The following is a 60,948-nucleotide window of genomic DNA, read 5'->3' as shown; positions in this document are numbered from 1 at the left end:
TTATATGTTTTTATGATGCTTTAAGTCAGGGTTTCCCAAACCCAGTCCTCAGGCCTCCCCGACAGTGCAGGTTTTCTGGATCACATGTGACATAATTAGGAACACCTGTGGATCTGTTACAATGTGTCAGTCAGTAATGAATATACCTGTGCTCCAGCAAGGAGATATGGAAAACCTGCACTGTTAAGGAGCCCTGAGGAATGTGATGCAATACATGATACATTTAATATGTTTAGTAATAAAATATAGTCAACACATTTTATTAGGCCCTTCCAATAAATTCCAAGTTTGTTGGATTGTTACATTGGCAACTGTTACTACTGGCTTTACAGCATTTCTGCTTATATTGGTCACTACAGTTTGGGAGCTTGTGCATCCTTTTACCTATTTTGCCACAACATTCAGACCTGGTCAGTTCTGGTGTGTGTGCATTCAGTCAAATGCTGGAGCATATTACCAGAGAAAGGTTGTATTCAAAACTAAACCAAAACTTCCATATCCCCAAATTGATGGAAAGAATGCGTTACTTGAGTCTGCACATACTCAAAGAAAGCTGGCAATATAGCTGCAATTTTAAAAATCATTTTATTTATCTTACAAATTATAAATATTTTGTTCAAAAGTTTTTATTTTTCTTGCCTTTCTTTGATACAAAAAAAACAAAACAAAAACGAGGCATCGTCATACAAAAATATCTGAACTATATTAAAATACATCATAGATAATGAAGAAGGCACATAGAGAATCTGTGACATTCAACCTGTTGTCTCAAGTGGGACCAGCAACAAGTGTCAAGTAACCTAGCCATGCTGACAAGGGAAGTATTAAATAATTCCCAATGTTCACAGTTCTTTTTAATACTGGTTGTCTCCGAATGTCCTACTAGAGTGTGGAACCTACACTTGATACAATAAAGATACTTTCTGAGGCATAAGGAAAATTATATTTGTGGTAAGGCACATAAGAGTGCTGAGAAGGATCAGTCATTGTGCAATTAAAAGACAACATGGATAAGCCTGTTTCTTCTCAACGATTACAAAAAAGTAAGGTGGACGTGCACAGGGTCTACTTCTCAGAAGATCCTAAAAGTTTCACAGTATAAAAATATATTAAAGGCAAATGTACTTGTTGGATCTCAAGAAGCTGTGGTCCTACTTCACTTATCGGCACATTGGTGTAGATATCAGTCAATCTAAGTCTCTTCATCCCATAGGCAAAGCTGTTTCTGGGTCACATAAAAGAGGAAGCTGTAACCTTTTTGGCAACTGCGAATACCACACTTGTAGGACGTGGTCTTGCCAGATGGGTCCCGACTTTTGCAGTACTTTAGGCTACAAGGTACCCATTCCAAGCTTAGACGGTAAGAGCAGATGCAGGGTTTCCAGTCACGAGAGCAAAGCTTGCAGGGGTGCAGAACAGGAAGTGAGGAAGACTGGGGAAGTACTTCAAACATTGAGCCATCAACACCTTACAAGGAAGAAAATAAAAACAGACTTAAGTTATAACTAATATATCCACAGACATCTACTTTAAAATTATTTTAAATGTTAAAGCAGTTTTATAAACAGCAGTGTGTATTAAAATGATACAAAATAAAATACATGATAATTAAACAGTAAAGACAGAATATAGTGAGCAGGGATCTTAAAAGATAATACAATGAATATACCTCAGGAAACTGCTACTTAAATCCACTGAAATGTTCAGGTAACCCCAAGATTAGAGAATGCCATACAGAATAAGAAATGTTACACCTAAAAATATCTTCTGGCAAAGATTCCAAACGTTAGACAGATCTACAAATATAGTACCAAATATATATAGTATACATTAAAATGTCACTACTAGAACCAGACAGGAAAGATAAAAATAACACATTGCATAATAAAGCACATATCACTTTTCAAATCCAAATCTCTTTGATGTGCTTATAGCATTGCTCATTGTGAATCACCAAAATATATAAAACAATTAAGTGTATTAATATTTTAAAAATAAATTGTTCTAAAACACCAATGGAACTTGTAATCAGATAAGTCAGTTTCAAGAATTGTTGATGTACGCCATTATTTTAAAATTTTGGGAAAATATTTTTTTAAAAAACAAACAAAACAGTATTGCACTATATTGTTATTTTATATATTTTTTGTGATTCACAATAAGTGATGCTGAGCACATCAATGGGATTTGGATTTGAAAAGCGATATGTGCTTTATTATGCGATTGTTGGCAATTTATCACCAGTGACGTATATTGATATTGGAGTGATTTTTTTCTTTCATGGAAAGGTGGTGATCATGGATGGAATTTCATAGACTGCTTTGGAAATTTGCTTGAAAAAGGATAATTTCTGGTATAAACCTTATGAGTGTGGGTTCTGCATGGCTGTCTGATCAGAAAAAAAAGCAATATTCATTCTTGTCTTTTCTTTTTTTGTTTGTTGGTTTTATATCAACATGCCTGAACATATGGAATTGAGTCACATGAAATACATTACACCACACAGATGGGCTATTTCTTTCATTCATATGGTACACAGTTTATATTGATTGAAATATCAGAAATATTGCACTAGGAGGTGCCTTTTGAATGTTTTATATTTTTATTTTTTTTACAGATTTTAAATTATTCTGGGTGAACAAACAGAAGTGATTAAAGGGTGGCAGACACTTTGATATAAAGGAGTGCGGTTTAAGAAATTGAGCTATTACTTTGGGAAGGATAAGAATATACTGATCCCTCATTAGAACAAACAGAGATCAGGTACCATGTAAAACAAGTATTCTCTAAAATAACTAATAGGCTCTACTTAACACCAACACAGAGTATTTTAGCAAAGACAGCTGATGCACCTCCAAGTGTATTCATGTGTGAAGCTGAAGGAACAATGCCAAAATGTAGGCAATCTAAGCATCAACATACTATACACTCCCATGAATTATTGATATGAGGCTGCTGTCAAATTTGTGCTAAAAGTTGAGGTGTCAAAGGCACCTCTAAATAAAACGAAGTTCATACTTGCGACTTGTTTTCTCAAGTTTATAAAACAAATTAACTTTGCTTAAACAGAGACGCAATCTAATGTTGCAACATAGTGTGAAAGTCAAATAACTGGATGAAGTTGTTTCAAATAAATAACCATCAATTTAATTGGCTTTATCTGAAATACGCGAATAGCACACTACGGCGTGGAAGGGCGTACGACGCAACAACAGTAGCGAACACTTCTACATACATTTACACTCACATATTCATTTGTAAATAGTTCACCTCAATAAAGTTCCAGCACATAGTCCTTTATAATGAAAAATTAAAACCACTTTATTGATATCCAAGGTTTAGGATATAGGAAATGTATCATGTTTAGAGTTATACTAATCCACTTTCTAATATTAGACATCAGCTACAATAGGCTATGCAATTGCACCTTGCACATGCTAGTTATGGATGATAAAGGATTAACGCTCAAAATTATATTGTGTTTTGAATGCTAATAAGACTAGTTTGAACCAGTATTTAGTCAGGAAGACAGGTAGGCAGCTGTTGGAGAGTTGATCTCCCACCCTTGGAGAGCATCGTTTGAACCGACCTACGACCTGCATTATACTGGACTGTCCTAAATCCTGAGCCAGTGCAAAAATGCCATGACATCGCCACTGTTTTTTTATGTACCACAAACTGTATATAAACCAGGCCCTGTGACCACAGGCTTCAGGACTGAATGACTGTATGCTGGAAACCGTGCGCTGTGTATGTATTGGCTGTATTTAATTTGTTATATCTTGCTATTAAATCTCTATTGTGCATTGGAACCACAATGATTGCAGTGGACAATATTTATTGATAGCGACTAGACAAACATAACAATTAGGGCTCTGAGCGGTAATCACGCTACCGGAAGATTCGCAAAACCTACGGATTTTGTTTTTTCAACAAAGAATGGAAAACGCGTCAGTATCTGGTATGAACGCATATAGTTCTGTGTCTTTTTATCATTCTGTGTTACAAAGCCGAATATCCGTTTTGTGTAATCCAAGGAGTGCTAGTTAAAACCTAGAAACAAGAAAGAAAAACGCTTTTTATTGTCATTGTGCGGTATATTTCCCTGTATATTTGCCACATGTTTAAACAGTTGTACTGATAGATAGTCCTGTTGTACTTTATAGTGAAATGAAATGCTAAAACCTTCAAGAAGTTATTACAACCATTTGAGGAAAGTATTATTCTGCCCAGAAAACAAAGTTGTATGTGAATTGTGCAACTGTAGAAAACACAGGTTAAGACAAAGGTTCTGTTGAAGAAACAGTATAAAATTTGAAGTCGTGCTATATGTACGTGGTATACGGTGATACGAAAACAGGATTTTCATCATAATCCCAATTATAATTCCATACGTTTGCAGATAATTAGGACCTGCAGGCTGTGAGATCGGACCGCATGTGTGGCATATGCACATGATTGTGAAATTGTGGACGTTGGAGAGGAAATTCACTGGAAAGGCTGATATTCTTCAATATTCAGTTCTTCCAGTTCTAAAGCACTCAAACAGGTGTGCTGGAAAGGCAGGATATTGCATGGTTGATATTTTTGTTTTCCCAGTTTCTGTATTAGGGGTCCTTGCTGTATACGCTTATCATCCAATGAATTGTTAAGTTGTACCCAGTTCAGAAAAGAAATATGGTGCGTACGCAATAAGTGGGTCAAGATGACCAATGAGTGTGTGAAACCCTTTCCTAAGATTAGTAGTTTCGATTCAGAGGTATTAAATACTGTTAGAGATAAAATCTCTTTGATTAAGTCATTAAAACAGAGAATTAAAACACAATGACTGTTTAAAACGTTGGCAAAAGGAAGGAAATACACGGCAGGATAGCACATGCTTAGTGGAATGAAGCGTTGCAAAGTGAAGAGAAGGGAGCACAAGCCCGCCCCTGCCACCATATGCGGACAGGGGGAAAAAAGTACAACAGATACCAAATATGATAAAAATAAAAAAGCAATTTATACCCTATATTGAGTAGTTTCAAAGGTAATGCTTCTGAAGATGATGAACCCAATGTTATTTCAGCCATTGTCCATGCAATTAACATACAAGAGGTGCCATGCAGACAAGTAAAGCAGACAAGCTCCCAATCGGAAAGCGGACAAAGATGGAGTAGTTCCCACAAAACATATAGGAATTCATTGTCCATGGACTAGATCTGAGCTGCATTCAATTATGTCCGATTTCCCAGACCCAAGGAAAGATTTGGCCAAATGTCAGAAATTTCTTAAAGATTTAGGTAATGCACATGAGCCAACCAATAAAGATTGGCGAGTGGTGTTGAGGGCCTGTCTTCCTCCCAATATTGATATACAAATGTGTATTAAGGATTGTATGTTGGATGAAGTTAAGTCCTTAACAGATGATGCTAATAATCAGGAAAATATTAAACGCATAACTTTTCAATTGGGTATATATTTACCAGTAGTAGTAGACTTGAACAAAATTTTCACTATCGAACAAAAAGATAGCAAGACTGCAGCAGACTATTTTACTAGAGCTCTGACAGCAATGGCCAAATACACTGGTTTATCAGACAAAGGATTATGTGTACTACAGGGAGGTAGTAGTTTAAGTTTTAATGGATGGCCTCAAGGAAAATTTGAAGATCAGGGTGCAAACTTCATTACCTAACTGAAGAGGGATCACAGTAGATGCTCTCAGGGAGTCAGCTATAGAATATGATAGAGATATAAATAAAAGGAAGGAAGTGCAGAGTGAGAAGTTAATGATGGTAAGTATCCAGACTTTAGAGGGATTACATACACGACCACAGACTCAAAAAACATATTATGGGGAACGAAGATAGCAGGAAACATTGAGGTGCTTCAGATGCACTAATACGGGGCATTTATCAAGGGGCTTGTAGGAAAAGAACAGATAGAGATGATCAGAAGGGCAAAAGAAGATTTGGGCCACCTAGGAGAGAATCACAGATATACCCACAAAGAAAACAGACACAGTCCTCAGAGGTTTCCCAACAGTTGCCCGCACACATCATAGCAGCTAAGGCTTTGCAGGAGGAGAATAGCAAACACTAGCGGTTAGGTCATACCTGTATTCTACAACCAGTTAGGTTAACTGAAAACCTTAGGTAAGAACCCACAGTGACAGTTGATGTATCTGGTGTAACGTTTCATACTCAAAAGGAAGAAAAAAGTGTGTGTACCATGGACACTCAATGGCTTCTCCCATATCCCAGTGATTAATACATTAAATAAATTTTAATGCATTAAAATTTCCATTTTTCTTTATTGGTATACATTAAAAGTGGAATGTTCACGTATTTATTCCACTACACTTATTTCCTAATGACATATTAAAAAAAAGAAAAGCTTGTTAGAATATGACCTTTATTAAATAATTCACTGTTAAAATGACAGACTATTGTTGTCAAGCGACGTCACTACTCTCTATAATCTGTATAAAGTTACTTGACCTGTTTACTTATTCACCTTAATTATGAATTTAATGGAACTATTTTTGATTTGTACCCTTTAGATAAACTCGCTCATTCCAATGTAATATATAAGGACAAAATATGTCGCCCATGAATATGGTTACATTTTAATATATGTCAACCATGCTATATTCTCTCATCCATTTTTGTTCATCTAATAAGGGATTATTGATTATCACCACTTACAATACATCAAATTCTTCACTTTTATATTTACTCCTGTGATTCTCTATAGGTAAAAGATTTATCTATTAGTTCTTTAACTTTATTATTACAGTATTATTCCCCATTCTTTTCACCTTCATTCCTTCCAATTATCCCCTATAGTGCAGGGCTAGCTGATTACTTATAAGCTGTGTTCCCATATACACTAATGGGATGAGTTTCAATGATAATTGCAGCTTTTGAATATTAAGCTATATATCTAATAGTGCACACAATCGGACACCTAATCCTATCATCAATACCCCCCTGCAGTATTCGGTACTAGGCTAAATCGCAAGAAGGTCAAATGTTTGTCATTTATAATTCATGAGGTAGCAAATGCGGCATCTCGCCAACGAGCGTTTCGCTAGTTGCATTATTAAGGCAAACCGATGGATCGAAAGTGGGGGCTAATTATAATCTCAACCCCTTCATTACACATTCATCATACCTTGGATACGTGTCTTAACGAGGGTTTCCTATTGGTTTAAGGTTGCTATCCTGCTGTGCAGACACGTGGTGGGTGTGCATACCTGATGGACATTCAAAGTATATTATATCCAAAGGAAAAAAAACAGGGTGAGGGAGATAGGAAAACCGCTCCATACAAGGTAAATACCAACCTCACTATCAAACGAAAGTAAATTATGTTTTTTGTGAGGGGGTGCTACAGTAAACACTCATTAGCATATGAATCCATGAAAAAGGAAGAAAAAAAATGACCAAAATAGCACTCTAAGTATAAATGGATGATTACATTAATACTTTTTAATGTATACTAATAAAATTTAATGTAACTGTATGGAAACCAAAAGAAGAGTGAATTATTTAAAATAAAGTGTTGAATAAAGATAGATTTAAAAATAGTTGACCATGTGGTAGAGCGGACCTTATATACATAATGCCTCAAACATTGACCTACTAATAGGTCCTTTTAAGATATATAAGCAGGATTAATGTCATATCAGTATAAGGGAATACATAGACAAATGAAGGGCTGATTATAAATAGTCCATATAGAGCAATTAGGATACTAATAGAATTCTAAGTGTCCTTAATATGTGCTGTTAACTGGATACATAATGCAAATGGTAACAATGTTGCACTTGTTTTCAAACCCCAGATATATAAAGCTTATAATGTTGCTGTATATACGTGGACTCTAGTCATATGTATATATATGCGGACTTAGTCATGGGAATGACTAAGCCTCAGGGCGAAACGTACGTTGGTCCGACATCACGCCCAACGTATGTTGGGCCTATTGAGTTTACCACTTAATTGGGTTATTTCTTCAGTGTATTTTCTAATAGTAAACGGTCATGTTTCAATAACATATTTATCAACTCTAGGGAACATTTAGTTAGAGAAGATTCCCATTCTTTCTTGAGTTCCTCATTGAGTTCAAAGGCAGAATATAACCTTGGCCTAAGGCCTCTCAGAACCATTTTTTGTTTAAGTTAGTTACAGAATACTGTTTTGTTCCAAAAAGTTTGTTTGAACATAATATTCTTTAGCTCCATTAAATATTGTGACCAATCCTTAGTTGTACCATTATTGTCAAAGACATGCGATAAGAAAATTGAGAATTATACTCACCGTTAATTTCCTTTTCTTGAAATACTCCATGGCAGCCCTTACAATGGGTTAATCCCTAATCAGCTAGTGTAGATAGGAAGAATTTTATCCCACCTGGCTCCTATATAAAAGGTATCTCCTCCTCTTCCTCAGTGTCTTTCGTAACTTCCCAAGCCGTCCTATAACATAACTGTCAGAACAAGGGTGGGAAAATATAGGGCTGCCATGGAGTATTTCAAGTTAAGGATATTAACAGGTAGTATAATTCTTAATTTTCCTTTCCCTACTCCATGGCAGCCCTTACAATGGGATATACCAAAGCAGTACAATAATCGGGAGGGCAATAAAACCCAACACCTTAATAAGGTCAAACAGAAAATGTATTCACAGCGCTTGCTGGAGAATCTTTCTCCCAAACTGTGTCGCCTTAGAGAGACTGCAACATCAAGAAGATAATGCTTAGAGAAAGTGTGCATCGACGACCATTCGGCTGCCTTACAGATGTCAGTTGCCGATGCATGGGTTCTATGTGCACAGGAGGTCGCTACCGCCCTAGTTGAATGTGCCTTCAGTATCCTAGGTACTTCACACCTTTTTCCCCCTGTTGGCCTGTGCAATCACTTCTCTGATCCACTTTGCCACTGTGGGTTTGGATGGGGCATGTCCTTTGCGAGGACCTTCTGGAAGTCTAAATAGTTGCTCTGTCTTCCTAAGATTTTTTGTCTTGATAATGTAAGCAGGTATAGCTCTCACCACATCTAGAGTATGGAGAAGTGTTTCGTCACTGTTAGAGGGATGAGGGTAGAGAGATGGCAGAATCAATTCTTGACTGATGTGGAAGGAAGATACAACCTTTGGTAGATACTCTGGATTTGTTCTCAAAATTACTTAATCTTCATAGATATTCAGAAAGGGTTCTTCACACCATAACGCATGTATGACCCTTATTTGACGAGCCAAAGTGATTGCCACCAGAAGGGCACCTTCAGAGTCAGCTACCTGAGAGATATGTCTTGCAAGGGTTCAAAAGGATAAGCTGTTAAGGCGTCCAAGATAAAATTTAGGTCCCAAGGGGCCAAGAATGGTTTCAGCCTCGGTCGTAACCTCTTCAGTGCCTGAAAAAACTGGAAGACGAGACCTTGAGATGATTGCTCTTAGCATCCTTCTTGATATCAAGGGGCAGCACAGTGGCCTAGTGGTTAGTACTTCTGCCTCACAGTGCTGGGGTCATGAGTTCAATTCCCGATCATGGCCTTATCTGTGTGGAGTTTGTATGCTCTCCCTGTGTTTGTGTGGGTTTCCTCCGGGTGCTCCGGTTTCCTCCCACACTCCAAAAACATACTGGTAGGTTAATTGGGTGCTATCAAAAATTGACCCTATATTAGGGAATTTAGACTGTAAGCTCCAATGGGGCAGGGACTGATGTGAATGGGTTCTCTGTACAGCGCTGCTGAATTAGTGGCGCTATATAAATAAATAAATGATGATATCAAGCCGATACTTGCACCTTTAACGTGGCGGGTGCTAGTCCTTTAACAAAACCATCTTTGAGAAACTAACACATCCGGCACACTGGCAGACATGGGATCCTTCCCCATGTCCCTTGCCCAACAAATTATTTTTTTCCAAATTCTGTAATAAACCAGAGGAATTATTTTTCCTGGCTTGAATTAGAATGTCTATTACTTCATCCGAGACCCCTTTGGATTTCAGTAATTGCCTCTCAGTTTCCACGCCGTCAAACTCAGGGAGTTTGGATCTGGATGTAAAACTGGACCCTGATGTATGAGGTCTGGCCTGATCGGTAACGGCCATGGATGTTCCAGCAACATTCTCTGAGCTACAAGCGAACCAGGGATGCCTCGGCCATGCCAGGAGGACTGATATCACCTCCTCCTTCTCTTTCCATATTTTCCCTGGGTACCTGAGGAATGACTAGAAAGGGAGGAAACACATATCCCAGCTTGAAGTTGCACTTCATTGACAGGGCACCTATCCTTAGGGCCCTATTGTCTCAGTGATGGGGGTAGAAGAGGGGTACATTGGTATTGCTTCCTGTGGCCATCAGGTCTATCTGTGGCATTCCAAATCTGCGTTTTATAAGATGAAAAACTTCTTTGTGCAGCTCCCCTCTCCTGGGTGGACTTGCTTGTTTATGAAGGCTACCACAGTCCTGTTGTCGGAGAACACTCGAATAGGCTTGGTTCGTGGGTAGGGCTGGAAGTACTGGATCGCACGCCAGACCACTCTCATCTCCAAGATGTTTCCCTAAAGTAATCTCTCTTTGTCTCGCCAAGTGTCCTACGTGACCATAGCTTGCATGCGAGCACCCCAGCCTACTGAACTGGTGTCTATGGTAAGGACACACCAGTCTGGTTCCGAGAGAGTAACACCTTGCTTTCTCAGGCCTGGGAGCTGCCACCAACGTAAGGACAGTCTTGCCGGTCTTGAGAGGTTGACTTTGGATAGTAGAGACCCCACTGTACGATCCCATTGTGCAATGTCTTTTCTGCAATGTCTGCTGTTTTTGACTGAATAAACTTGTTTACTACAGGGTAGGTATGGAATTCTATGGCATAGCCCTTGGTAAATATCGCCTGGACCCCCTCGTCTTGTGTGGTCTGAATCCAAACTTTTGCAAAGCAGGGTATCCTGCCACCCACTGGAGCTAGTGGAGACTGGACCTGTAGATAGTCATTGGGATCTTTGCTGCCTTTTTTTTTTGGTCTGAAGGGCCGAAAGAACTGTCTTGCCATATTATCCTGATGCCTAGAATGTTGTCTCCCTGGCCTGTAGGCACGGGCCACCTTGAACTGTTGTTTTGGAGAATAAGAGAAAATGTCTCACCTTTCTGTCTTGTGGTAGACAATTGGCATTGCTACTTGCAAGCCTCTGCATTAGATTATCCAGTTTTTCACCAAACAAGAAACTGCCTTCATATGGAAGTGTTTTTAGGTGGCTTTTAGATTGATGTGCTGCCCGCGGATTTAGCCAGAGCGCCCTACTTGCTACAATCACCAAGGTCAAGCTCCTGGAAGAAAAAAAACAATCGTATCCAATGAAGCTTCATACAGGAAATCAATGCCTTTCTGCATAACCGTTAAGGATTTAAGAAGATACAATGTATTTATCTTAACCTCAATGTCTGTATGTAGAGTACTGGCCCACAGCCTCAAGGCTCTAGATACCGAAGCCATGGTTATCCCAGACTTTAGAGTTATGCCCGAGGAGATGTGTAATTTCCTGAAGAAATTCTCCATTCTCCTATTCATAGCATCTTTTAATGGACCCCCATCATCCCACGGGAGAGTGGTCTTTGAGGATAAGCCAGCTATGGCTGAATCCACCTTAGGCACAGAACACCATTTCAGCACATCTTCATCCTGAAAACAGTACATACGATTAAGTCTCCCCTTATTAGGATGACTCTTGTCTAAGGCCTGACATTCTTTAGCAATAAAGTCTTTAACCACCTTATGCGTATGGAACACTCTAGACTTTACTTGGTGCTCTTAAAACTATGCATCCTATGGTTTGATTGGTACTGCTGGCTCTTCAATACCTAAATATTTGTTAATATGCCTAAGTATAACATTCACAGTATCCAAATAATTAAACAGCCTGGGATCCTCTTTCACTTCATCCTCACTATCTGACTGCAAATCCCATTCCCGAGCAGAACTGAATGTTTCAGTTCCAAAGATGTTTCAATAAAGGGATCTTGTCCCTTATTGTTCTCTGTTCTGGGGTCTGAATCTCTTGCATCGTTTTAACCATCCATGAAAAGAACTGCTTAAATTGTTCAGGGGGGCCAGGCTCCTCTACCATTTCTGGGGTGCATGACACACACAACGGAGCAGTACAATCTTTCGGTAAACTGCCATCACAAGCTGCACATACACAATTCTTCAGTTTATATTTCCTTTTTCCCTGCACAAGCTCCACAGAAGTACTGTAAACAATAGAAAAAGGAACTAAGTAACCTATCCTAAGAGTAACCAAAAACCCCTTTTTTTAAGGGCTTACCTTGTGGTGTCCTGCAGCTTTTTTGGGGCGGGCTCCTGGTTCATAGTGCACTTATGCAGATATCTGCTAGGTCCTGCAGCATCAAACACCAAGCCAATACTGAGCCTCAACTCAGTGCCTGCTTTTGACCTCAACCAAGTGAGCCTTTTAGCAGATTAACTACCTCACCTATTTCCATCCCGATAGGGGAGGTAAACGAGAAACAGCACTGCCGGCCACCCGGTAGCGTACTGCGCATGCGTCTCCACATGCGTGCGCCCGTGTCCTCACATGTGGAAAATGCGCACGCGACTTCCAAGTGTTCACGTCTGCCGGCAGTCTTGCTAATCTTCAAAGAGGCAGACTTGTCCAGCACTTGCCCTGCTGGTGCTGTTCTCCACACAGCCAGCTCATAGGAAAGCCAGAAAAACCTCCAGGTAAGCCCTCTTGAATAAAATAAAACAAACACTCACTACACTACCTGTCCTACACACTACTGAGACAGGAGGGACAGACACTGAGGAAGAGGAGGAGCTACCTTATATAAGAGTCAGGTGGGACAAAATTCTTCCTGACTACACTAGCTAATTAGGGATTAACCCATTGTAAGGGCTGCCATGGAGTAGGGAAAGGAAATCCACATTGGTACTTACCTTGCCACCTCTCTTGTATTCTGATGACATCAGTTAGTTTTCTCTTATTTTAACTTGATAATTAAGGTGAATAAGTTAACAGGTCAAGTGACTTTATACAGATTATAGAGAATAGTGACGTGGCTTGACAGCAAAAGTCTTTCATTTTAAACAGTGAATTAAATAATAAAGGTCATTATAAATAATAAAAGATAATAATAATAATCTAACAACTTTCTTTTTTTTTAATATTTCACTAGAAAACAAGTGTGGTGGAAAAAATACGTGAACATTCCAATTTTTAATGTATGCCAATAAATAAAAATGGAAATTTTAATGTATTAATCATTGGAATATGCTTGGAAGCCATTGAGTGCCCATGGTACACACACTTTTTTTTTTTCTTCATTTGAGTATAAACTGTATTTAATGTGTGGGTGCACCCCCTTTATGATCATATAAGATATAAAATAGTGTTATACTGATTTAAAAAAACTTTATAATGGGTTAATAACTGAAATTACGTATCTGGTGTAACACAAACTTTTCTTGTAGATACAGGGGCGGCCAGGTCAGTGATAACTTCTCCTTTAAGTCTACAGGTTACTAACAAAACTGTTCCAGCTATGGTAGTAACACGGTGATTGCTACATTACCCTTTGACTAAACCTGTAGAGGTTACTATCGGGCCCCTGCACACCGAGAATTCATTTCTCTTGGCTGAAGCGACTCCTACTAACCTACTGGGCAAGGATTTATTGTGTAAAATGGGATATGTCATTTACTACACCCCTGATGGTGTATTTCTAGACATACCAGGGAAGGATGCACATGAGGTACAGGACATATTAGACACCCCACAATGGTTAATGCTGTACTCTACCGTTCTAGAACAAAGTCCAACTCAGGTAGAGGAAATGTTATCACAAATAACGGGTTCCCTATAGACCAAAGATGGACAGGACACTGGATTGATGACAAATGTATCTCCTGTAATGGTTAATCTAAAAAGTGGCAGGCAAGCTCCAAAAATCCCACAGTACACATTAAAACTGGAGGTGGAATTAGGGGTGCATCCTGTAATTGAAAGGCTGCTACAACAAGGGATCTTAATTTGTACATCCAGCACAGCTAATAGTCCAATTTTCCCAGTGAAGAAGAATGGTCAAGGGGTTACAGATTAGTCCAAGACCTAAGGACAAATAATGAAGTAGTTGAGTGCCATTTCCCCATAGTGCCCAACCAGCTGTCATCCTTATGCAGACTCCACATCTGTCAGTCATTTTACCGTAATTGATTTTTGTTGTGCCTTCTTCTCTGTTCCCCTTCATACAGACTGTCAATATTTCTTTGCATTCTCCTATAGGGGGGTGCAATATACATGGATAAGATTTTTCCAGGGGTTCATTGACAGCCCCAGTATATTCTCCGAGGCCTTACATGACTGTTTACAATCCTTCCAACCAAGCAATGGGTCTGTTCGAATTCAATATGTAGATGATTTATTGCTGTGCTCCGATTCGTTTATGTCATCTGTGCATAATAAATTGTTGTTGCTTCATCTCTCCCAGACAGGACACAAGGTTGAAGGATAAATTACAGCCATGTCAGACCAAGGTTAAATTCTTGGGACACTGTCTCACCCAGGGGCTGAGACACCTGACAACAGACAAAAATCAATCAATACAAAACAAGACCCTGTCGCAGAACCAACAGCAGATCTGTACCTTCTTAGGGATGAGTGGGTATTGTAGATCATGGATTCCAGGTTTTTCAATTCTGGCATTGTCATATTATACATTATTATGTTATAGAAGTTAGTCTCATCCTCAAAGCCTTAGCGTGTTACACACACACACACACACACACACAGAGGAGTCAAGGTATGCATTTAACCTTAAAGCACCTACTTTGGGAATGCCTGATAATGAAAAGCCTTTTAGAGTTATATTGTACGGAAGCTGATGGTTGTGCAGCAGGTGTCCTCACACAGAAACATGGTGAAGCTAGCAGACCGGTAGGATACTACAGTGCACAATTGGACACTGTGGCAAGATCACTTCCAACGTGTTTAAGAAGTGTAGCAGCAACTGCTCTTCTGGTAAGTAAGATCGAGGATGTAGTATTAGGACATCATTCACCTGTCTATACACCACATGCAGTATCTGCTCTGTTAAATTCAGCTCAAACTAGACATTTTTCCTCAGCAAGGTTCAAAGTGGGAACTAACTCTGATGGCACCTGCAAACATCACCAAGCGGTGCAATTCGTTAAATCCAGCTACATCCCTACCATATGTGTCTCGATATGCAGAAAGGGTTGAAGGAGAGGAGAGACTAGCTGAAGGTGAATTTTGCAGGTATACTGATACACATGACTGTATGGAATATCTGAACCAGACTTTTACTGTGAAGCCCGACATACGTGGCACACCCTTAGAAAATGTAGATTTTACGTTTTACACGGATGGGAGTTGTCATAGACAGACACAGAAAAACTCTGTGCTGTTGTAAATGATGAGGATGTTAGAGAAGTGGAACCCCTCAGCCCACCTCACTCAGCCCAAGTGGCCGAACTCGTGGCACTAAGCAGAGCGTGCGAGTTGGCAGAGGGTAAATCAGCTAATATATACACTGACTCTAAGTAAGCTTTCGGGGTAGTGCATGATTTCGTGGGCCCTCTGGCATCTTAGAAACTTTATGACCACTGCAGGCACAACAGTAGCACATAAAAGGACTCGACAGCGAGACAATTACCTAAGGCAGTAGCAGTCATCAAATGCAAAGCCCACGCGTACAAGACCCGGTATCAGTGGGCAATAGAAGGGCAGACGAAGCTGCCAAGTGGGCAGCAGGGTCTTCTGTAAACATGTCAACTGACAAGATGATGGTGGTTTTCCAGACAACAAACACACAAAAATTAATTGAAATGCAAGATATGTGTTCCTTACAGAAAAAGACGGTCTGGAAGGCGAAGGAATGTGGTCAGGAGTTCTCTGGACTCTGGAGAGATGGACAAGGTAGGCCCGTGGCTCCCAGAGTATATTTACCAGGCCTAGCTGAGGTAAAGCATGGTCTGACTCATCTGGGTAAAGCAGGTATGTGTAAGCTGGTTAAAGCATACTGGTGTGCATCAGGCTTTTCTTCTCAAGCCAGTAAGAAGGCAATGTCTTGTCTTACCTGTTTGAGGAAAAATGTTGGGTAGACAATACCAACTGAGCCATCCCATATCCCTCCTATAGACAAACCTTTTCAGGTAATACAAATTGACTTCATCCATTTACCACCTTGCAAGAATCTCAAATATGTATAAGTGTGTACTGATGTATTTTCTAACTGGGTAGAGGCGTTTCCAGCTGCCACTTACACTCCTGTTTTTACTGCTAAAAAAAAAAATTGTTAAAATTGTTCAGGAATTTGTATGCAGATATGGTATCCCTAGAATTATAGAAGGCGATAGGGGTACTCATTTTACTGGTGATATCTTTCAAAACATGTGTAAACTTATGGGGATTGATAGCAGTCTTCATGCTCCTTATCGACCACAATCCAGTGGTAAGGTGGAAAGGGTAAACGGTACCATTAAGAACAAACTGAGTAAGATAATGGCTGAAACTGGATTGGCGTTGCCAGAAGCTTTGTCACTAGTCCTCCATAGCATCAGAACCACTCCCAGACCTCATCTTAATCTGTCCCCCTTTGAAATACTTTTTGGCAGAAATTTGATCATAGGTCAACAGGATGATTTAAAATGCAATAATGAAGTGACTCTGCAACAGAAACTTAAAATGCTGTCACTTGGTATGCCAGAAACAAACCGTCACAATGTTGAACCTGGGGAATACGTCATGATCCGCAATTTCTTACACTCAGGTTGTATAACAGACTGGTGGGAAGGCCCCTACAAAGTGTTCATGACTAGCACCAGATCTCTGAAAGTAGCAGAAATACACTTTGGTCCATTCTACTCACTGCAGAAAAGTCAACAATCCAGAGAAGGTACAAAAGCTGAGACTGACACCACAGATATGTCACTGGTGAACCTGTTCCGGGAGACCTAAAAGACTGCAGCTACAAACACCTGAGCCAAGGACGTTGTACAGACAATAATCCCAGCATGGAGTGGCGGTTCCTTTACTCTTCCTTTTCCAGGATTTTTCTCATTTTTACGAGTCTACTCTTGTGATGGTGTACAGATGACAGAGAATGGGTCCGGTAATGATACTGATGAAAAGGAGTTGGGAGGAGAAGTTGTCAGAACAATCAGTACAGCATGTTGCCAAACTCAGTTCAGATGTAATGAAAAAGGTCTGCTAACTCTGGAACTCGGAGACAGTGTGAGGGGCTATTGTCTGAGGAATATTGTATCTGTAAGTACTGTGACTACCTAGTTGAAGAGAAGTGCATCCAGCAATGCAAGTCCAATAGTAATTTGTATTTACGTGGGCATTACCTAGATGGTTATCACTCCCTAGTGGGTAAGGTCTTAAGTGCTGAGTGTGCTCTCATGTGCCACAGGGACAACATAATGTAGGATTAGTACCGTTCCCACTAAAAATCTCTGAGGTTCTCGAATTACGGCGAGGGAGGCCCATAAAAGGTAGATATATCACTAGGTCCCCTAGTCTAAAGCTTCGCCAATAATCCACAGATCGGTCATTGTTATGTCTGAATTTTTCACATAAAAAGAGACTGGAGAATTGGGAAGCTGACCTACTTCATCAGACAATAGCTCGACACACCGGTATTGATGACACTCAAGAATACTAATAACCAAGAATACTGTTGGACATAATAGACGGACATATCAACAAACATGAGAGCATTAATTGGGAAAGCGCCTTTAGGTTATTGTCAGAATATTATACATGCCGAAACTTGTCTTGAGCAGATGGACACTAGGCATGGGGAGTTCTGTTAAAACTTTGTGTAATATTATCAATGATCGTACTGTTCCTTATGTCCTCCCAGATGGTGTACTATGTTTGTGGAAGAAAGGCTTTCTTCTGGTTAACTCTGAGTTCCAACGGTTTATGTTTTCTAGGTAAATTGGTCCCTAAGGTTATGACCATTACACATAATGAAATGATTGATATCCATAGATCACCACCACCCCCATACGTACACAGTATGAACATTGTGGCAAAAGAATTATGATTCCTGTTGAAGAACCTGTAGCTACAAAGTTAATTAGTAAAACTACAGGATTTCAAATTATGGTTGCACTAGACCCCACCAGGATTGTTCGAGGAACCCTAAATTTTAAGTATATACACAAGACCTGGCTAGATAAATAGACAATATCACCGAGATGTATGACGACACTATCCAGTATACGGGTAAGGCGCTATAGGCTTATAAAAAGGAGTAAGTGCAACATAGGTTCGTGTTAAATTATCTCACATCTATTACCGTGTGACGCTAACCACCCAGTTTGGTGTCAAGTGTTACACATACAACACCAATAATACAGATGACCCCATAGAAGTTATTGACCGAAAAATTGTCAGAATCTTACAATTAAAATGTGAATTTAAGAAGAACCATAATTCTTTGCTGTATGAAATATGAAAAACGGTAGTAGGATGGTTTTCATGGTTCAACCCTGCAAAATGGTTCTCAGGTCTAGGGGAATGGGTACAAGAAATGATCGGTAGTATAGGTAAGCTCCTCTCATATTTGGTGTCATTATAATAATTGGCTTACGTGTCAGATGTGTTCCTACTGTGTTGAAATGTGAAAAGCGTTCTGCTGAGGTAAATATCAAAAATGAGACTGTAATGATGATGGAAAGTACAGGTATCATGGTTAACGAAGAACTGCATTATAATCCTGAATTAGAAAGTATATTTAGGTGATAGTTTTGTGCACTAGCAAAGGGTGTCATGTGAAAGTCAAATAACGGGATGAAATAGTTTCAAATTAATAACCATTGATTTAATTGGCCTTATCTGAAAATATCCGAATAGCACACTACGGCGTGGAAGGGCGTATTACATATAACACTAGCGAACACTTCTACATACATTTACACTCAGACATTCATTTGTAAATAGTTCACCTAAATAAAGTTCCAGCACATAGTCTTTTATAATCGAATGTAATAGATTTAATAGTTTAACATAATAATGTTAAAACCACTTTACTGATATCCAAGGTTCAGGATATAGGTAATATAGGAAATGTATCACGTTTAGCATCATACTAATCCACTTTCTACCATTAGACATTGGCTACAATCGGCTAACCAATCGCACCTTGTGCATGCTAGTTATGGATGATAAAGGATTAATGCTCATAATGATATTGTGTTTGGAATGTTAATAAACTAGTTTGAAATAGTATTTCGTCAGGAAGACACGTAGGCAGCTTTTGGAGAGTTGACCCCACCCTTGGAGAGCATCGTTTGAACCGACCTATGACCTGCATTATACTGGACTGACCTAAATCCTGAACCAATGGAAAAATGCCATGACATCACCACTTTTTTTTATGTACCACAAACTGAATGATGGTCACAGTGCCTGGTTTATATACAGTCTACTTAGATCACAGGATTCAGGACTGAATGACTGTATGCTGGAAGCAGTGCGCTGTGTATGTATTGGCTGTACTATATTTTAATTGTTATTTGTTACATCTTGCTATTAAATCTCTTTTGTGCATTGGAACAACATAGATCGCAGTGGACAACATTCATTGATAGCGACTAGACGAACATAACAATAGTAATAAAAGGTTTTCTTAGCCTCTCAATCCATTTCTTCTACAATCCAGGTGTCAGCTCTTCGAGAACTACAGCTAAAGTTATTAAACTGCTCTGAATACCACTTCGCAACATTCACAAATAGAAAAAAAAAGTTCATATAGTTTATCAAAAAACCATGATAATTTTAATTGCACGTTCCTTATATTTGTGCGTATATAAGTAAATGTGTAGTAAAGGTAGATTGATGTAAAAATGAAATAAAATCTGGGCCTAGGTTTATCTAGACATAACCAGTAAATGGAAATCTTGCATCTTTATGTCCGGCTTTAAGAAGTCCTTACCTCTCTTAAGCCATGCTCGCACATCTTCTTGTCGAGTGTAGATTGCCTCTCTTGCCTCAGAGCAGATGTTGTGAATATAGGAACTTAGCTGGACACCTTTAGTAAAATTAACGACTACGTCCATCTGCAAATTCTCAATTCCTCTCATCTCTTCTGCCTGACGCACTGTGTGGGGATTTTTCTGTGTGGAACAAACAAGTATCCTTTAGGACATTTGCAGCGCCTGACAAACAAAACAGTCTATGTGCCCTTAAAGGGAAACATACTTCAAAAGCAATTTAGGTGATAGATAAAATTGTATATGAGAAGTGTACTATCTGACAGTCTATGCCAGACTGCAAATGGACGTCAAATGTGGCATTATTTCTGCTGTAGAATTGACCCCAGAATCATTTGAAAGACCATAAAACACAAAGACAAGCATGTGTCCAAGATGAATACACATTTTCTGCTACATTTTTATTGTTTTGTTTTACCTCGCTCATGTGTTTTGGGAATAAATCAAATCATCATTATAATTTCACATTATAACTAATTTCCCACTGCTTGCTGTATATGAACGGTGAGCCAGAAGGTGAGGAGCTGTTTTTTCACAGGTCAAAATGGTGGTACTTTGGTAGCTTCCTTATGTTTAGTGCTGGAAGCAAACGGTCTGTAACACTCTTTGGTTCCAGAACTGTGCCCAGGTACTGCTCGGTTTGGTTTCTGGGCACTAGTCTCTCAATACACAGCATTCAACATGAACCCAATGGAAAAGTAGATTACAGGTGCTGTGGAATACAAGTGACATGATTTTGATGTCACCAGGAACTGCCTTCACCTAGGGGAAACTGTAATGGCAGGTGAAAGCTAAACCAACAGCTGGTCTTTTCAAAACGTAGGTTTACAGATTAAAATAATTAATTTATAAATTTCTGGTGTTAGTTAAAACCCAAAATTAAACAAAGTGCTAGGCCCCGAGGAATTTACAGCCATGTACTATAAGACATAACTCGCTGCTCTCGTCTCAGCTTACAGATTTGTTCAACAGTGTGTTAAAAGGCGGATCGTGCTCAAAGGAAGCTCTTAAAGCTCGGATTATTGTTATTCCGATTGTGCCCATTATAGGCCCATCTCACTTGAACATAGACATAAAAATTTACGAGAAGGTACTCTCAGAACGCCTTAATGTAATACACCCCACCTGATCCACGAAGACCAGTTAGGCTTTATAATAGGCAGACAAGCATGCAATAATACCAGAAGAGTCACCGGCCTCATTCATTGTATTAATTCTGCTAAAACCCTGGCCCTAAGGTTTTCTGTGGATTTAGAGAAGGCCTTTGTCTGCATTAGTTGGCTGTTCATGTTAGAAACCCTTAAGAGATTTGGCTGAGAGTGCAATTTTCTTCAGGGGATCCAGGCCTTGTATTCAGGCCCCTTAGCTAGGGACTTGCGATTGGAGATGAAAGCACTCCATTTACCGATAACGGCACTCATCAGGGGTGCCTTTTACATCCAATTTTCACCCATGTGATTGAACCCCTGGTGGCAAGAATCTGCCTCACCCCAGATATTGAAGGTTATAATGGTTGGGTCTGGAGAATATAAACTCAACTTATTTGCAGGTTATATTCTCTTTACAGTGACTTTGTCTCACACTTCTCTGCCAAACCTATTTAATACCCTCCTTAATATGGATCCCTATCGAGATATAAAAATAAGTTTTCTAAAACTGAATCCCTCACACTTCATTTGAAACCCCCACCCTGGAACGACGGCAGTCTAAAATAAAATATTTAGTGGGTATATATCACTTCTCTATAGGACTTTATGAATGTAGAACATTTTCCTTGAGTCTTTCATTAAGTTGGATCTGCTCATTTGGCAAAAATTAAGTATCTCTTAGTTGAACAGAATAGTCACTCCAGATAAGATGAATGTCCTGACTCACCTACACTATCTCTTTCAGACCCTCCCAGTGAAGGTACCCAGGCCTACCCCAATTCAGTTACCCCGCTGGTTTTCCAAATTTGTGTGGCAATACAAGCCCCCACCAGCTTTACTCCTTTGTGTAGTACAACATTTAATGGAGGCAAAAGCTTTCCAGATGTTCGGCTCTATTATATTGCTACTCCTCTGAGCGTGGTTTACAAAAGGACACAGTTCGAGATAGATAGATCTGGAATCCTCCTAGTGCAAAATATCGTTTCTGGGTTCAACATTAGGCATTCCGGCGGGTGATAGGCCTCACCCACCGGAAAGATTACATCCAGTCACTTCATTCACTTGTCAGATTTGGGACCATTGCAAATTTCATTTTGAGACCGCCTCAGTGACTTCCCCCATAACACCGCTCTGGGACAGCCCTGATTTTTCACCAGTGCAAGGTCTCCCTCACTATTTATCCTGGCAGGAGAGAGGAATCAGACTGGTTGGTTGGTCTGACCAAGGCATTCCACTGCTGGGTATTATTTCCATTCTATATAACCTACTCTAAATCAGACCACTACTCCTGTGCATGAACGTACCTGGAAGGCCGATTCCGATAAGCCACCAGAGGAGGACACCTGGACAACAATTAGGATCTCCAAGGCATCTATTTCATCCCTTATTAAAGAAAATGCCTATAAAATATACTATCGGTGGTATCTGGTTCCTACTCGGCTGAAAAGAATATACAATACCACCTCGGATTTATGTTTGAGGGGATGTGGGAAGCGGTGGTCCTGCTCAAAAATTGCTCTGGTTTTGGGATGTTGTAGGTACCCTTATCAATGACATCACAAAGGTCCAATCCCTATATGCTATATGTCTCCTGGGTTCTCTGCTAGATGTTCTTGACAAGCATTCTGAGAAATTACCTGTACAGATCCTTAATGCGGCCAGATGCTTGTTTGCCAAGAACTGGAAAAATCTCAAATTCTAGCTTTCATTATTTAGTGCATTCTACAAAATGACAGCTAGAATCTGATTGGTTGCTATAGGCAAAATCTCCACTTTTACAAACCCACAGTTTAGTAAATATACCCCCAGGAGTCAAAGGTGGGAAAATTAGTATAGTTGTACAGAGGACTAGTACATGAATAGCTCCAGCTCCTCTAGTTCAACCAATAGTTTACCCTGGTCTTCCACCATATCTGCAGGCTTCAGGAAGAAGTCCCAAACATGTTGGGAGTTCGCTAACTCAGTGCCTTAACCTGTATACACAGCTGGAGCTGGCCTGTGGCTATTTCTTTTAAAGGACACCAACCGACCACTACACCAGGAGAGGTCAGAGGCAGTTTACTAAAAAATAAATAACTGAACCTCAGAACAGGAGCCAGATTGCTGATGGATGCTGAATGGGGAAGCAGCATTAGTCCTGCTATTGAAGTAAGGTCAGGGCCACTCCCTCCTGTTTGTTTATTATCCAGCTACTCACAGGTGTGGGTTGAAAAAATGCGAGATTGTCAGATTGTTAGCCTCTGTGCACTAGTTATTATTTCACTCCTCAACACAGGGGTGGCTGGTATAAATTATAGACCTGTTCACACTATTAGAGACATATGACTGTAATTCTGTTATCTTAAGAATGTCTCAATAATGGGAAGTTTTCTTATTCAAGGGAATGTATGGCAAAATATAAGTTATAACAGAATGCTTCTACTACTGTATAATAGTCTTGTTAAATACTGAACATCATTTTCTTTAGTGTTTAAAATGGGAAACATAACAGGATTTCTAACAATGTAACACATGACTATATTAAGGCAGTCAAGTCTTTATAAGATAAAAAAAAATGTTCAACAGCAGTCATGACAGCCAAGACAATTATCCCCATATAGTGGCTTGCCACCCGCTACTTCTCCTACTGGTATCATTGTAAAACTATCAAATGACATTCACTTGTATTGTCCATATTGCCACTTATAAATTTTCACTTCTACCACTGTGTATATTATATATATATATATATATATATATATATATATATATATATATATATATCTCTATACATACATCATACATTGGGACTTTGGCTTGGCATCACTGCAGTTAATAATATGTATTTATTTATTTTTACAATAAAACAATATCACCACTGCACGAAAAAGGTTTCCTTAATTTTTATAATGACAAAATCCTTACCTGCCGCAACTTGGCCATAGACTCACTGGGGATAATCTCATTGCTCTGCAGTTGGGTAATGAAACACAGAGCCTGAAACTGGCTTTGTCCTCTCTCCAGTTCCCCTAAAATCAGAACCCGGAAGATCTTCACATCCTGAAATGGAATTTAAAAGAACACTAAGTTAATGATGGTTTTCAGGGAGTTGTGCAGAGCTGGCAACCAGACACTAGTTCACAAAAATGCCCAACACTTAGAGAGCATTAAGTCAGTTTTTTTGTCTCATTTATAGCTATAGACTTTTATTTAGCTTTTCACGTATTAAAGCTTCACTACCATCTATTAGATAAATTGTATTAAACTTCTCCTTACCCTAGCCGGAGCCATGGTCTGCAATATGACATTTTTCCATGGGCAACTCCGGCCGATAAACAGGGCTGTGTGACTATGTGAGGGGGAAGATGAATCCCAAGGTTGCAGCCTGTAATTGGTCCCAACTCTCACATACCCCCTGCGCCATTTTAAAAAGTGGTGAAAGTAACTGAACCAGAGTAGCCCTCAGGGCTGTGGCTAGGAATAGAAGGAAGTTAGTATAAACCGATCATGTAGGTGTTAGTGCAGCTTTAATAAATGCATGAAAAGCATACTAAACATAGGCAAAATAAAATAAAAAAAAGTCAATGGTGCCATTCCGACCATTGTGTCCCAACATTCAATAAATTGTATTGGTAAAAGCGCTTAGTTTGTGCAGTTTTATTTCCTCAACCTATGTGTGTGACCAAGCCCTTCTGGCTTTACTTTATTATAGGGATTGTGCTTGTTAAGATGTGAGAAACAAGCTGTGCCTTGTTCTAAAACTTTAGAGGTTTACAACACAATGGTGGGAGTGAATCCACAAGAAACAGTTTATGCTATTTTTTAATGCACTTTCAGGTGTTAGTTAGGTGATAGAATGCACGTTAACAGCGGAGAGAAGTGAATGAGCCCTAAAAGATGCTTACAGAGAGGCACTGAACCCTTACCTAACAGAAATCCAAGAAAATCTATGTATGTATGTATGTATGTATGTATGTATGTAAGTGTTCAATATTTTGAGTGTCTAGAGTAGTGTTTTGGAGATTAGCTTACACTTCACTGCTGTGGAATTGTTTTTCTCATGTCAACATTAACTTTAGCAGCACTATTTTAAAAGTGTTAGAAATCACACATTTCTTATAATATAACTCTGAAGTTCAGCAGCTCAAGTTCAGCACTACTGGGTTTATAATTCACTGAGTAGGTATGAACAAGAATCATTTAATGAACCTGTCCTTTTAAGAAATGTATTGTGATGCAGCTTATACTATACAGTATATAAGCCATGTAGTCTCCATTTTTTTATATTTTTGGCCTATTCAACAGAACTGCTATAAGGAAATTAACCTTAAAAATAATCTGAGCAGTGAAAATCACATACAATGTGATCTATAGCAAGAACAGTTCATAGGTAGAAGACAAAAGTACTGTATTTAAAAGCATTTGTCCTGATGTTTTCCCATAAGGCAAGTTTATGCAACAATACCCCCAAATGTTCCATATGAGGAAAATTACACTGCTAAAAGTGTCATTTTTGGGGGGGAAAAAAAATTACATTTGACAAAATGTTGATCCTGTTTAGGGTTGAAGGAACTACAACCACTCATTGCACTTGAAAAATGTATGATTGTAGCCATACAATCTATTCATTGAAAGGTTAGTCTGTGTTTATCAGAATATTCCAGTATGTACTGAAGCCTATATTTCATAACTTGTTCTATTAAAACTGTAAGACACCAAACCAATTATATAACTCACTTGGCAGTTTCCTTCTCATTTTTATTAAGGTCAACTCTCCCAGATGCTGCTTCTGGTGTCCTTCACACGAGAAAAGTCCAAATTCAATGTTTCCTATGTCAGGTTGCTACCTTGTACAGTCACATAATCACAGAGTGCATATGGCTGGTTTTTACAATTCAGAAAGCTACACAGAATATCCAAATATTACCCTCTATACAAGCAAAATAGATTATGTTTTATAAAAGCTGAAATGGTGTCATACCAGAACCTTTTCCAATCCTAATCAAGAACTTAAAGTTATCCCCCAAATGCCAATTGTAAAAATGGTCCTCTGTAAAAGAGGCCTCACTCCAGAACAACCTACCACCAATTCGTTACTGCTATAATTTCATGAAAATAATGAAGATCGCACACACAATCACCCATCCTTATCCATAGTAAGCAAATAAAAACAAAATACATTTGGTAGCTGCCAAAAAATAAAACTATATAATTGAATAGTATTTCATAACTCTCCTTACAGCTTACTTCTCCACTCACAATCTAGCTTTTTAATAGAGTAAGACAAAAAGACAAGTCACAAATAAGGTCCATATTTCCAGACTTCAATATTTTACCTATCCAATGAAAAGGGGGAAGAACAGGATATTTTGGAGAGAAACTTGAATATGACAGAGATAGTTTTAGTGATTTAATGGATGCTATGTTGAAATATATATATTTTTTGTAATTTTTTTTATTTTGGCGTATGATTTGTTCAAAAGTGATTGCATGCATAAAAAAAAGCAAAAATAAAATCTATTTTCACTACAGTATAAGACCACTTTGGGGCACTGATAGAAAAGTAATGATAAATTATATTACCTCCTACTCATTATTAAATACTATGTACAGAAGTTGCTGTAAAAAAAAAAGACAAGGAAGCAACACTCATCATACTACACGGAAATATAAATAAAAGGCGGTTTCATGATTTCGGAAGGAATCTTTTAATAATGAATAATATATTCTGCAAGTTTGATAACACGGAAAATGGAGACCTATGAATTACAAGGTCAGATGTCAAAGTGACAGTGAGAAAACATCCCAATACCTGGCTGTATACCAGAAATTACTGGAGGAGGGTTGTTATGTTGCCACTTTACAGAAAGCTGATTAGACCTCACTACTTGGATTGTGTACAGTTCTGGATACTTTTATCTCCAGCTAAAGAGGATGGGAAACTAAAGGAGGCCAGCAGAAAATCAGTCACCAACCACACTCAATACAACTTCCTTCCTAACCTTCAGAGATCATGGTCGTACCATTATATTGACAGAATCATACAAATGAAAAAAAGCTTACGATGTCCCTGCTTCTCTCAAACCATACAGATGTGAGAGTAAAAACGTCATCCCACATGTTCCTTTATTAACAAAACCTCCCCTATCTAGAATGCAACTATGTATAACATAAACAAACTCTTAGATGTGCTTTAAGTAAAATGGACTCAAATTTTATTGTACTCTGACAGTCAGGGATGTTAAGAATGATCAGAAATATAATTAGCACTATAGGCTTTAAAAAATGTGGAAAAAAAAAAGTTCTCAACTGTTGCTTATAACATATTGATAAATCTGAACTTGAAAGGCCAGAAAATATGTCATTTACTTCTGTATATTGTTACAGAACAGCCTCAGGAAGCTTTACTACAAAGATCAGCCACCAAAGTCCTCAGATCACTTTGTTCTCTCGACACAAAAATGTAGCAGAAAAAAAGCAAATTTCTGTTTTGGACCTCCATGCAGGAGGAGAGGGAGGCTAGCCAGGAGAAACAGAACACAGTATAAAACCAAACACACTGATGAGTCTAGCAGTTACATAAGAAATGCAGCAGGGTGCGATAACTGGGCAGAGCAGTGGAAATTCTGCAGAAAAGGAGTATGAATAAAAGGAATAGAATTGCAGTGTGGGTGGAGAAAAAAAGTGAGAGAAAACAGAAACTAACATACAGTACACACAAAAGGGAGATGGAGCTAAAGTGAGGGGGGGGGGGGGGGGGGGGACACGCCAGCTTTTCAGGCAAAGTTCAAACTGAGTCACAGGAATGAACTGTTAGGGAGAGTTCCTGCCACATCATAATCTCAAACAAAGCTTAATGCACTGTATTATCATTATCAATCCGCCCACTTTATCCTGCTAGAAGTATCCTTTCTAAAAAATTCCTCGTCCAACTAAAATGAGGCGAATCTTTACAATGTTTAAATATGATTTGGAATGATATGTCTAACTGTACAATGCCTACTGTTAGATCCATCTATCCACATCATGTGTTCAGCTCTCCCAGATTCATACTTTATTAAAATATACAGAAACCAAGTTTTCCACGTGGAAATAGTGTAATTAGAGATTTGTGTACAGGTGTTTAAGTATTATCGAAAAGAAAAAACTGAACTGGTGATCCCACAGTATATAGTTAAAGGGCTTGTAAACCAGTAGGAGGATCATAATAGTTATCCTGATGCAGCCAAGGGGCTGGGTGGGAGCAAGATATTCTGGGATGAGGTGGTCCCAGGGTAATATGTGAATTTCCTATCACTTTACATAAGCTGTGTGTGCACACAGAGTACAATAGTTAATGATAAATGAAAATATTTTGTGGTGTAAAGTTTATAGTGATGGGCTCCTACCTGCTCATGTATGTCAGTTGACAAAAAACAAAACAAAACACACAACTCACCCGCATTGCACATTTATTGTGCAGCTTCCAGGGGAATAGACAGCTAAAGCTCTGTAGTGGGATCAAATATAATAGCAATTTGTAAATAGCTAAAATTTACAGTTTTAGAGCTCAAACTTTTCGAGCTGGTTGCAATGCATTTGGCTGCCGTAGATCTGGACTATAAATGCATTTAAAGAAAGAGAAAAAACAAAAACAAAACACAGCCGCATTGATTTTAATGCCATCATGTATACCAATGTGTCGGCATTATATAGGGTTTTTAACAATTAACTTCAAAAGTTTAATTACAAGTCCCTGAAGCATGTGCTTTTCACCCACTTTTGCTTTTTGCAGATGTATTGTTTTCCCTGTTTTCCATGCTGATCACTTTAAGACACCATTGCTAGTGAAACATTAGCAAGTTGAGCCATCATGGTCACGGATGCTTCTGCCAAACACACCCAAACAATAACTCCTCTTTCACAGTCACTGAGGTGTCCTTCCATAGCCCTACAAGCTATAATTATAGGCTACCAGCCCCAGTGTGGAAGCTTGCTTTCAATATGTATGGTTTATCAAATATACCCAACCGCTTCCAATTTATGTCCATCCTCTTTAGATTTAGCATGTAAAATATTTCCAAGACTACTTAGTGTCAAATCATTATGTATAGATGTGAGTGGCCAAGGTGATCTACCATTTCCAGACAAAAGGACATGCTCTAATTCATGTAAACAGACATGAAGAAACACACCTGGAATTGCATTCAAAGTCTGTTTTCCTTGTTGGGGAGGTTTATTTCTTCTTACAGTACAATAAGAAGTCTTTTTTCAAGGCCCATAGAAAGATGTTCCTAGTGCTGTGGCTGACACTCCGGATGTGCCACAACTTAATCCTATTCAAAATCATGCCACACAAAACTGAACAATCCAATACAATCAAATGAAAAGGAAACTCTTTAACCTTCAAAAAGCCAAATGATTAATAAAAACAAACAAACAAACAAACATAAAAGCAGTGCTATGATAGTTACAGCTAATTTAACCCTTATGGTGTTATTCATAAAAAAAGAATGTTGCAAGGTATTGTGCATACATAGTCAATGTTAAGAATGGCTTTTCATTCTCACAGAAAGACTGCATCAAACAATTTTTCAATTATGCTTATCTCATTGTCACGTACAAAAACATTGGTGCCTTTAATGACCTCTCATAACAAACTTTTGTTGAATATTATGTCTTGTTCAAAATTGTGTTATCAATTACTTTCTATGGAAAAAAAGAAGAAATTTAAAGGATTGGGGAGGAAAATATTCAAAAAGACATAATAAAAAATATTTTCCATTCTTGCATCTAAGAAAAAAATTCCATCATGCACACATTAGCATGAAATGCCATACCAGTCAACCAAACATAGGTTAAAGGAAAAAGTTCACCTTGCTCCTGACCGGATGGCCGTGGAAGGACTGTGTGAAGAGGGCACGTCACGTTGTTTTTAAATAGGGAGTTTTCAGGACTACTTTTAGGGTGAGATTGTGTGTCTGTTTTTTTCTTCCCCTTATGGGCTAAGTTAGCATCGCTGGGTAATACTCAACTTCCAGCTCATCATTTTCATGGTTGCACTGGTTTTCTCTTGATATACTTGATATCAAATCGGATTTCATGCAGGACAACATTGTAAATTTCTCAATATTGCTGAAGGCTCTTTAGGCTTTGAAAACAGCATAGAGGATGTTGGTTGGTAGTCTTCGTGCAGTTAATTGCAAATCACTTTTTTACATCCTTTTTTAAATATAACTAAGTGCAGGTAAGTATTATTCTTTGTAAATATGCAACAAATTGGTGTATTTCGGTACTAAAGAAGTAAATATAAAAATGAATAGAAAAATAAAATCTATATAATTTGGTGTTTATCTTGCTTTTGTTTTGGATGAGCCATGAAAGAGAGGAGAGGGTCCCAGAGGACAAGCTAAAATAAATATTGCAACAATGAATTTCTATCTACTTTTGTACATTTATCCTTATATTTCCTCCTCAGTCTCCCTCTCACCCAGGTCATCTCTTCTCCACCTCCCAGTGTAAGCAGCTCAGGAAAACACTGAAAAATATACCATAATTCTGCATCACAGCATAAACCCCCATTCTCTGTTAACAAGAGGACGACTCTGATCATGAAGATCAAGGCATGCAAGGAACAGAATCCTGGGATCCGTTTGTGCCTTAGATTCCCACCACAAGTTAGATTTTTGTTTTATAATTGTCCAGATATTATTTCCATTATAGTGAAAGATGAATGTTGATTATAAAGTTAATTTCAATATTGTGAGTAACCTGGATGTCTGTGTCAATAAATTCTTGGTTTATTTTCATCCATGCAAGCGCATTATCATCTACTACTACCACTATATGATTTACAAAAGTTTTTATTATTTTGTGGTCTTGTGGTTGAACAAAAAAGTTATATTCAGCAATTAATCTGTAGAACCAAGGGCGAATTGTTTTGCAGAGTGCATCAACATTATTTTGAAGCTTCACTACCAAGTTGTGAACCCCCGGAACCCTATGGGCTGCTCCACGAAGCCGTTTCTCCTTGGTACTTGTCCATGGTGGGGAGGTGCGTCAGTGGGAGGACTAATTACAAGCCGCATTCAAGAGATCCCCTTCGTACCCATTAAATTTTGATTTGTTAGCAGAGGACTGTTAAAACAGCTGCATGTAGTTTTAGCTTGTAGCAGGTGCACCTTTGTTAAAAAATAAATAAAAGAAACGCACAAACTTTACCAAGGTGATAGATGTTTATATTTTTTGTTAAAGCTGTGCTAACAGCAGTCTTGGCTGTGTGCCTCTAGGAAAAACCCATACGCATCAAGCACACAAGAAGATAGGTTAGAAACAATTCTAATTTATTCTTATTATTCCACCATGGGGAGCAGAAAAGGTAACAAAGATGATAAACAAATCATCTAATCAAATAGGGGAAATCAATGAAAAAAAATAAAAGTTTGAAGTTCCAAATAAAAGTGCACCCATTTGCATTAGTAGTGTCATTAGTCAGTTGACAGGAACTCAGTTATTTGTGATTTATACATCTTTATGCAGGAAGATGGATTAAGCAGATACTTGTTCACATGCTCTTACATAAAAGTCCACAAGGATAATTTGAGCACAAAATACTGCAGATATCAGACTGCTCCACTGCTTAGTACTAATTGTGAGCATCAATGTGAAGCTAGAAATGTAATTAATGTAAACAAGAGTTTCAAGTGGCAGCACATCTTAGGTCTGCTTTTACACTTAAGGGTGAGGAACTAGAAGTATTGTTGTTGATTGTTCAACTTTAAATTTTACTTTTAATTGGTTAAGTGAAATTACATAAGAAATAACCATATCTCACTAAAAGGCACAGCAGTAAAACAAGCTATAATGGTAGCAGGAATAATTAAAATAATTAGATCCAGCAAGGATCCATGCTTAATAGAAATTACTCTTCATATCAGGTTGATCCACTTCTCTATTACCTCTGTTCCTGGTTATAAAGAGCCATTGATATGACTATTTGTTTTCTTTGAAACTTCGTTTAGGCAAGCTGTAGAACAAATATGTACACATAATTGATAAGATGTAAATCATGCCCAAAACTATTTACAGCAGAGTTGTTAAAATTAGCTTAGCCTTGTGAATTCAACATTTCCCCAGTCTTCTGGCAATTAAAGGGTTTATATATCCAATATTCATTCTGTTTCTTATTAATGACCTATTTCATGCTTCAACTAAACAGAGATTTTGAGACTTGGCAACAGCAGATTAGTACTTGGCAGTAATGAATACTTAGCAATAATTGGCAGGTAGGCAAAAACACAACAGGGTAGCTAGGATCAGGACCCTCCTTGTGTCTTCGCCTATAAAGGGCCCAATATCAAGACAGTGTAAGAGGTCTAAAATCATCATCATCTATTTATTTATATAGCGCCACTAATTCCGCAGCGCTGTACAGAGAAACAAACACAGGGAGAACATACAAACTCCACACAGATAAGGCCATGGTCGGGAATTGAACTCATGACCCCAGTGCTGTGAGGCAGAAGTGCTAACCACTAAGCCACTGTGCTGACTAGGGAAGAACTACTTTTAAGAGGACATGTCCAAAAAATGGAAAAATGAGAAAGGTCAAAGTATTGTTAGTAATAACAAATAAACGTAATGAAATACAAGAAAAAAAACGCCACAATTTTCCCCCTTAAAACTGCATGAGCACGAAGCTTGGATAACCCCCTTATGTCCACTATATGTCAAAACAAACTAATCCCTCAAAAAACAACATGTCCTTTTTACAATCGTTCGTGCAGTATTTCGTTCAGAGTCCAGGTTGTCTGTAGAACATAACCTCAAGGCATATATTGCTTTCCAAAACATGATTGTATCCAGACTGGAAATTTCACATGATTTATCTCTCTATACATTCCAGACAGTCATCTTAAAGCAACAATCTATAGACACGACAATGGACACAATTTTCATTGATCTTGACAAATTCTATTTAACTAATTATCTTTGGGAAGTAAACCAACCATATTGAATTTTGTTTTAGACAAACAGAATACACAAAATTATTGCAATAATGCTGCAAAAATCCTTTAAAGATTTGAGGTCACACAATCTCATCATGCAGTAACATTTAGACCAAGATACTTTGAACAATTTATAAGTGTTTTAAATCAAAGTCATGTGTATGTTAATCATAGACTTACCATGGTAATAATGTTAGATTTATGAATGGCTTTCATTTATTGGCTTATATATACCATCCACTTGCTAAAGTTATTTACTTTCTAGTTTCTCTCTGCAGGTTAACATTTTGTATTTATATAATCAGGCAGAGATATAATAATTTTCCTAGAATACTTCTCAAATCTGCTGTATGTTTGCCATTGTATCCAAAGCAGAAAGTAAAACGAAAGTGTGTATCCCATGGCTACAAGAACAATGCAGCTGTGTCTAATGATACAATTAAATACCTGGAAAGCACTAAATAAGCCACAGATACAAAACAATGCATTTAGAACAAGATGCAGAAGTCAATAAATAAGAATGTGATGTTGGACAAACTTATGTATTGGATTTACACTAGGTATAACTGATTGCTGAGCAAGTGTACAACTACTGTACATTAATCAGCATTAAACCCAGCCCCACTTTGATATCTAAAATGCAGTGGTAATGCATTATTAGAGGAAAGACACTAAGTTGGCCTGACCTTATGCAATGGACTATGAGGGGCTGATTGGAACAGAACCACACCTTCAATACAAATGCATGCAAGGAATACTTAACATTTCTAATGATTATTAAAGTTTAAATAAAGCTTAATCACACAGAGCCAGAATATCAATAAAATTAGCAATCAGTGTGGATCAAGTGGTTTTATAGATAGAAGGCCATAAAGCTATTGGCTCACCAAGTTGAAATTGCCCTTTGTACTACAATCTGAGTATACTTTATTATACTGCATGTTCAGCCAGCTGAATATAAAACATTGTTAAGCGTTCAGCAGCGAAATACTTTAGAATGCTTTCTACAGATCTGATTGTGTTCTGCAATGATTTGTCTGTCCCTTTGCAAGCACAAGAGCTTGGATAGTAAAAACAGGGAACGCAGACACAAATTATAGTTTGTTCAACTGAACAAACATAAGGGCACAAAAGAAAAAAAAAACAACTGAACTGGGTAGGTGCAATTGTTCGTACGTAGAATACTGGAATATGATCGCCGTACAAAGACACGGTATGATACGGTGAATAGGTCAGAGAGAGTGTGAAACAATCCCAGTGTTGTTGATAGAAATGAAAAAAAAAAAAAAAAAAAAAAAAAAAAAAAAAAAAAAAAAAAAAACACCTCAGGAAATGTATTAGCAGATGAAATCACCCAGAAACAAACTGGTTTTGTTGGTAGAATATTTAACTGATAAATAAAATAAAAATATATACAAATAAAAATACACACACATATCTGGTTCAAAGATGACAAGTGTAATACTAGAAAATAGTGAGGCTAGGGAGGAAACACTGTCTGTGCGCTCCAATAACTGGGGCCAGGACACAATCTGAAAAGGGTGAACTCACTGAATAACCTTATCACGCAAATCAAAGAACATGCTACTGTACTGCAGAAATGTCATGCCCCCTTTAAAAATTATTCTGACTCAATATTTTATGTATTTTCTGTAATACTAATAATATAATTAGAATTATGAATAAGGTGTATTTTTTGATAACCACTTTTGGATGTCACAAAATAAAATCCAGAGTGCAAAAAAGCTGCTATACATGTAGCGCAGATGTTTGTATTCGTCCTATGTTACTTTCTATCTAGGACCATAAAATGCCCCATATATCTTACAGGCCAGTGCAGTTTTTTCCTTGACGAAAATTTATTTTGGATTCTTGCTACAGCTACATTTAGCACCCAACAGAAAGGACTCTTATCAGTCCTGCAAACATCTAGGGCCTGATCCATTAAGGATCTTAACTTGAGAAACTTATTTCAGTCTCGTGGACAAAACCATGTTACAATGCAAGGGGTGCAAATTAGCATTCTGTTTTGCACATAAGTTACATACTGACTGTTTTTTCATGTAGCACACAAATACTTGCTAGCTTATTTATACACTGAAATTTAAAGTTGATATTTGTGTGCTACATGAAAAAACAGTCAGTATTTAACTTATGTGCAAAACAGAATACTAATTTACACCCCTTGCATTGTAACATGGTTTTGTCTACGAGACTGAAATAAGTTTCTCAAGTTAAGATCCTTAATGAATCAAGCCCCTAGTCGCATTAGTATCTCTCTGCTTTTCACAATATGCGGCCCCAATTATAACTTGCAGCTCAAATTATAAATCCCAAACAGATGCAGCTGTGTCCCAGATGTAGCCACGTGGAAGTATATTCAGACATCACCTACATGAACATGCTATATGGTCCACGAGGCTCAACACAGGCTCACAAACATAATGCATAACAACTACACAGCTAACAGCCAGATGCAGATTGAATCTATAGGTCCAAATAAATAAACAATATGGAAAAATACTTTCTAAAAAGGATAAAATAATGGTTTTCTTTACCAACAAACTTGAAGTGTTCAATTAGTTTAACATCCCAAACAATTTAATAGAGTTAAAAGTAATTTGCAGTCTGCATTGTAGAGGCAAATCTAGTACGGTTATACATTTTCCATAGCTGGAGTGGTAATAGAGCTGTACAATAAATGACTACTTTATAGGTTGTAAATAAAACAGCTTCCCTTTGGATGTGGCAGAGAAAAAGACAGTAAAGAAAGTTAAACAAGCTTGTGATTATTATTAAAGATATTTTAGTGACCTTCACTTTTATACAATTACCTAAAAATTAGATCTAAATGGTCATTTATATAGCATGGAAACTTGCTTGCCTGCAATCATTGGTTAGATGCAATCTCCATAAGAAACCACTTTAACAGTCTAGGAGCAGGTATACGTGCCGGTTCCCATGGCTTCATTTCATGACATCACTAGGGGTTTAAAACTCCCAGCAACGATATCTTGTGTTGGGTGTTTGAAACCCTTAGCATTGTTGGGATAATTACAAGGAAGGGGTGTATATTTGCTTCTATACCATTCAAATTGAAACATTATGGGAATAGGGAAGGAGCAGGAGAGAATGACACAAGTATTGGTTTTCAGTTTGCTGCTTCAGTGGTTTTAGACCTTTTTGTCAAATGTAATTTTACTTCAGTATACCATAGCAAGCATTTCATAAGTGTCAAAGGCTTTTATTGATAACTACATTATGTTTATGCAGAATCAAATATTTGCAGTGTTGACCCTTCTTTTTGAAGACCTCTGCAATTCACCCTGCCATGCTGTCAATCAACCTCTGGGCCACATGCGGACTGATGGCCGCCCATTCTTGCCTAATCAATGCTTGGAGTTGCCTCTTGAGGATTGACCACAAGTTCTCAATGGGATTAAAGTCTGGGGAGTTTCCTGGCCATGGACCCAAAATTCAATGTTTTGATCCCTAAACCACTTTGTTATCACTTTTGCCTTATGCTCCATCATGCTGGAAAAGGCATTGTTCGTCAAACTGTTCTTGAATGGTTAGGAGAAGTTGCTCTTGGAGGATGTTTTGATACCATTCTTTATTCATGGCTGTGTTCTTAGGCAAAATTGTGAGCGAGCCCACTCCCTTGGCTGAGAAACAACCCCACACATGATTGGTCGCAGGATGCTTTACTGTTCGCTTGACACAGGACTGATGGTAGTAACTCACCCATCCTTCTCCGGACAAGCATTTTTCCAGATGCCACAAACAATCTGAAAAAGGGATTCATCAAAGAAAATTACTTTACCCCAGTCCTCAGCAGTCCAACCCCTGTACCATTTGCAGAATATAAGTCTGTCCCTGATGTTTTCCTGAAAAGAAGTGGCTTCTTTGCTGGCCTTCTTGATACCAGGCCATCCTCCAAAAGTCTTCGCCTCACTGCGCGTGCAGATGCACTCACACCTGCCTGGTGCCTTTCCCGAGCAAGCTCTACACTGGTGGTGCTCCGATCCCACAGCTGAATCAACTTTACTAAACGGTCCTGGAGCTTGCTGGACGTTCTTGGGCGCCCTGAAGCCTTCTTGACAACTATTGAACCTCTCTCCTTGATGATCCCATAAATCGTTGATTTAAGTGCAATCTTACTAGCAGCAATAGCCTTGCCTGTGAAGCCTCTTTTGTGCAAAGCAATAATGACTGCACATGTTTCTTTGCATATAACCATGGTTAACAGAGGAAGAACAATGAGCTCAAGCACCACCCTCCTTTTAAAGCTTCCACTCTGTTATTCTAACTCAATCAGCATGACAGAGTGATCTCCAGCCCAGTCCCCGTCAACCCTCTCCCCTGTGTTAACGAGAGAATCCCTGACCTGTTGTCAGCTGGTCATTTTGTGGCAAGACTGAAATGCAGTGTGTTGTTTTTGGTATAAAATTCATTGTCATGGCAAAGAGGGACTTTAAAATAATTGCACTTCATCTGATCACTCTTCATGACATTCTGGAGTATATGCAAATTGCCATCATAAAAACTGATGCAGCAGTCTTTGTGAAAAACAATATGTGTATCATTCTCAAAACTTTTGGCCATGCCTGTATGAACCTAATCATTGCAGGGCAGACATGAATCTATGTAATACAAATTACACTTAGGATGCAATCTTTAAAAAAAAAAAAAAAAAGTGGAACTCACCTTTAAGCACTAAAATGAAGACAACTTATCAGTTTCTTTAAAGAGCATATCCAAGATTGAACATCTTATTGTATAAACCAGTTTCTTTCAATATTTTATCTGTGTTAAAGTATTCCTTAAAACATTTTTTTTTTTTAAACACACTTTTGAATTAAACAGGAATTTCAACGACTTTAGACCTGAATGAAAATGTTGCAATCACAGAATATTTTAACAATGGCCGGAACAATTCACACAAACAGCTTTAATTTCTGCCTTGTGAAATTATGCTGAAAATCCAAATCCAAAATACAAGTATTTAGAAAATATAAATCACAAGAAGTTGCCACTTTAATTTTGTAGATGCAATAGGATTTACATTGTTGCAAAAACAACATTTTCTATGTGAACAGACTATGGTCTTTGAAAGGGGAAGCATTGCATTTGTATTAAAATAGACAAAAATTGTCAGTTCATCCATAGGTTTTAATTAAGTTTTTGTGTGTTTATTTTAGAGCATATTGGGGTCTATATATTAAAAATATGCACCGCAGAAATGCACCATGGCAGGGATACTCTGGGAGCCCCAGTGAAGTCCCACCTCCTCCACAAACTGTTTTAACTAGTTACCGGCAGTCTAGCGCTGCTGGTTAAAGAAGGCAGTGCTATGTGCACAGCACTTCCACGGCAATAGATTCTGCATAGTCGGAGAGGCTTCAACAGGATCCCTTAGAAAATAACAGGCAACGCCATCCTGAGATGGTGTTACCTTGCAGCAAACAGCTAAGCCTTTCAAATCTTTATACATTGCAGAATTGCGCAGTTCTCATATTAATCTATGGGGACTGTGTTAAGAAACAAAGATTTCTCCTGCCATAAGCTATTCATATATTTTGAGATACCGGTTTTCTCCATTTAAATGGCTCTTCACACTTTAATACATAGACCCCATTGTGTTAGGGAGAGGTAAGAATGCTTTTCTTTCTCACTCTGTAGAGCAGTACAACTTACAGTAAAAGTGTAGACTACTTGTGGTGTGTTTACGGCAGTCACCTACCACTATGATATGATATATTAAAACAAGGGTGAATTTCTGCTATGAAAATGACATGGTCTCTTCACAAATAATTACCATTAAAATTGCATTGGTATTTTAGACATTTTTGTAAACTGGAGGACAGGTGACAATTCTGCAAGACCCCACCCCTCCCCAGAAACTCACATATGCGTTAAATTAGGTTTGAGTTTAATATGGTTCTTATTTTAAATCAGCAGTCCCATAAACCTCAATACGTAGGTTACATTCCAAAAATCAAATTAAACAAGTGCAAATATATCAGTTTCACCTGTTTGAAGTCAGCCAAGTATGTGATAAAAGTTCCATCTGCCTTTCGGAACTCCACAGTAATACAGTCCTTATCGCTGTCAGCCTGCAGGCTCTCTTCTGTTACCTGTCCGTCTTCAAGTCGAACACGAACTTTCAGCTCACCTAGGCTTGTCCTACAGCACCACAGCAAAGCGACTAGCAGCCACAAGAACTTTCTGGTTGATACCAGAGGAAACATCACCAAGCAGAGTGTGCCAGGGCAGGGAGGCAAGCAGTCAAAGTTTACTGAAAAGACTTAAGTAAAAAAAAAAAAAATTAAGTAAGAAAGTGTTCACGCAGAGAAGAGCAAATATAAAAGTAATATTTACAGTAAATAAATAAGAAAAAAAAACATGGTATAATTCAGTACCTTAACAAAGTACAATCCCAGGAGACAAGGGGTCAGTGAACAAGAACAGAACAGGAGAGTTTTGAGAGAAAAAAAAAAATAAAAAGTTGCAAAAGAGCAGAATAAAGGAAACTGTGGGAAGCAGATTACACAATGACTAAACTGAAACGAAAATATAGGAGAAAGATCACACACTGACTGGTTAAGTCTCAGAACGACAGACAATGTGATAGGAATAAATTGTAGCTGAGTAATGGAATGATACAATGATGTATTTTCCAATGAGACATAACAGAATGTATGAAAATGAGAGCAGTTGGAAGAAAAACCCTTTAGGGAAAAAGAGATAGCCCTGGGAGAACAATAAGTGCCTGAACTGGTACTGAGTAATTTGACAGTGCCACATGAGATAAATAAAACAGTGCAGGAAGGATGGCTGGGAAAGGGGGAGTAAGGATACTGACTGGTAAAACAATTTATAGGCAAGTTGAATGGAAAATGGGAAGGCAAGAGAGCTAGAACTGGAGAAACACAAAAGTGATTGTGGAGAGGCAGAAAGCAGCACTATACTAACGCCGGATAAGATGCTGGCATCCGGATTGGATAGTCCTTGAAACCTCTACTAAAGAAGCCCCGGGTGATCGAAGTTCGTTCTGTCACTAGCCCAACTCAGGCAACTGGCTCCTGTACTGTAGCAAACTTATTCTTCATGTGCTCCGGGACACAAGAGATGATGTTTCCCTGAAGTGATCCTGGTGGCTTTTATCCCGGGCCGGACTAGGATCTTTGGATGTTCTCCCCCAGGCGGCGGCCTTCGGAGCCCGTCACTTCCTCCAGGACCAGCCCCTTGACTTAAAGGGACAGACACAGGGCGCCGGGGAGACAGCGTGTCACAACGATCTTAGAATACGTTGTGATAAAACAGTACAATGTAAGCACGATAGAAACATGTGACACGGATAGGTTGCTACAGGATTGTGAAAGGAATCTGTACCATGTTAAGATATTTCGTGCTGTTAGTGTCTGTTTTGTTTGTACTGGATGTTTATAGAATTTCTCAGTCCTCACTCTATCCTTTACCAATACTTAATTAACTCCATTAATTACTAAGTAGACTGCTTAGAATTAGACTATTTGCACCCCGAACGTTCATGGAAAAAGATGTACGCAAAAAGAAGCATACTCATATGATATGTTAAGTCACGCTCATTCAGGGGCAGATATAAAATTTTCCTTTAGGAGGGGGCAGTTTATAGATTATATGTGACCCCTCCCCCTCTACAGTCACAGCCCCTCCCTTCTCCAGTCCTGACTCCTCCCCTTCTCCAGTCCCAACTCCTCCCCCTCCTCCAGTCCCAACTTCTCCAGTCCCGACTCCTGTATGCCCTGTGCCCTACAACACTATGGGGCTGATTCTATGTGGCCACATTATTCTAGGAATAACGCGGCGCTAGCAGTATTAATGTTTATACAGTAATTTTAACTCCGATTTCTGCTCACTGCGCCCGCAAAAATCAGCGTTAACGATTAAAGTACTAACGGTAATAATGAGCACTATTACCATAGTAAATGTTACCGTATGTTAGGAACCCCTCCAGCCGGCACAACACAACCCGGAGTCTACTCTGCCAATCAGGTGTTCACTGGAGCCCCTGATGGTGGGGACAGACTGGGCTGCAGACTGACAGAGGGTCGTGAAGTGTGTACCGGCTGGGGAGAACCCAGGCAAGCGGAGTGAGGTCCACGCAGAGGTCAAGGGCCGGCAGCAGGTAGCAAGTCCAGTTAACAGGCCGGGGTCAAGGGTCACAGGCAAACAGGAGAAACGGTAAACAGGCCAAAGATCAGGGTCACAGGATACACAAGCGAAGTCCAAATCCAAGCCAAGGGTCATACACGAGAGGTCAGCAGAATACAATACACAGGAACAAGCAGGTCAGCAGACTGTGAGACAGAAGCTATAACCGGCAATGAGGTAGCAGACCTCATTGCCTTAAATGTACAGGTGAGCCAATCAGAGCCTAGCTCTGCAACTACTCCCAGGAGCTGACTAATAAAATAATTACAGCCTAATAGCCAGCAGGTCCTTCTGCTCACGCGCCCGGCTGTCCCCTGTTGCCGGGACGCGGCGCTACACTGCTGGGCGTCCGGCCGTTGCCTCGGGAGTTGAAGGGAAGTGACGTCCCGGCCGTCACCATGACGGGGCAGGCAGGAAGCGAGCCGCGGCGGCTGTGAGTACCGCCGCGGCTCGTGACACCGTAGTAATAGGTTTGTAAATTGCTTTATTTTAAGTAAAACACTAGCTATAAAATGACAACAATAAGAGCAACAAATAACAGATATGTATGTCCCATCATCACACTGCTGCCCCTTTCATCCCACCTTTACCACACTGCTCTCACCTTTACCACACTGCTCCCACCTTCATCACACCACTGTTCCCTTCATCACACTGCTCTCACCTTCACCACACTGCTCTCACCTTCACCACACTGCTCTCACCTTCATCACACTGCTCTCAACTTCACCACACTGCTCCCACCTTCACCACACTACTCCCACCTTCACCGCACCACTGTTACCTATATCACACCACTGTTCCCTTCATCACCCCACTGTTCCCCTCATCACACTGCTCCCACCTTCATCACACTGCTCTCAACTTCATCACACTGCTCCCACCTTTATCACACTGCTCTCAACTTCATCACACTGCTCCCACCTTCATCACACTGCTCTCAACTTCATCACACTGCTCCCACCTTCATCACACTGCTCCCACCTTCATCACACTGTTCCCACCTTCATCACACTGCTCTCACCTTCATCACACCACTGTTCCCTTCATCACACTACTCCTCCCTTCATCACACTGCTCCCACCTTCACCACACTGCTCCTACCTTAATCACACTGTTCCCACCTTCATCACACTACTCCCAACTTCACCACACCACTGTTACCTATATCACACCACTGTTCCCCTCATCACACTGCTCCCACCTTCATCACCCTGCTCCCACCTACACCACACTGCTCTCACCTTCATCACCCTGCTCCCACCTTCACCACACTGCTCTCACCTTCACCACACTGCTCTCACCTTCATCACACTGTTCCCACTTTTATCACACTGCTCTCACCTTCATCACACCACTGTTACCTTCATCACACTGCTCCCACCCTCATCACACTGTTCCCACCTTCATCACACTGCTCTCACCTTCATCATACTACTGTTCCCTTCATCACACTGCTCCCACCTTCATCACACTGCTCCCAACTTCACCACACTACTCCCACCTTCACCACACTGCTCCCACCCTCACCACACTACTCCCACCTTCACCACACCACTGTTACCTATATCACACCACTGTTCCCTTCATCACACCACTGTTCCCCTCATCACACTGCTCCCACCTTCATCACACTGCTCCCACCTTCATCACACTGTTCCCACCTTCATCACACTGCTCTCTCACCTTCATCACACTACTGTTCCCTTCACCACACTGCTCTCACCTTCACCACACTGCTCTCACCTTCATCACACTGCTCTCAACTTCACCACACTGCTCCCACCTTCACCACACTGCTCCCACCTTCATCACACTGTTCCCACCTTCATCACACTGCTCTCACCTTCATCACACTACTGTTACCTTCATCACACTGCTCCCACCTTCATCACACTGTTCCCACCTTCATCACACTGCTCTCACCTTCATCACACTACTGTTCCCTTCATCACACTGCTCCCACCCTCACCACACTTCTCCCTATTTCACCACACTGCTCCCACCTTCACCACACTGCTCCCACCCTCACCACACTACTCCCACCTTCACCACACCACTGTTACCTATATCACACCACTGTTCCCTTCATCACACCACTGTTCCTCTCATCACACTGCTCCCACCTTCATCACACTGCTCTCAACTTTATAACACTGCTCCCACCTTCATCACACTGCTCTCAACTTCATCACACTGCTCCCACCTTCATCACACTGCTCCCACCTTCATCACACTGTTCCCACCTTCATCACACTGCTCTCTCACCTTCATCACACTACTGTTCCCTTCACCACACTGCTCTCACCTTCACCACACTGCTCTCACCTTCATCACACTGCTCTCAACTTCACCACACTGCTCCCACCTTCACCACACTGCTCCCACCTTCATCACACTGTTCCCACCTTCATCACACTGCTCTCACCTTCATCACACTACTGTTACCTTCACCACACTGCTCCCACCTTCATCACACTGTTCCCACCTTCATCACACTGCTCTCACCTTCATTACACTACTGTTACCTTCATCACACTGCTCCCACCTTCATCACACTGTTCCCACCTTCATCACACTGCTCTCACCTTTATCACACTACTGTTCCCTTCATCACACTGCTCCCACCCTCACCACACTACTCCCACCTTCACCACACCACTGTTACCTATATCACACCACTGTTCCCTTCATCACACCACTGTTCCCCTCATCACACTGCTCCCACCTTCGTCACACTGCTCTCAACTTCATAACACTGCTCCCACCTTCATCACACTGCTCTCAACTTCATCACACTGCTCCCACCTTCATCACACTGCTCCCACCCTCACCACACTACTCCCACCTTCACCACACCACTGTTACCTATATCACACCACTGTTCCCTTCATCACACCACTGTTCCCCTCATCACACTGCTCCCACCTTCGTCACACTGCTCTCAACCTTATAACACTGCTCCCACCTTTATCACACTGCTCCCACCTTCATCACACTGCTCCCACCTTCATCACACTGCTCCCATCTTCATCACACTGTTCCCACCTTCATCACACTGCTCTCACCTTCATCACACTACTGTTACCTTCACCACACTGCTCCCACCTTCATCACACTGTTCCCACCTTCATCACACTGCTCTCACCTTCATCACACTACTGTTACCTTCATCACACTGCTCCCACCTTCATCACACTGTTCCCACCTTCATCACACTGCTCTCACCTTTATCACACTACTGTTCCCTTCATCACACTGCTCCCACCCTCACCACACTACTCCCACCTTCACCACACCACTGTTACCTATATCACACCACTGTTCCCCTCATCACACTGCTCCCACCTTCGTCACACTGCTCTCAACTTCATAACACTGCTCACACCTTCATCACACTGCTCTCAACTTCATCACACTGCTCCCACCTTCATCACACTGTTCCCACCTTCATCACACTGCTCTCACCTTCATCACACTACTGTTCCCTTCATCACACTGCTCCCACCCTCACCACACTTCTCCCTATTTCACCACACTGCTCCCACCTTCACCACACTGCTCCCACCCTCAACACACTACTCCCACCTTCACCACACCACTGTTACCTATATCACACCACTGTTCCCTTCATCACACCACTGTTCCTCTCATCACACTGCTCCCACCTTCATCACACTGCTCTCAACTTTATAACACTGCTCCCACCTTCATCACACTGCTCTCAACTTCATCACACTGCTCCCACCTTCATCACACTGCTCCCACCTTCATCACACTGTTCCCACCTTCATCACACTGCTCTCTCACCTTCATCACACTACTGTTCCCTTCACCACACTGCTCTCACCTTCACCACACTGCTCTCACCTTCATCACACTGCTCTCAACTTCACCACACTGCTCCCACCTTCACCACACTGCTCCCACCTTCATCACACTGTTCCCACCTTCATCACACTGCTCTCACCTTCATCACACTACTGTTACCTTCACCACACTGCTCCCACCTTCATCACACTGTTCCCACCTTCATCACACTGCTCTCACCTTTATCACACTACTGTTCCCTTCATCACACTGCTCCCACCCTCACCACACTACTCCCACCTTCACCACACCACTGTTACCTATATCACACCACTGTTCCCTTCATCACACCACTGTTCCCCTCATCACATTGCTCCCACCTTCGTCACACTGCTCTCAACTTCATAACACTGCTCCCACCTTCATCACACTGCTCTCAACTTCATCACACTGCTCCCACCTTCATCACACTGCTCCCACCCTCACCACACTACTCCCACCTTCACCACACCACTGTTACCTATATCACACCACTGTTCCCTTCATCACACCACTGTTCCCCTCATCACACTGCTCCCACCTTCGTCACACTGCTCTCAACCTTATAACACTGCTCCCACCTTTATCACACTGCTCCCACTTTCATCACACTGCTCCCACCTTCATCACACTGCTCCCATCTTCATCACACTGCTCCCACCTTCATCACACCACTGTTCCCCTCATCACACTGCTCCCACCTTCATCACACTGCTGTTTCCTCCCACACTTCAAAAACATACTGGTAGGTTTATTGGCTGCTATCAAATTGACTCTAGTCTCTCTCTCTCTCTCTCTCTCTCTCTCTCTCTCTCTCTCTATGTTAGGGAATTTAGGCTGTAAGCTTCAATGGGGCAGGGACTGATAGGAGTGAGACTCTGCACAGCGCTGCGAAATTAGTGGCGCTCTATAAATAGATGATGATGATCCAAGTATAATCCATAAATTTCCATTACAAATTCCTTAACCACCAATAGATGAACTTTAAGGGACCCTTGCTGGTGCTTAGCGGCAGAAGGGGATGGACCCAATAATACCTTGGGGTAAATGTATGAAACTCCGATTTCTGCAAGTTGCCGGAAATCGGCGACTTTGCAGTGAAAATTTAAAGCGGCGATGGCTTTTAAAGGCAAACTTGTCTTTAACAATGTATAGATGAAGAACAACTATTATTGATGCCTATTTGGCTATTAAATATTGCAATTAAGGCAAGTCAAATCCAGGATTTGTAATAAGCAGCCAAGATCTGCCAAGATAAGCAGGTCACACCAAAGTTACATGAGTCCCATCGAATGCACTGAAAATGTGCTCTCAATGTGTTATTAATGCATCAAATTTTTATTTCAAATAGTTGAAATGCAAGTTAAAATCTATGTGCTAGATTGCAAAAGCACTGTAGATACATGTTAATGAGCCTTAGATATATATTAGTTTCATATTGTACATTTAATTAGATTTTTTGTATTGTAGATTTGTATTGCTATAGGATTTCTTAAGTTTATTTAAAAACTAATAAAAGACAAATGCTTGCGATTTCTTTAATCAAAATGAATGGGAATATTTTTGTCTGGGAAATTGTCCCTAAAAAAGGAAATCCAATTATCCATATATAAAATGTTTGCACCTGTCCAAAGTTATTGTCAGGTGTGCAACACAAGCTAATTATGATGATAAAACTAAACAAAAGTATACCATTTGTATTGTCTGCCTGCTGTTCCTAGTACAACTGACCTCTATTAGTTGTATAGAGGGTTTTCAGATTTATGTCACTTCTGGTTTGTACCTTTCCGGGTTTTTTTCACTTTGTTCAGGATTTTTGTTAAAGCACTGGAGGCAGCAGTGCGCTTGGGGGGGGGCTATCGCCCCGCCCCCCTCTGGATCCGCTCCTGCACTCATTTCAGGATGTTCAGTTCAAAACAGTAGTGTTTACGCCCAGAGGCGGAATTAGCAAGCTGTGGGCCCTGGTGCAGGGAGGTGGGGAGGAGGGAACTGGGGCCCCTGACCCTCTGCATCTGCCATGCTGCGGGTTTCCCTGCCATAGAGCCACCTGCCCCGTCTGGCTAAACCTAGTGCTGTTTGTAGTAAAATCGAGGGACCACACTCTTTTTGTCTTCCTGATTTTGCTACTTCCAGCACTAGGGTTAATCTGATTGGGGTGGGGGCACGCTCTTTAATTAAAAAAACCAAAACATTTAACACTTTGTGTGCTGGCAGCTGTATTGCCGCTAGATCCACCGACTCCAGCACAAGTTTTAATGTTTTTTGGGAGGGGAGGGGAGGGGAGGGGTAGGGGGAGCTTTTTTTTAATGCCGACATTGCACACTTAGCGTTGATATTGTGACTGTCGACAGTCACGCTGTCTACATTTTAAGCTTGTCGACAAAATGAATATGTCTGCATTTAGCCTTTCGTGTTGACGGAATAAGTGTAGGCATATGAACCGTAGGAAATATGACCGCCACCGCATCAGGCATATGAGTGTGTGTACTTGCACTAAACAATACCATAGAGATGTGGCTTTACAGTATTGGTAGTAAGTTGTATTACCTTATTTCTACATAAAACAATAATGTAGTAAAGTGTTATATTCACAGGAGAAAATGTCTTGACTATTAACAAAACGGAAAGTCAAGTTTTCCATATAAAGTGCAATTAAATATATTATAAACAGTTGTACATTCGTTGTTTTCCAAGATGGCCGTGACTTGATAATTTAGCAGAAAATGCGATCGGCAGAGGACCATAATTGGCTTTTGTGTGGAGTCATCTCCATAATTTGCTAACAAGCTGCAAGTGAGCTGGAAATGATGCAGATGTTTAGCCTAATCTCATCCAATTTGGCCACCATTGTGTGTAGCTAGCTTTAGAGTCTATTTTTTTGCTATGGTTTTTGCACATTTTTGGGCCTCATTCATTAGTCAACCCAAAACTAAGATAATGTGCATTTAAAAAAACAACGCACATATATCAGGCATACGCATGCTTGTGCTCAACAAGGATCGTATCTGAGGCTATGTCGATGAATATGGGTCTAGGTGCGCTCTGCTCTAATCGAAAAACACTGCATGATATGATTAATATATATGTGGAAGATAAAGTCCCAAAAGAAGGCACAAAAAAAATATTCAATGATTGTCACCTGTTAATAATAGTCATGAATGAAAGTCATTTTTATTTTCTTTTTTCTTAAAATACATTAATTAGGATGTTATTAATGTCTACTGCCCATAAAATGCTGTTTTATAGTTGTTCCTGATTGCAAACTCATGTTCTAGGTTGCATCACTAGTAATCGGCACTTACACCAAACCTGTAGCTAGTACTATTGTCCCGACTGAAAAACACTTACCTTTGTGATGCCCAAAGCTTGAATGGGACGCTGCTGTGAGCTCAGCACGTCCTAACTGTACATTGACTACATGCATACGCCCAGAGCTGGATTAAGGTTCTGATGGACCCGGGGCTCTTAAGACAGGGGGGTCCCGTATTGTCTAATATGGTTTTCATTTTAAACAAATAAACAGGCAATGCTGTGTGCACTACTGTTAGATGCACGCATCTCTGCCATCCCAAGCATAACAGTGTGAAGCAGGACATACCTCCCAAATGTCCTTGTAGTCAGACCAAATCCTGACTAAGTGAGACAGTCCCCCAAATTCTGGACAGTCCTACCATATTGAGGACAGTTGGAAGATGGTCCTGCTCTCTCCTACCTGCTCTTCTCACTTTCACCACCTGTGGCTGCTGGTGTCTTAAGCTCAGTTGCTGCTTGTGTAGATTCTGAGATGACGGGGCACTATTTTGAAAAAAAACAGGTACATACAGTCCCGTTAATAAATCAATAGAACCACCTTTAATAACACAGGTCTGCAACCAAAAAGCTGTTTTCATAATTTTAGCTGATTCTTATGTTTTTTGGTGCGCTGAATTCAAAAATGACCACCGTTTTTTCCTGAGACGTCAGGTTTTTTCACAATCGAAATGTGCCTTGGTCAAACAGGTAGCTGGAAATCGCTAAATTTCAAATTCATCATACTTGGGGAAAAAAAACTGAACATGGAAAAACAAATTTATTTTCACTGCCAGTGCTCCCAAAAACATGAAAATACATGTTTATTGGTCCTGACGGTGATCACTGCTTTGTTGAGTGTGCTTGCTAGGGCCTGCCCGGACATGTTCTTTAATGCATTAACTTGTTCTCTGATTCCTCCACAATCTTGTATTTCATTTCAGTCGTCATCCTGCTATTGTCTGTGTGGTTCAAAATTAGTGCAGTGCCTCCAAGAAAGTGTGTAAATTCGCCTGACAGTTTCTGTTTCATATGTAGAGAGTTCATGGTGATTTAGAGGGGTTGATGGCTCAGTTCCACATTCAGTATGATTCTTCTGAATGGAGGCTTTTCATTGACTCTTCCAAAAGAAGCTTAAAAGCAGTTTTACTTCACAATGGTGGCCGTTATGCGTCCATTCCTGTTGCTCATTCGGTGTACTTGAAGGAGACTTATGAGAATTTGGAGTTGGTACTCAAGAAAGTGGGTTATCAAAACCAAAACTGGTTGGTATGTGGGGATTTAAAATTATTGTGTATGCTGCTGTGACAACAGGCTGGGTACACCAAATACCCTTGTTTTCTATGTTTATGGGACAGTAGGGACCGACAAAATCACTGGAAGCAAAAAAATTGGCCACCAAGTAGTCTAGTTGTTGGTGAAAAGAATGTTCTCAGAGATACATTGGTACCCCCTGAGAAGGTTTTATTACCACCACTCCATATAAAATTAGGATTAATGAAGCAATTTGTTAAGGCACTTCCCAAAGATAGTGAATGCTTCAAGTACTTGTCATCCAAGTTTCCAGGTTTAACGGAGGCAAAACTGAAAGAGGGGGTTTTTGTTGGCCCGGATATTAGAAAACTCATATCCGACAAAGATTTCATCAGTTCAATGACTCCAACTCAAGGCGTGGGTTGCCTTTACTGTGGTCATAAAAAACTTTTTGGGAAACCAAAAGGACCCAAATTACAAGGAAATGGTGGAAACAATGTTAAAAGCGTTCCACAAGCTTGGTTGCTCCATGAGCTTAAAAGTCCATTTTCTCAACTCGCACCTTGACTATTTTCCTTAAAATTTGGGAGCAGTGAGTGAAGAACAGGGAAAATGTTTCCATCAAGATATAAAAGAAATAGAAAGAAGGTATCAAGGGAAATGGAGTGTTACGATGATGGCTGACTACTGCTGGATGTTGTACAGGGATCTTCCGGAAGCCACCTACAAGAGGAAAAGCTTAAAAAGAAGTTTAAAGTTTAAAAAAAGACGATTTCACAAGCAATCTACTTGAGTGTGGTGTTAATTTTGGCGTCACTTGTGCAAATGAGTTAATATTTTTCATGTAAATAAAATATTTGCGTTAAGAGATTTCTTTAAACCTGACGTCCCAGGACAAAGCGGCTGTCATTTTTGGATTCAGCGCACCAAAAAACGTAAGAATCAGTCAACTAAACCAAAACATCTGTCCAACAAAATTTTTTTGCAGACCTGAGTAATTAGGCATCCCTCTCTGCAACCAGCCCCAAATTTGAAATTAAATAAAATTAATACTATTCACCTTTAATAATAGAACTATTTTCTCCAAGCAGCCCCGACATTACATTAATAGCGTACACATTTAATAAATAAACTTATTTCCCTCCCCACCAAACAGCCTGGCAATGAATGAATAGCATTTACATGTAATAAATAAACCCATTTCTCAAAACCATTGCCAACATTTTATAATTCATATTCACATTTAATAAATAGTACTCCTTCTAACCAAACTCAAGCACACATTAAATACCTCACAGTCACTCCACAAATAAATTAATATCCCACCTTCTACCCACTTTACATTAAGAACCCTTTACTCACATATCCAGCTGTGTTGGGAGAGGCAGACTCTTCTATTGGCCTCTCTGGCAGCCTGCAATGTCACAGCTCGTCCTCCTTCATGTCAAGTGACACATATAATTAACAAAATAACCTCACTATATGTATGTATATATTGGTTATCCCTAACAGCCTAGTCCAGCTAAGCACTAGCAGGCCTGGATTTGTGGCAAGGCAACAGAGCTAGCATGGAGATATATTCAATATATATATATATATATTTACATTATGTGTTTCCATATAAAGTAAGTGTATGTCCAGTGGAGGAAAGCTAACAGAATGACTGGCCTTAATTTTGTAATTTTTCCCATAATGCCCACTTTTAGAAATGCTACTTCCATGGGGCATGGAGAGAGGGTCCACAAAAAATAGAAAATCTAGGTCTAAGCACATTGTACTTCTCTGTTCTCCATTTATATCCCAACATCCCATTCCTCAATCCTCTTCTTCATCTTAATCCTCTATCTTCCCTCTCACTCCTCATTCCCCACCTACTTAGCATCCTCAACCCCCTTCTCATCAGCGTTGGTTTCCCTTCCTGGGTTGTCACTCTGCAACCCGCTCTATGTGTATAATAACCCCTTCCTTGTCCATAATCACCACCTCCTTGTTTATACATCACCCCCTCCTTGTTCATAAATCACCCCCTCCTTGTTCATAAATCACCCCCCCTTGTCCATAAATCACCTCCCCGCCCTTGTCTATACATCAACCCCTCCTTGTTCATACATCACCCCCTCCTTGTTCATAAATCACCCCCACCTTGTTCATAAATCACCCCCTCCTTGTTCATAAATCACCCCCCTTGTCCATAAATCACCCCCTCCTTGTTCATAAATCACCCCCCCTTGTCCATAAATCACCCCCTCCTTGTTCATAAATCACCCCCCCTTGTGCATAAATCACCCCCTCCTTGTCCATTAAATCACCCCCTCCTTGTTCATAAATCACCCCCCCTTGTCCATAAATCACCCCCTCCTTGTCCATTAAATCACCCCCTCCTTGTTCATAAATCACCCCCTCATCCATAAATCACCTCCCCCTTGTCCATAAATCACCCCCTCCTTGTCCATTAAATCACACCCCCCTTGTCCATAAATCACCCCCTCCTTGTCCATTAAATCACACCCCCCTTGTCCATAAATCACCCCCCGCCCTTGTCTATAAATCACCCCCTCCTTGTTCATACATCACCCCCTCCTTGTTCATAAATCACCCCTCCTTGTTCATAAATTACCCCCCATTGTCCATAAATCACCCCCTCCTTGTTCATAAATCACCCCCCCTTGTCCATAAATCACCCCCTCCTTGTGCATAAATCACCCCCTCCTTGTCCATTAAATCACCCCCTCCTTGTTCATAAATCACCCCCTCCTTGTCCATTAAATCAACCCCTCCTTGGTTATAAATCACCCCCCTTGTCCATAAATCACCCCCTCCTTGTTCATTAAATCACCCCCTCCTTGTTCATAAATCACCCCCTCCTTGTCCATAAATCAACTCCCCCTTGTCCATAAATCAACCTGTCACGGGCACTAGGAGTCTTTACCCAGGAAATCACCAGATGGTGGCTTACCAGAGTAATATAGGTGGTAATAGGTACTCTGGTAGCAGGGTGACAACAGAACAGGAGGAACAGCAGATGGTGAGAGAATGCTCAGGAAAAGTCTATGACTAGCAGCACTGGTAATGAGTATATAACTGTACACGAGGAACCAGATGGACAAGGAAACGTGAGGGTAGTCAGTGGTCTGCGCATAGCAAGTTGTACCACTGCTATAGTGAGGAGGAATCTCCAGAGGTAACGAGGAGGCAGTGAGAGTCAGCGGTCTGCATATAGCAAGTTGTACCGCTGTCTAGGTGAAGGAATGGAATCCAGGTGGAGGTAGATAACAGGGAAGTCAGTGGTCTGCGGATAGCAAGTTGTACCACTGCTATGTGAGAGGATACTGGAAACAGGTGTCACAGGGAACAGGAATCAATGGTCTGCATCTAGCAAGTTGTACCACTGAAATATATATGTGAGGAGAGCACGAGGAGATGAATGCTATGCAGAGTATACACGGGCACACAGGACTTGATCCCACGATGATATCACAATACAAATAATAACAGAGCAGCACTGCTAAGGTATACAAAGTCACAATAACAATCCAGGCAAATAGGAAACAAAGTCAATGGTAGCGATAGTCTCAGTGGATAAAGGACTCCGGAGGAGAACACAACTCAGTCCAGCTAGATATGCAATCACAAGCAAAGTCAATGAGAAGTATGCATACTGCGATTCAGGAGAGCAGGCTGTCAGAGAAATGTGCAGGGATACCTGAACGGCTGTAGGCCGGCAGGAGGAGAGACCACTGGAAGGTGGGAGCGGTAATCAATTTGGTGCAGCGCACGGCAAGTAAACCAGCATGAATGAGGCAATACTCTGGAAGCAGTAGTAAAAGGAACTGGAACATGAAGAACACGGGAGAGTTGAGGCGGTCTGAACTCCAGTAGCAGAGATGGTAGCAGCGGAGCGCTGACCCGATGAACACAGGAGAGTTAAGATGAGCTGGAACTCTGTAGAGGCAATGGAGGCAGCGGATAGGAATCAGCTGGCTGCAGGCACGATGAACACCGGGGAGTTGAGGTGAGCAGGAACTCTGTAGAAACCACGGAGGCAGCGGATAGGAATCAGCTGGTGCAGACACGATGAACACAGGAGAGTAGAAGTAAGTCTGGAAACTCTGTAGACACAACGGAGGCAGCGGATAGGAATCAGCTGCTGCAGACACAATGAACACAGGAGAGTTGAAGTAAGTCTGGAAACTCTGTAGACACAACGGAGACAGCGGAGAGGAATCAGCTGCTGCAGACACGATGAACACAGGAGAGTTGAAGTAAGTCTGGAAACTCTGTAGACACAACGGAGGCAGCGGATAGAAATCAGCTGCTGCAGACACGAGGAACACAGGAGAGTTGAAGTGGTCTGGAAACCACAAACGAATAACAGGAATCAGCAGAAGCTGAATACACAAGGAAACACTGGAACACCTTCAGAGGCTCATAGGAATGAGACTCCAAGATCAGGCAACGAGGTATTGACCTCAGGTGCTTTAAATAGGGAGTGTTGCCTGATCAGCCAATTAATGAAAAGGAACAGGTATTGAAGGCTTGAAAGGGCTGCACATGCGCAGACCCTCAGGATGGCGGACGGCCACGGTTCCTAAACACACGAGAAGTAGCACTCACAGTCCGGTGAGTGACAGTACCCCCCCTTTTAAAGGTGGGCACAGAACACCTGGAACCGGGTTTGTCCGGAAACTTGGAATAGAACTTCTTAAGAAGAGTTGGAGCGTTGAGATCTTCTGCTTTGATCCATGAACGCTCCTCAGGACCAAAGCCCTTCCAATGAACGAGGAAACGAAGAACTCCTCGCGAAATTTTTGCATCCAATATATGAGTAATCTCAAAGTCCTCCTCTTGATGAATCTGAACTGGCCGAGGTGCTGAAGGAGGGACCGAGAAACGGTTGATGACAAGAGGTTTGAGCAAAGACACATGGAAGGCATTGGAAATACGAAGGTTCTTAGGAAGTAGAAGTTTGAAACAAACTGGATTTATCACTTGAATGATCCTATATGGACCAATAAAACGAGGAGCGAACTTCATAGATGGAAGCTTCAAACGAATATTTTTGGTTGATAACCAAACACGATCTCCGATTTTCAGTGGTGGAATAGCCCGTCTCTTTTTATCTGCAAAAGACTTATATCTGGCAGATGTCTTTAAACAGGTTTTGACCTGCGACCAAATATTTTTGAAGGTTTGGCAAATAGTCTCTACAGCAGGAACTTGGGTGGGAGGGAGGGCAGGAAATTCCGGAAAAGACAGATGGTGACCGTAAACCACAAAGAATGAAGTTTTAGAAGATGACTCATGGTACATGTTGTTATCAGCGAATTCAGCCCATGGAAGCAATTCTACCCAGTTGTCTTGGTTGGCTGAAGAGAACATCCTTATAAAAGTTTCAAGATCTTGATTGACCCTTTCAGTTTGTCCGTTTGATTGAGGATGGTAGGAGGATGAGAGTGATAATCGTATGCCCAAGGTCTTACAGAGGGCCCGCCAGAATCTGGAAACGAATTGTACTCCTCTATCAGAAACAATCTCGGACGGACATCCATGAATACGGAAGATTTCTTTGATGAAATACTCAGCCAGAGTAGAAGAAGAAGGCAAACCAGTCAAGGGAACGAAATGCGCCATCTTCGAAAATCTATCCACCACTACCCAAATAGTATTGCAGTTTTTACTAGGAGGAAGATCAGTAACAAAGTTCATACTAATATGGGTCCACGGCTTGGACGGAATGGGTAGTGGTTGAAGCAAGCCCGCTGGAGTTCTGCGGGGAGTCTTGAACTGGGAACATAATTCACATGCAGCTACAAAATCTTTGACATCTCTTCTCATAGAAGGCCACCAATAATTTCAAGAAAGAATTTCAAAGGTCTTGCGTTCACCAGAGTGTCCAGAAAAACGAGAAGAGTGAAACCACGAAAGGATTTTCTTCCTAAGAGCAGGAGGCACGAGGGTTTTCCCAAATGGTAGCACTTTAGTAGAAGAAGCAGCCAGAGAAACACATTTGGGGTCTAATATAGAGTGGTTGGGACCATCTTCAACGTCTGAGGACGTCACAAAAGCTCGAGATAGAGCATCTGCTTTTTTATTCTTTGCAGCTGGTTTGAAGGTTATGATTAATTCAAAACGAGAAAAGAAAAGAGACCATCTTGCTTGACGAGGATTCAAACATTGAGCAGACTGTAAATATGACAAATTCTTATGATCAGTAAAAATTGTCACAGGATGACGAGCTCCCTCCAACAAGTATCTCCGCTCCTCTAATGCTACTTTAATAGCCAGCAACTCCTTGTCCCCGATGGTGTAATTCTTCTCCGCAGGCAGAAGACCCCGAGAGTAAAAGGCACAAGGATGGAATTTTTGTTGCTCCGATCTTTGGGAGAGAATGGCTCCTAAACCAACATTAGAGGCATCTACCTCTAGGAAGAAAGGAAGCGTCACATCAGGCTGTCGAAGAATAGGAGCAGAGCAGAAGGACTCTTTAAGGAACTGGAAAGCTTGAAGGGCCTCAGAGGACCATTGCTTAGTATTGGCCCCTTTACGAGTTAGGGCCACAATAGGAGATGCAATCGACGAGAAATCTTGAATGAAGCGTCTATAGTAATTGGCAAAACCTAAAAAACGCTGAATTGCACGAAGAGTAGTTGGCTGAGGCCAATGTAACACAGCATTCACCTTTTCTGGATCCATCTGTAGACCAACTCCGGAGACAATATATCCCAGAAATGGAATCTGGGGCAACTCGAATGAACATTTTTCTAACTTGCAGAATAATGAATTTTTCCGGAGTCTGGAAAGGACCTCTGCCACATGTTGATGATGAGAAGGCAGGTCCTGCGAAAAGATCAAGATGTCGTCCAGATAGACGACGACACAAACATATAACAAGTCCCGAAAGATCTCATTAACGAAACCCTGGAAAACAGCAGGGGCATTACATAAGCCGAAGGGCATTACTAAATATTCATAATGCCCATCTCTGGTGTTGAAAGCTGTTTTCCATTCGTCACCGGACCTGATTCTAATTAAATTGTAGGCACCACGAAGATCCAACTTGGTAAAGATCCGAGCTCCCTTAATACGATCAAATAACTCAGTAATAAGTGGAATAGGATACCGATTTTTGATAGTTATGGCATTAAGTCCACGGAAATCAATGCAGGGGCGTAATGATCCATCCTTCTTTTTTACAAAGAAAAACCCTGCTCCAGCGGGGGAGGTAGAAGGTCGAATAAATCCTCGCTGGAGATTCTCTTGAATATATTCAGATGTAGATTGAGTTTCAGGCAAAGAAAGTGGATACACACGACCCCTGGGAGGAGTCTTGCCAGGTTGAAGGTCAATCGGACAGTCCCACGAACGATGAGGAGGAAGACGTTCAGACTGAGTTTTATCAAATACATCGGCAAATGAAGCATACTGAGGAGGAAGTCCCGGTGAGAAAGGTGAAATGGAGGATTGCTGTATTTTAAGAGGAACGACTTGAGAGAGACAACGGTGATGACATTCAGTTCCCCAAGACGTAACTTGAGGAGTGTGCCAGTCAATCTGGGGAGAATGACGTTGAAGCCATGGAAGGCCTAATACAATCGGACTTGTAGTAACAGGAAGAATTAAAAATGAAATTTCTTCTTGGTGTAATACACCAATTTGAAGGGTTACTGGAGACGTACTCTGGGTGATGAAACCATTAACAATGCGTGATCCATTAATAGCAGTCACAGTAATAGGTGTCTTTAAAGTAATCACTGGTAGGGACCATTGATTCACGAGGGATTTAGAAATAAAGTTTCCCGCAGCTCCAGAGTCAATAAGTGCTTGGGACTTAAAGGATTTGGTAGCAAAGGAAACTGTAACAGCAAAAGCACAGACTTTTAATTTCGTAGAACAAGGAGAGGACTCCAGGGACCCTAACTTCACCTCTCCAGAACTGGTTAGGGCCTGGCATTTCCCGATTTTTTAGGGCATGAATTGAGCATATGCGTGGAATCAGCACAATAGATACAAAGTCTATTTTTTACTCTTCGGTCCCTCTCCTCTGAAGTTAATTTGGAGCAACCTATCTCCATGGGCATCACCGGAGAAGAAGCTAGGCGAGGTTGAGGACTTGAGCGAAGAGGTGCTTTAACTGAAGTTGTTTTTTCAGACTCTCTTTCACGAAATCTCATGTCTACACGGTGGCAAAGAGAAATCAAATCTTCTAAAGAAGTAGGTAATTCTTGAGTAGTCAGTGTATCTTTAATTTTATCAGAAAGCCCCTGCCAGAAGGCGGCAATTAACGCTTCAGTGTTCCACTGAAGTTCAGAGGCTAATATCCTAAATTGAATGACGTACTGGCCTACTGTACGAGAACCCTGATGTAGACGGAGGATGCTGGATGCAGCGGAAATAACACGACCAGGTTCATCAAACACACTTCGGAACGTAGAAATAAATTTGGCACTATCCTGTAATAATAGGTCATTTCTTTTCCACAGAGGGGATGCCCATGCGAGAGCTTGTCCGGAAAACAAGGAAATGAGATAGGCCACTCTGGAACGATGAGTAGAGAAATTTTGAGGTTGAAGCTCAAAATGAACTAAGCATTGATTCAGAAACCCCCTGCATGTTTTGGGGTCTCCATCATATTTTGACGGAGTAGGCAGGTGCAGCGTGGAAGCCGTAGACACCTGGGATGGCACTGGGGAAACGGAGGAAAGTACAGGAGCATTAATAGTAGCTGTGATATTTTGCACAGACGTTCCTTGGGAGGCTAACGCCTGGTAACATTGCAGCAACAGTTGTTGGCGAGCATCCTGTTGTTCCATTCGGGAAACCAGATGCTGCAGCATCTCTTTAGCTGTAGGTTCCGCATCTGGGTCTGTCATGGCCTGATCTTACTATCACGGGCACTAGGAGTCTTTACCCAGGAAATCACCAGATGGTGGCTTACCAGAGTAATATAGGTGGTAATAGGTACTCTGGTAGCAGGGTGACAACGGAACAGGAGGAACAGCAGATGGTGAGAGAATGCTCAGGAAAAGTCTATGACTAGCAGCACTGGTAATGAGTATATAACTGTACACTAGGAACCAGATGGACAAGGAAACGTGAGGAAAGTCAGTGGTCTGCGGATAGCAAGTTGTACCACTGCTATAGTGAGGAGGAATCTCCAGAGGTAACGAGGAGGCAGTGAGAGTCAGCGGTCTGCATATAGCAAGTTGTACCGCTGTCTAGGTGAAGGAATGGAATCCAGGTGGAGGTAGATAACAGGGAAGTCAGTGGTCTGCGGATAGCAAGTTGTACCACTGCTATGTGAGAGGATACTGGAAACAGGTGTCACAGGGAACAGGAATCAATGGTCTGCATCTAGCAAGTTGTACCACTGAAATATATATGTGAGGAGAGCACGAGGAGATGAATGCTATGCAGAGTATACACGGGCACACAGGACTTGATCCCACGATGATATCACAATACAAATAATAACAGAGCAGCACTGCTAAGGTATACAAAGTCACAATAACAATCCAGGCAAATAGGAAACAAAGTCAATGGTAGCGATAGTCTTAGTGGATAAAGGACTCCGGAGGAGAACACAACTCAGTCCAGCTAGATATGCAATCACAAGCAAAGTCAATGAGAAGTATGCATACCGCGGTTCAGGAGAGCAGGCTGTCAGAGAGATGTGCAGGGATACCTGAACGGCTGTAGGCCGGCAGGAGGAGAGACCACTGGAAGGTGGGAGCGGTAATCAAGTTGGTGCAGCGCACGGCAAGTAAACCAGCATGAATGAGGCAATACTCTGGAAGCAATAGTAAAAGGAACTGGAACATGAAGAACACGGGAGAGTTGAGGCGGTCTGAACTCCAGTAGCAGAGATGGTAGCAGCGGAGCGCTGACCCGATGAACACAGGAGAGTTAAGATGAGCTGGAACTCTGTAGAGGCAATGGAGGCAGCGGATAGGAATCAGCTGGCTGCAGGCACGATGAACACCGGGGAGTTGAGGTGAGCAGGAACTCTGTAGAAACCACGGAGGCAGCGGATAGGAATCAGCTGGTGCAGACACGATGAACACAGGAGAGTAGAAGTAAGTCTGGAAACTCTGTAGACACAACGGAGGCAGCGGATAGGAATCAGCTGCTGCAGACACGATGAACACAGGAGAGTTGAAGTAAGTCTGGAAACTCTGTAGACACAACGGAGACAGCGGATAGGAATCAGCTGCTGCAGACACGATGAACACAGGAGAGTTGAAGTAAGTCTGGAAACTCTGTAGATACAACGGAGGCAGCGGATAGGAATCAGCTGCTGCAGACACGAGGAACACAGGAGAGTTGAAGTGGTCTGGAAACCACAAACAAATAACAGGAATCAGCAGAAGCTGAATACACAAAGAAACACTGGAACACCTTCAGAGGCTCATAGGAATGAGACTCCAAGATCAGGCAACGAGGTATTGACCTCAGGTGCTTTAAATAGGGAGTGTTGCCTGATCAGCCAATTAATGAACAGGAACAGGTACTGAAGGCTTGAAAGGGCTGCACATGCGCAGACCCTCAGGATGGCGGACGGCCACGGTTCCTAAACACACGAGAACTAGCACTCACAGTCCGGTGAGTGACACAACCATTCCTTGTACATAAATCACCCCCTCCTTGTTCATAAATCACCCCCCCTTGTGCATAAATCACCCCCTCCTTGTCCATTAAATCACACCCCCTTGTCCATAAATCACCCCCTCCTTGTCCATAAAATCACACCCCCCTTGTCCATAAATCACCCCCCGCACTTGTCTATAAATCACCCCCTCCTTGTTCATACATCACCCCCTCCTTGTTCATAAATCACCCCCTCCTTGTTCATAAATTACCCCCCATTGTCCATAAATGACCCCTCCTTGTTCATAAATCACCCCCCCTTGTCCATAAATCACCCCCTCCTTGTGCATAAATCACCCCCTCCTTGTCCATTAAATCACCCCCTCCTTGTTCATAAATCATCCCCCCTTGTCCATAAATCACCCCCTCCTTGTCCATTAAATCAACCCCTCCTTGGTTATAAATCACCCCCCTTGTGCATAAATCACCCCCTCCTTGTCCATTAAATCACCCCCTCCTTGTCCATAAATCAACCATTCCTTGTTCATAAATCACCCCCATGTTCATAAATCACCCCCCTCCTTGTCCACAATCATCCCCCCATGTCCATAATCACCCCCTTCATTTTCATAAA

General features: G+C 40.8%; 1 protein-coding gene across 3 annotated transcripts; it reads right to left on the bottom strand.

The window, feature by feature from the left end:
- Nucleotides 1–566: 566 nt before the first annotated feature.
- On the bottom strand, nt 567–40,381 carry OAF (out at first homolog). 3 transcript variants are annotated; one of them, XM_075191286.1, is made up of 5 exons: nt 39,566–40,381; nt 39,176–39,450; nt 24,082–24,216; nt 19,972–20,152; nt 567–1,467 (listed from the first exon to the last, which is right to left on the bottom strand). In XM_075191286.1, the coding sequence occupies exons 2-5, from the start codon at nt 39,392–39,394 to the stop codon at nt 1,193–1,195; spliced, it is 810 nt and encodes a 269-aa protein (XP_075047387.1). In that variant the 5' UTR covers nt 39,395–39,450; nt 39,566–40,381; the 3' UTR covers nt 567–1,192. The 3 variants fall into 3 exon arrangements, with proteins under 3 accessions (XP_075047387.1, XP_075047386.1, XP_075047388.1); XM_075191285.1 differs by having other exon boundaries at nt 40,119–40,381; XM_075191287.1 differs by having other exon boundaries at nt 39,176–39,441; nt 40,119–40,381.
- Between the last annotated feature and the right edge of the window lie 20,567 nt (nt 40,382–60,948).

Source organism: Mixophyes fleayi, chromosome 11, assembly GCF_038048845.1.
Source record: "Mixophyes fleayi isolate aMixFle1 chromosome 11, aMixFle1.hap1, whole genome shotgun sequence".
In the NCBI taxonomy this organism is placed as follows: Eukaryota; Metazoa; Chordata; class Amphibia; order Anura; family Limnodynastidae; genus Mixophyes; species Mixophyes fleayi.
The sequence above is the reverse complement of the archived record's forward strand: the minus strand, read 5'-3'. Positions and strand labels throughout refer to the sequence as shown.

Coding starts and splice junctions, on each gene's coding strand:
- OAF (XM_075191286.1), bottom strand. CDS start 39,394: ATGTTTCCTCTGGTATCAACCAGAAAGTTCTTGTGGCTGCTAGTCGCT. Junction 20,153..24,081: donor CTATGGCCAAGTTGCGGCAG/GTAAGGATTTTG, acceptor TGTTCCACACAG/AAAAATCCCCACACAGTGCG. Junction 1,468..19,971: donor GCGAGCATGGCTTAAGAGAG/GTAAGGACTTCT, acceptor CTTCCTTGTAAG/GTGTTGATGGCTCAATGTTT.